The 72089-nt window shown below is 44.0% G+C and overlaps 1 protein-coding gene and 1 long non-coding RNA gene across 2 annotated transcripts; both read left to right on the top strand.

Annotated features, from left to right (window-relative positions):
• Window positions 1-7812: 7812 nt before the first annotated feature.
• On the top strand, window positions 7813-10449 carry LOC121569899 (transcriptional regulator Myc). Its single transcript, XM_041881205.2, has 3 exons — window positions 7813-8094; window positions 8504-9152; window positions 9506-10449. Exons 2-3 carry the CDS (start codon window positions 8516-8518, stop codon window positions 10072-10074), a joined length of 1206 nt encoding a protein of 401 aa, XP_041737139.1. The 5' UTR covers window positions 7813-8094; window positions 8504-8515; the 3' UTR covers window positions 10075-10449.
• Window positions 10450-12975: 2526 nt separating this feature from the next.
• On the top strand, window positions 12976-71434 carry LOC121569900. The gene is made up of 3 exons (XR_006001398.1): window positions 12976-13115; window positions 64507-64617; window positions 69767-71434. It is a non-coding gene; the product is annotated as an uncharacterized LOC121569900 (long non-coding RNA).
• The last annotated feature ends 655 nt before the right edge of the window (window positions 71435-72089 follow it).

Genomic DNA, 72089 nt, shown 5'->3' with positions numbered 1-72089 from the left:
ATCTCAATAGGATTCAGGTCAGGACTTTGACTAGGCCACTCCAAAGTCTGCATTTTGTTTTTCTTCAGCCATTCAGAGGTGGACTTGCTGGTGTGTTTTGGATCATTGTCCTGCTGCAGAACCCAAGTTCGTTTCAGCTTGAGGTCATGAACGGATGGCCGGACATTCTCCTTCAGGATTTTTTTGTACACAGCAGAATTCATGGTTCCATTTATCACAGCAAGTCTTCCAGGTCCTGAAGCAGCAAAACAGGCCCAGACCATCACACTACCACCACCATATTTTACTGTTGGTATGATGTTCTTTTTCTGAAATGCGGTGTTACTTTTACGCCAGATGTAATGGGACACACACCTTCCAAAAAGTTCAACTTTTGTCTCGTCAGTCCACAGAGTATTTTCCCAAAGGTCTTGGGGATCATCAAGATGTTTTCTGGCAAAAATGAGACAAGCCTTAATGTTCTTTTTGCTCAGCAGTGGTTTTCGTCTTGGAACTCTGCCATGCAGGCCATTTTTGCCCAGTCTCTTTCTTATGGTGGAGTCATGAACACTGACCTTAACTGAGGCAAGTGAGGCCTGCAGCTCTTTGGATGTTGTTGTGGGGTCTTTTGTGACCTCTTGGATGAGTCGTCGCTGCGCTCTTGGGGTAATTTTGGTCGGCCGGCCACTCCTGGGAAGGTTCACCACTGTTCCATGTTTTCGCCATTTGTGGATAATGGCTCTCACTGTGGTTCGCTGGAGTCCCAAAGCTTTAGGAATGGCTTTATAACCTTTTCCAGACTGATGGATCTCAATTACTTTCTTTCTCATTTGTTCCTGAATTTCTTTGGATCTCGGCATGATGTCTAGCTTTTGAGGATATTTTGGTCTACTTCACGTTGTCAGGCAGGTCCTATTTAAGTGATTCCTTGATTGAGAACAGGTGTGGCAGTAATCAGGCCTGGGTATGGCTAGAGGAATTGAACTCAGGTGTGATAAACCACAGTTGAGTTGTGTTATAACAGTGGGGGGCAAACACTTTTTCACACAGGGCCATGTAGGTTTGGATTTTGTTTTCCCTTAATAATAACAACCTTCATTTCAAAACTGCATTTTGTGTTTACTTGTGTTATCTTTGACTAATATTTACATTTGTTTGATGATCTGAAACATTTAAGTGTGACAAACATGCAAACAAATAACAAATCAGGAAGGGGGCAAACACTTTTTCACACCACTGTATAATTGAATGTTTTATCTAAAATCATAATTGAGAAGTAATTAATCATAGTTGGCATATTTATGACATTTTGGCCTTACCCGGGCCTCCTTTAATACTCCATAATTTTGTATCTGTAGGTGCTATAAAGCACCGCTTGCTCTGTAATATGAGTATAGTATTTTGATTTAATACAAATATATATATATATACAGTGGGGAAAAAAAAGTATTTAGTCAGCCACCAATTGTGCAAGTTCTCCCACTTAAAAAGATGAGAGAGGCCTGTAATTTTCATCATAGGTACACGTCAACTATGACAGACAAAATGATAAAAAGAAATCCAGAAAATCACATTGTAGGATTTTTTATGAATTTATTTGCAAATTATGGTGGAAAATAAGTATTTGGTCAATAACAAAAGTTTCTCAATACTTTGTTATATACCCTTTGTTGGCAATGACACAGGTCAAACGTTTTCTGTATGTCTTCACAAGGTTTTCACACACTGTTGCTGGTATTTTGGCCCATTCCTCCATGCAGATCTCCTCTAGAGCAGTGATGTTTTGGGGCTGTCGCTGGGCAACACAGACTTTCAACTCCCTCCAAAGATTTTCTATGGGGTTGAGATCAGGAGACTGGCTAGGCCACTCCAGGACCTTGAAATGCTTCTTACGAAGCCACTCCTTCATTGCCCGGGCGGTGTGTTTGGGATCATTGTCATGCTGAAAGACCCAGCCACATTTCATCTTCAATGCCCTTGCTGATGGAAGGAGGTTTTCACTCAAAATCTCACGATACATGGCCCCATTCATTCTTTCCTTTACACGGATCAGTCGTCCTGGTCCCTTTGCAGAAAAACAGCCCCAAAGCATGATGTTTCCACCCCCATGCTTCACAGTAGGTATGGTGTTCTTTGGATGCAACTCAGCATTCTTTGTCCTCCAAACACGACGAGTTGAGTTTTTACCAAAAAGTTCTATTTTGGTTTCATCTGACCATATGACATTCTCCCAATCCTCTTCTGGATCATCCAAATGCACTCTAGCAAACTTCAGACAGGCCTGGACATATACTGGCTTAAGCAGGCGGACACGTCTTGCACTGCAGGATTTGAGTCCCTGGCGGCGTAGTGTGTTACTGATGGTAGGCTTTGTTACTTTGGTCCCAGCTCTCTGCAGGTCATTCACTAGGTCCCCCCGTGTGGTTCTGGGATTTTTGCTCACCGTTCTTGTGATCATTTTGACCCTACGGGGTGAGATCTTGCGTGGAGCCCCAGATCGAGGGAGATTATCAGTGGTCTTGTATGTCTTCCATTTCCTAATAATTGCTCCCACAGTTGATTTCTTCAAACCAAGCTGCTTACCTATTGCAGATTCAGTCTTCCCAGCCTGGTGCAGGTCTACAATTTTGTTTCTGGTGTCCTTTGTCAGCTCTTTGGTCTTGGCCATAGTGGAGTTTGGAGTGTGACTGTTTGAGGTTGTGGACAGGTGTCTTTTATACTGATAACAAGTTCAAACAGATGCCATTAATACAGGTAACGAGTGGAGGACAGAGGAGCCTCTTAAAGAAGAAGTTACAGGTCTGTGAGAGCCAGAAATCTTGCTTGTTTGTAGGTGACCAAATACTTATTTTCCACCATAATTTGCAAATAAATTCATAAAAAATCCTACAATGTGATTTTCTGGAGAAAAAAATTCTCAATTTGTCTTTCATAGTTGACGTGTACCTATGATGAAAATTACAGGCCTCTCTCATCTTTTTAAGTGGGAGAACTTGCACAAATAGTGGCTGACTAAATACTTTTTTGCCCCACTGTGTATATATATATATATATATATATATATATATATATATATATATACACAGTGGGGAAAACAAGTATTTGATACACTGCCGATTTTGCATGTTTTCCTACTTACAAAGCATGTAGAGGTCTGTAATTTTTATCATAGGTACACTTCAACTGTGAGAGACGGAATGTAAAACAAAAATCCAGAAAATCACATTGTATGATTTTCAAGTAATTGATTTGCATTTTATTGCATGACATAAGTATTTGATCACCTACCAACCAGTAAGAATTCCGTCTCACAGATCTTTTAGTTTTTCTTTAAGAAGCCCTCCTGTTCTCCACTCATTACCTGTATTAACTGCACCTGTTTGAACTCGTTACCTGTATAAAAGACACCTGTCCACACACTCAATCAAACAGACTCCAACATCTCCACAATGGCCAAGACCAGAGAGCTGTGTAAGGACATCAGGGATAGAATTGTAGACCTGCACAAGGCTGGGATGTGCTACAGGACAATAGGCAAGCAGCTTGGTGAGAAGGCAACAACTGTTGGCGCAATTATTAGAAAATGGAAGAAGTTCAAGATGACGGTCAATCACCCTCGGTCTGGGGCTCCATGCAAGATCTCACCTCGTGGGGCATCAATGATCATGAGGAAGGTGAGGGATCAGCCCAGAACTACACGGCAGGACCTGGTCAATGACCTGAAGAGAGCTGGGACCACAGTCTCAAAGAAAACCATTAGTAACACACTATGCCGTCATGGATTAAAATCCTGCAGCGCACACAAGGTCCCCCTGCTCAAGCCAGCGCATGTCCAGGCCCGTCTGAAGTTTGCCAATGACCATCTGGATGACCCAGAGGAGGAATGGGAGAAGGTAATGTGGTCTGATGACACAAAAATAGAGCTTTTTGGTCTAAACTCCACTCGCCGTGTTTGGAGGAAGAAGAAGGATGAGTACAACACCAAGAACACCATCCCAACCGTGAAGCATGGAGGTGGAAACATAATTCTTTGGGGATGCTTTTCTGCAAAGGGGACAGGACGACTGCACCGTATTGAGGGGAGGATGGATGAGCCATGTATCGCGAGATCTTGGCCAACAACCTCCTTCCCTCAGTAACAGCATTGAAGATGGGTCGTGGCTGGGTCTTCCAGCATGACAACGACCTGAAACACACAGCCAGGGCAACTAAGGAGTGGCTCTGTAAGAAGCATCTCAAGGTCCTGGAGTGGCCTAGCCAGTCTCCAGACCTGAACCCAATAGAAAATATTTGGAGGGAGCTGAAAGTCCGTATTGCCCAGCGACAGCCCCGAAACCTGAAGGATCTGGAGAAGGTCTGTATGGAGGAGTGGGCCAAAATCCCTGCTGCAGTGTGTGCAAACCTGGTCAAGACCTACAGGAAACGTATGATCTCTGTAATTGCAAACAAAGGTTTCTGTACCAAATATTAAGTTCTGCTTTTCTGATGTATCAAATACTTACGTCATGCAATAAAATGCAAATTATTACTTAAAAATCATACAATGTGATTTTCTGGATTTTTGTTTTAGATTCCGTCTCTCACAGTTGAAGTGTACCTATGATAAAAATTACAGACCTCTACATGCTTTGTAAGTAGGAAAACCTGCAAAATCGGCAGTGTATCAAATACTTCTTCTCCCCACTGTAGGACTCGTTTTTACTGTGGATATAGATACTTTTGTAGCTGTTTCCTCCAGCATCTTCACAAGGTCCTTTGCTATTGTTTTGGGATTGATTTGCACTTTTCGCACCAAAGTACGTTCATCTCTAGAAGACAGAACGTCTCCTTCCTGAGCGATATGACGGCTGTGTGGTCCCATGGTGTTTATACTTGCGTACTATTGTTTGTACAGATGAACGTGGTACCTTCAGGCGTTTGGAAATTGCTCCCAAGGATGAACCAAACTTGTGGAGGTGTACACATTTTTTTCTGAGATCTTGGCTGATTTCTTTTGATTTTCCAATGATGTCAAGCAAAGAGGCACTGAGTTTGAAGGTAGGCCTTGAAATACATCAACAGGTACACCTCCAACTGACTCAAATGATGTCAATTAGCCTATCAGAAGTTTCTAAAGTCATGACATAATTTTCTGGAATTTTCCAAGCTGTTTAAAGGCACAGTGAACTTAGTGTATGTAAACTTCTGACCCACTGGAATTGTGATACAGTGAATTATAAGTGAAATAATCTGTCTGTAAACAATTGTTGGAAAGATTACTTGTGTCATGCACAAAGTAGATGTCCTAACCGACTTGCCAAAACTATAGTTTGTTAACAAGAAATTTGTGGAGTGGTTGAAAAACAAGTTTTAATGACTCCAACCTAAGTGTATGTAAACTTCCGACTTCAACTGTATGAAGACACATAAGAAGGCCCCTGCATGTTAATAGCAATAAAGAGACCAGTTTAAGAAAGGTAAGAAATGCTGTTGTCTATTCTACTCTTGGGAAGACAAGAAACAACAACATTCATAAAAAAAGGCATCATAAATGCATTAATCATAATACTCATTAAAAAGCCTCATGGCTGTGAGTAATGACCTTCTGAACCTCTCTGTGGAGCTTCTGGTCAGGAATGAACCTGCTACTGGAGTTGCCCTGTGCTGCAGTAGAAAGCATGACCCTCTCTTTCATCAGGGTCATGGTTTTATACTACTGTAAAAAATCATATCAATTCCAGTCCTGGGGAAGTTTAGGTGATCTAAAAATCTGTGATTCTGCACTACACCGTGAAATGAAAACCAATGAATTTGAATATGGTGTGGCTTGATAGGGTTTCACACCACACAATAGATGTCCAGTGTTATTATAAGTAGCAAATATTTGACCACTACAGTATGGTTACGCCAAACAACAGAAGTGAAAATATAGACTACATTTTAGTACACTTCAATAATTGGCTCATTCATGGATTTCTTTCTGAAATCAATTAGGAAAGAGCTAAGTGGAGAATAAATTACAGATGAAGGGCTTGAAAGTAAGCATTTCACCTTAAGGTCTACTACACCTGTTGTATTCGGCACATGTGACAAATACAATTTGATTTGAGATGACAATTTTCAAGCGAATCAGCGCAAATTCATGGAGTAATAATTCTCTCTTGTGGCTAAATATAAAATTGGAACAATATTATATTGAGGCTGCTTCTACTGTCAAATATATTGTATACCACCTGTATTATCTTTGAACATGACTGATTGTATACATTGGCTGTATACACTTTTAATTAAATCTGAATTTAAAAGAATCCAAATCCAGTAGCATCAACTGGCACTGACTCCACCTGCATTTATAAAATAGGGGTTATCTTCCATGCATTGTTTATCGATTTTCTTCATAAACACCTTTTTAAATCGTGTTCTTAAGACCATTTGTCTCTATATTCATACAAAAAAATCTAAAACACCACCTGTTCTGATGTTGCACTGTCGAATTTTAGATGCCAGGGGGTGCTCTACAACCGTACAATTTATTTATCACTGTACGCACAATTGGTACGCTCTATCAATTTAACCGGACCATGCTCATATCTATCGCAGCACCACCACATGTATGTTTGACCGCAGCATGGCAGTAGCGAAGCTGCACGAAGAAGAGGTAGGCTACAGTGCCAAGTCAATCGATTAACCGCCTGTTTTCAATGAGGACATTCCAATGTCTTTCTTCTCCTTCAATGCGCTTATTGGCCAATTTGTGTAGATGCTCATTTTTTAAACGAAACTTAGCAGTACAGTTATAACTGGCCTGGTAGAAGGCAACATCTTATCTCCTCACTACTGATGATATTGACCTTGGTGTGTCCAAAGGCAAAGCTCATGCTCTTGCCCTACACATATCAGAAATTATCAACTGGGTTCACCTGCAGCAGTAGCCTCCCTAATCAAGCATGTCTTCTTGCTGCATGTTTTGTCAATTAAGGGTGTATTCATTATGCCGATTCTGTTGCAAAACGTTTTGCCACTGAAACCGTTTACTCCAAATGGAAAACGCTTTGCAACGAAAACGAGTTAATATTTGACAAATTCAGGTAGGTCCCTCCCGTTTCCTGTTTGCTTCTTAAACGGTAAACGTTTTTTTTTTTTTACAAAAGGTAATGAATACACCCCAGGCAAAGTATTGCATCCCTCTATAGTCACCCCTACTTTTGGTGAATTAACAGGGGAAAACATGTAGGCCTACAGAAAAACCTGTTTGAAACATTTATTTGATGTATTTTAATGGAAATCGAATTATGCTCCCTACCTCTAATTTATCATCAATCTTTTCAGCTTTGATGACAGACTTTGAAGTGTTGTGCACATGAACTGGGCGTGCATCTTCTCATTCTCACATCAGATTTAGCTCAACTTTGGCAAGGTAAGTAGGCTAAATAACTCCATAAAATTGTAAATGCCAGATTTTGACCACTCATGTCAGCAATGACCACTCAGCAGTGGGCAGTACAATCTCTACTTTTATGCATGCGTGCAATTTCCAATATGTTCTCTTTTACTTCTCATCTGCTGCTGAGATGTAGGTTATAGCTTTTTGTGCATGCCACTCGTCGTCAATGGAATACTGCGCTTTGAAACTCCTCCCACTTGTCTCCTTCCGCAACAAATAGTTCCAGTTGAATGAGGATTTCCTGAAATAAATTCCGATGACTGAATGATATGTGAATTCGAAAATATATTGAAGATTGTAACGATAATTATCATCGATAGAGGCAACACAGGACTATTAATTATTTACTTAAAAATGCAATGGGTGTTTGGCGGGAAAAATTGTGTCGGAGGGATACGTCGAATGTAGACCACAACAACCTTTTTATTGAACCCCGCGGAATACTCAGCTGTGATTCTCATACAGCAAATGACAGGCTACGCATCTTTTTACATCGCGGACCAAGCATGAGCGCTTTATGAATGCTTCTCAGCCAGCAGTCATTTTACTAGGAAAACAACATCTCACTGCCACACGCGCTGGCAGGGATTAACGAACCTATCTTGTTGGAATACGTTTTACAATCTGCATTTTGGGCGTTTTTGATTTCGACATCTCGGAGTGAAGTACTCTCCACTTTGTTTTCAAATAAGGTAAGGAAGGTGTTGATGATATTGCATTCTCCGTGTAGATGACCGTTGGTTAAGTAGACTTGCTTGCTATTTATCTGGTAAAGGTTTTGTGAACTTTAACAGATATGTTACATGTTGTCAAATGTATTTTAACGTCTTTATATAATATGCACTTTACTAGCCTCTGTATTTTTGCGAAGTGTGCTCGGTTTAAATGTCCTGGGCACCACACACCGACTAACTACCTAGTACTTGTATCAGCTGCTGCTGTTTGGTTTTGCATGCTAGCTAGTTGTCTGACAGGGCTTTTATAAACTCTGTGGCATTTTATGTGCATGCACCAATTTCAGTTTACATGCAAGTTGATGCATGTATAACTAATATTTTAACCAACTAACGTTAGTTTACCTCAACCTTATTTTTCACTCAGAAAAGAACCACCATGCCGCTGAATTCAAGTTTGGCGAGTAAAAACTACGACTACGACTATGATTCTATCCAGCCATATTTTTATGTTGACAACGAAGATGAGGATTTCTATCACCAGCAGCCAGGACCGCTTCAGCCACCGGCTCCAAGCGAGGACATCTGGAAGAAATTTGAGTTGCTTCCCACTCCTCCTCTCTCCCCGAGCCGACCATCACTGTCTAGTATTTTCCCATCGACTGCTGACCAACTAGAAATGGTGACCGAGTTTCTCGGGGACGACGTTGTAAACCAGAGTTTCATCTGCGATGCCGACTACTCCCAAACCTTCCTCAAGTCAATCATAATTCAGGACTGTATGTGGAGCGGCTTCTCTGCTACAGCCAAGTTGGAGAAAGTGGTGTCTGAAAGACTCGCCTCGCTCCAGGCTGCTAGGAAAGATTCAGCTGTTGGCGACAACGCGGAGTGTACTACTCGGTTGAACGCAAACTACTTGCAGGATCCGAACACATCTGCCTCAGAATGCATTGATCCCTCTGTGGTCTTTCCCTACCCAATAACTGAGACTCCCAAACCAAGTAAGGTTTCACCACCCACGGATTTGGCATTGGACACCCCACCCAACAGCGGTAGCAGCAGTGGTAGTGACTCAGGTAAGCGGAATAGCAGTGTTATAATTTCTTGCAATTTATGATAATTATTACTTCACCGTTGGTGTAATGCCAGTGTTGTTGTTTTTTTTTAGCAAAATGCATTCACGCGTTGCATATGTCAGCTCCGATTATGATTCTCTCGAATATGCCTACAGACTAGTCTGTGTTGAGGGGAAGGGTTTCAGGCTGCAATGTTGAGAAATCAGCTGATGTGGAAAAGGGGGTGGAGAGTGGAATGCAGTGATTTTTCTGACTAGGGCATGCTGTGTTGTATGTGGCTGATTTTGTGGTTACTGATTCTCCTCAAAAAGAATGTAAATGCTGAATTGTTTTTTAATTTAATCTCATTGCAGATGATGATGATGAAGATGATGATGATGATGAGGACGAGGAGGAGATAGATGTCGTGACTGTGGAGAAGAGGCAAGCGGTGAAGCGGTGCGACCCCAGCACGTCAGAGACCAGACATCACAGTCCCCTTGTGCTGAAGAGGTGCCATGTCTCCACCCAGCAGCACAACTACGCCGCCCACCCCTCCACACGGCATGAGCAGCCAGCTGTCAAGAGGCTGAGGCTGGAGAGCAGCAGCAGCCGGGTCCTCAAGCAGATCAGCAGCAACCGCAAATGCTCAAGTCCCCGGACGTCTGACACGGAGGACTACGACAAAAGAAGGACTCATAATGTACTGGAGCGCCAGCGGAGGAACGAGCTCAAGCTGAGCTTTTTTGCTCTACGGGACGAGATACCGGATGTGGCCAATAACGAGAAGGCAGCCAAAGTGGTCATCCTGAAGAAGGCTACAGAGTGCATTTACAGCATGCAGACAGAGGAGCAGAGACTAGTCAACCTCAAAGAGCAACTAAGGAGAAAAAGTGAACATTTGAAACAGAAGCTGGCACAGCTCCAGAACTCTCATGTTTGAGCTCAAAGCGGCATTGACTTTTTGGGATCCATGTTTTTAATGCAAGTTAAGGCTTGGTGTGTATAGTTGATATTGAAATGCGAAAAGTATGTTGGGGGGGGGGTCTGTCTGATTTCAATGTTAAACTGCCTCAATTGAAGTTATGGGCAGTAAAATATTTAAACAGTTTATTTTTATTAATAAAATATGAAAAATAGGGCTACACGTGTTGCATGCCCAACCTAAAATATTAATTTGTATGTTTTGTATATAATTACTGAATATTTCCTGAAATGTATTTTTGGATCTTAATTGTCTGGAAGTTCAGACACTTGTTTTCACTGTATGGTTTTCCATATTATGTTCATTTGAAATATAAATGCATTTCTTTTTGAACACGCCTCAGTCTTTTACTTATGGAGACACTTGAATGATTTCTTGTGAGATCTGTTTGCATTAACACTTGATGACATAAATGCACTCCTATAAATTAGAAGAACCTATTATCAGGTGCAGATGGTAAGTTAACAAATACTTGCCATATTTCACTCATGGGAAAGGGTGTCCAAAGACTGACTGTTAAAAGGCACACACATTGCACCACTGTATTCTCTTTGAAGTCTTAACAATTGGTAAAAGACCAGTAGAATCGGAATCACCTTTATTCGCCAATACATTTACATAAGTTGGAATAGGACCTGGACTGTGTCACGATTCTCCACCCTTTTAGAATTGTGCACTTCCACACTTCCTGTTATGGATTCAAAAGCATAGGAATGTTGTAAGCATTGGCTGGAGGGAGTTTTCCCACATTTGTAAAAATCCATGCAAGAAAGTGTACAAGTGCACACTTCGAAAGAAGGATGGAGAATTGGGATTCAACCCTCTTCATCCATTAACTAAAGCCTTGAACCTACTGACCTCTGAAGTTTATTACAAGATAAATCTGAAATCATCTTCCCCTAGTCTCTTGTGACCGACAAAAACATTAAAATGTTACGTGAGATTTGGTTCTGGGTTGCCAAAATTATCTTCCACACATTATTTTTCTTGCAGTCACTGACTGGTCATGGTTGTATCTCCAGAAATAGCCGCTTTCGTCACAATTTTTTTTTTTTTCAATATTTCAGTACACGACTAATCACAAGATGCAGTTGATTTAGCTGGTATGCCTTAGCCATATTTCAGATGAGAGATATTCGCTATAACTGATTAAATTATGAAGAGTCATAAGTGTCTGTTGGAAGTGTAGCCAAAAAGGCCCTGCTGGTCAATCCGACATCTGCATTGGCCGTGCAGCATTTACGGTGATATGGCCTCTGCAGAAGTCAGGGCATTCATACTTCTTGCGATTCACGGAGCAGCGCAGAGCTGTTGTGAAGGAAGTGTTTGTGTTTATACAGGACCTCCCGCCCCTACCTACGGTCGACCAATCATGTCAATGCGGAGCTATGCGGAGCCCTCCGCAATGTCACAAAATTTGGGCGGTGATCGGCGATGCAGTACAGAGCTCAATTTGGCCTCTGCATGCCTCCGGAGGTGTCGCAATTGCATCACACCCTCCATACGGAGCTTCCGTCCACATTCTTGGATTAAGCATAAATTGGCTTTTAGTGACATCCACAGCATTCTCTTCATTCTTGCAGGAATTGCTCTTTATTATCATTGGTTCTTTTATCACCAATTACCATAATATGAGTTTTCATTCCTATGTCCACTCCACTGTCCCTGTGTAACATAGGGACTCACAGCTGTAATCGCTGCCATAAGTAATTCTAACATGTATTGACTCAGGGGTGTGAATAACTATGTAAATGAGATATATTTCTCTATTTCATTTTCAATAAATTAGCAAAAATGTCTAAAAACATGTTTTCAATTTGTCATTATTGGATATTGTGTGTAGATGGATGAAGAAAATTGATATTTAATCCATTTTGAATTCAGGCTGTAACATAACAAAAAATTTGGAATAAGTCAAGGGGTATGAATAATTTCTGAAGGCACTGAGAGACCTTGACAGGACACTTTCACATGTTCTATATCTGTCTGTCTGGTAACCTGTTGCTGACGGCCCGTGGGACGAATTTGGCCCATGGGTGGTTTAATTTGGCCCCCCAAGTTTTAGGAGCATTTTCATTGTTGGACATGAAAGACTGTTAAAAACACCAGAAAATGAGCTCCAAGTGATTTTAATTTTGGAAATATTTTCCCAATTATTCCCACGCATTATAATATGCCATTTAGCAGACGCTTTTATCCAAAGCGACTTACAGTCATGCGTGCATACATTTTTGTGTATGGGTGGTCCCGGGGATCGAACCCACTACCTTGGCGTTACAAGCGCCGTGCTCTACCAGCTGAGCTACAGAGGACCACCATAGAGAGAGACACGTGATCGTAAACAAATATAAGCAAACTTTGAAATGATGATGTTTTAGTCAAAAATTATATCTGTGTGGGCTTCTTGCGGTCAATTTGCAGTCAACAAATTATTTGTAATTATGTTCTGGCCCCCGACAATCCGCTCAAGAAAAAAATCGGCCTGTGGCTAAATCTTGTTGATCCCTATACTGCAGTGCAGGCTGTTGCAGAAAACTGTTGCCTTTTCATCAGGTTATAACCTAGAAGCCCACCTGCCACTCCCAATAATACTCATTTGAATAAATAGACAAGACACATGACAAGTGCTGAATGGCACATCCACATTGCCATCAGGCTGCAAGTATTGGCTATTTATTATTGCATGCATTTGCAGAAATAAGAATTATACCTACAGCATCTGCCTTATTTATAGCACGAGCCCAATAAATCATGCGTGCTTGCACGTCGATACGCCTATGTGTACGTGATATTATCATCATCTAGACTTTGCAGCTCCTCTGTGGCTCGAGCTGCCTTATCGTGACGTCACCCACTGTATCCGACTGTATGCAGCGCTTCATGGAGCGCGTGGCTGCGAGCACATGGAAAGGAGGTCGAGATTTGAGTTTGAAAGACACGCACCTATTCATCCGAAATGGAATATAAATAATAATGCACAAAATAGAGTCAGAGAACGGGTAAGAGCTCTCTCTATACTATCCATATCTGGTTTATATTGCTTTGTGTCGATGTATGTGTTAATGTTAAATCAAAATCATTTCTGTGCATAGCATTCTAATAATGTAATCTAACTACAGTAATGTTTTTAATCAAATGAAACCTGTAATATATTTTTTTCATGTTAAAAGTTATTTTGTTATTACGTGAGCTTCCAGATTATAGTTTTATGTTTTTTTAACATGGTGCCAAATGTTTGTATCACTTATCATGGGCTGAATGTTTATTTCCTCCTATATCAAATGGCTCATCTATATAATATTGTTGTCCACTGAACTGTTTCATCTCATTTGATCCCATTTATAAATATATTATTATGTTGGAAGATTTTCTTTCAAATACTCTACTGTTGAAAGCTTTTCTTGCAAATAACCTACTGTAAATGCATTGTAAGATACACTTGATTGTTTGCAATGTTGTTGTTGATGATAATGTTATTAGGTAGAATATTTATTATATTCTATTTGTTTTATTATCAGTTCCTAACATCAAACACCTCACCACCACCCCAACATTCATTAATACATGAATACATTTAACTAATTTCCTTTTGCTATATGCCATGTTTGTCATATTTGTGAATGATGGTGCGCTCAGTTGCATTGTTTCACTTCTAGTTGTGTCCTTTTTATGTTGCAAAACAACAGATTCCAGAGGGTAGGCAGCCATATTGGATGTGATACTTTAAACAGTAGCCTATAAGAGCAATCCATTGTCTGTCTCTGATATCAATGCAGTGAAATAAACAAAGGGGGACTATGTCCTATTATAGCAATTATATATTATATTCAGCACATCATTATTTAGTAAAAGATGTCAAGGGCTTAGATGTAATGGTGGTGCTGTTTATAGTCTTATTAAAGTACTAGGCCATAAAAGGCATGTGCAGCGTTTAGATTCTAGATTGAAGTGATTATACACCATATCACATTTTCCTGAGCATATTTGCTAATACTCATCCAGCCCTAGCAGCACATTTACAAGGACGTCGATATGATCGTTGATGATTCAGATGCACACACCTTCATCTTAGCCCTTCATGATAGGCGCACATGGCTCCGTCTGCACGTGTGTGTGTGTACACTAGTATACCGAATACAAGGTCATTGTCCCCCCGTGGTCAGGTTTCATAGGTGCAAAGACACTGGAGAGTCATGTGTCATACTTCTAGGACATTGGCACCCATATGAGTCAATGGTCACTACGTTTATTGTCACTTTATGGTATGTTTGTGCTGGTTTGCATCGTAACAAGATAACACACTGTCCGTTTACAGAAAACAGATCTAGAAACATCCAGGCAGCGGTGCTCATTTGGCTTTCAGTCTGTGATGGTCTGTCACTTATGATGATGGCCTTGCCTCCCAGTATTATGACTGAAGACAGAAAGCCTTGTGGCTTTCTCTGGGCCAAAGTGAGAAATAGGCATACTGAGCTATAGACACACTGAAGGATATCAATTATTAGAGGATCGTGGTGTTCTTATTCCTCTTGCAAATAGCCTGTTACTTACATTTTACATTTTAGTCATTTAGCAGACGCTCTTATCCAGAGCGACTTACAATTAGTGAGTGCATACATTTTTCATACTGGCCCCCCGTGGGAATGGATTAGCAGTTTTTAATATGATATCCGAGTGAGACTGACTAACAAAATCAATGGGGGCACCCCGGACGGTAATTTGACCATGATAACAAGTTTAGATAGCATGCCACTAAACTAACTTCGCAATCTAAAACATTTTAGCTGACATGGGCTAATTGACTGACTATCAGTAGAGATAGAAAAACTGCTGATGCACAACCAAATTTCGAAATTGCACCTTGTGCATTCTACTATTCTAACCTGCAACAGTAAGTTGAGACCCCAACTGTGTTGGGGGGTGGGGGGGAGTGAGCCGAGCGCTTTACAAACGGGGGCCGAGGGACGCCGCCAGTTGCCCATCCCTGTTCTAAGTGGTTGAGGCTTTTGAAAACTATTCTTCTTCCATCATCACATGCAGTGAGATGTCTGGTATGGGTATCTGGTTTGGGTATAATTTGATAAAAGATCAAGGCTCTAACTTCAACCTACCAATATCCAATCTCCTCTGCAATCAATAAATAACTGTACTGCTTACTGTACAGACAGTGACATGCAAGAATACTTTCACTGTGTCTTCTGCTTGTCTCTTGCACACAGATCAGCAGGTTCACTCCCTCTGATACACATGCTCATTATGGGGGATGAGAGGGAAATATAATGCCTTGGTCCCCTTTAAATCCTCAGAGCCAATCAAACAGCTTTTACATGTTATCAGTGCATAATATTTTGTTTTAGGGTGCGTCCCAAATGGCACCCTATTCCCTATACAGTGTACTACTTTTGATTAGAGCCCTATGGCCCTTGTCAAAAGTAGTGCACTATATGGAATAGGGGAGCACGGCCTTAGAATATGATAGGTAAAGATATAGGTAAGAGTAGACTGCACAGCACAAGATGAGTTGTTATGAAAGAGTCTGGTGTGAAACCAATGCACTACCTCACTATGTGCAAGCAGACAGCACATGTTGGGAGGCAGGACTACATGGGGGACCATCTGACGTTATGTAATTCAGCCTATAAGAATGTGTTTTTGCAGCAGAGTGAGGAGCTGGAGTAGATTAAGCACACAGCTAGTCCTCCCCTACAGTGGGCTGGCTATGTAAAGAGCAGCCAACCCTACGCCTCGCTTTACAATAACATCACTTTCTGATGACATCATCACAATTCTACTCGGGTCCACTTATGTATCTCTCTCTCTCTCTCTCTCTCTCTCTCTCTCTCTCTCTCTCTCTCTCTCTCTCTCTCTCTCGCTCTCTCTCTCTCCCCTCCCTCCCTCCCTTGCGCTCTCATTCTCTCTATCCATTAGACGGCAGCCTGTCTGTGTTTTCTTTGGCACCCGGGACCTGGGTCTGCCTGCCAAGTGCTTCCCTGCACAATGTTTTCAGTGTAAGAGATGGGGTATGAGAGGCACAGTCAGAAATGCAGTTGTAGAATGAAAAAGGGGTAGTTAGTTGCCCTGTTCAGTATTCAGCACAACATCTAAAGCAGAAAGCACCAAACTTTAGAAGTGATATGGATGTGGTAACTGTCTGATAGGGGGTTTCCCCAAATCCCCACTCTGTCATCCTCCAGTAAACAACTAATCAGAAACGAATGTTGTGATTGATAAGAACTAACTTCCTTTCGATTGAAGAAAGCATTATTCAGCATATGTTTTCACAACAAAATGTACTGTGTGAATGTTATTCATGTTTTTCATTTATTTATTTGAGGGACCGTTTTTATGAGGTAGAGGTCAATCTCTTCAATCACAGGTAATGTGACCATGACAGATGCCATCTACAATATAATTCAATTCAATTTGCAGTTTGAAATCAAATGAAAAACACACACTCACGTCGAGGAGGTTTAGGTTCACTGTGACTTGGCCTCTAATTGGTTGAATTTCCATGTTTTCTTAGGCTGAAATGAGGGAGTTTTTCATAGTAAAGTGCCTCCAGAGAGTTCCCTGCGTTCCCTGGAATGATTAAAAACATAGAGCAGAGCTGTGGGATGGTCACAGGCCTGTCTCTCTGTTATGTAATGCTACTCCCCCAGCTGAATGAAGTCACTGGCTAGCTTCAGGCACGTTTAAGGAATATTTAACCGTAGAATTAGGAATTAGATAGCATCTCTATGTATTTAACTGGATAGGGGAGGGAGAAAGAGAAGTTGGAAATGCAGAAGTGATAGAACATGAATGTGATACACTGGCCCCACAAAAAAATTTCCACACAGAATGGTGTGTTACAGCACAACCTCGGAGATGAGATCACATTTTACGTTTACATTTTAATCATTTAGCTAGCATACTATTATTACTATAATTAGCATACTCTTATCCAGAGCAACTTACAGTCGATGCATTCAACTAATTAAATCACCATACTTATAGGCCTAACTATGACAATACAGGAAGTGAAATGTCTCTTTCTATTTATAGGCAAGATTTAGTAAGACGCTATAGCCTGGCATTTATATAGTTGAAGCAGTATGCTGCCTACAGTATGGAAACACAGTGGTAACAGAAAACATTTTTGTTGCCTTGCTTTCAGAGTGGTTGGATTCAGAACAGGGCCACAGTGATCTCATAGAAAGTCAGCCTGAAAAGCCTTTTGTCACAGCCTGACTTTTCAGGCCCCGTCGGTCAATCTATGTTCAGATGGAACGCAGATAAAAAGCTGCTGAATGGCTGGAATCTGTAAAAGCTTTTTGTATTTGGATGTGCTGGGTGTCAATGCAGAGAGAGCAAAATGGAGAGAGCATTGTCATGTGTTTTATTCCAATGATGCCTAGCATGCTGTGTTGGCTGGATTAGAAGTAATTATCCTCTGAGATTTTCCTCACTGCCATAGATGCATATTGTGCACAGCCTTATTTGTGCTGGGGTTTGTGAGTCAAAAGAGCACAGTGTTGAGTTTAAAGGGATAGACAGGGCCAGGAGAGGAGGGAGAGGGTGAGAAGAATGTTAGTGGTAGTGCTGAGCGATTAGTGCTTTTTGAGGTCGGTTCTGTCACGATCGTCGGAAGGAGCAGACCAATACGCAGCGCGTGGAGTGAACATGATGACTTTATTTATAAAGCAACCACGAAAAAACAACAAATGACGATAATGAAGTCCTCAGTGACACAACTGAACTTGGAACAATAACCCACAAAACAAAGGTGAAAACTGACAGTTTAAATATGGCTCCCAATCAGAGATAACGAGCCGACAGCTGACACTCGTTACCTCCGATTGGGAGTCATTGACTACAACATACAACCACCTAGCAAAACAACCCACAGACCTGCAAACATAGAAATACACCCGACAGAACTACCAACATAGAAAAACACCCAAATCCCCAACAAAACAACATACACTCTAGCTCACATACAAAAGTCCTAGAGCCAGAGTGTCACAGTACCCCCCCCTAAAGGTGCGCACTCCGGGCGCACCAGCATACGCTCTAGGGGAGGGTCTGGGTGGGCGTCTGTCCACGGTGGTGGCTCTGGCCCCGGTCGTGATCCCCACCCTACCACAGTCACAAACTGCTTAGTAGGCAGTACCGGACTAAGGGACAGCACCTGACTAAGGGGCAGCACCGGACTAAGTGGCAGCACCGGACTAAGGGGCAGCACCGGACCAAGGGGCAGCACCGGGCTAAGGGGCAGCACCTGACTAAAGGGCAGCACCGGACTGAGGGGCAGATCCTGGCTGGCTGGCTCAGGCGGATCCTGGCTGGACGGCTCTGGCGGATCCTGGCTGGCGGAAGACTCTGGCTGATCCTGTCTGGCAGAAGGCTCAGGCTGATCCTGTCTGGCAGAAGGCTCTGGCTGATCCTGTCTGGCAGAAGGCTCTGGCTGATCCTGTCTGGCAGAAGGCTCTGGCTGATCCTGTCTGGCAGAAGGCTCTGGCTGATCCTGTCTGGCAGAAGGCTCTGGCTGATCCTGTCTGGCAGAAGGCTCTGGCTGATCCTGTCTGGCGGAAGGCTCTGACGGCGTTGGGCAGACGGGCAGTTCAGACGGCGTTGGGCAGACGGACAGTTCAGGCCCCGTTGGGCAGACGGGCAGTTCAGACGGCGTTGGGCAGACGGACAGTTCAGACGGGCGTTGGGCAGACGGACAGTTCAGGCCCCGTTGGGCAGACGGGCAGTTCAGACGGCGTTGGGCAGACGGACAGTTCAGACGGCGTTGGGCAGACGGACAGTTCAGGCCCCGTTGGGCAGACGGCAGACTCTGGCCGTCTGAGGCGCATCGTAGGCCTGGTGCGTGGTGCCGGAACAGGAGGTACCGGGCTGAGGACACGCATCTCAGGGCTAGTGCGGAGAGAAGCAACAGGGCTTGCTGGACCCTGGGAACGCACATGACGCCTAGTGCGGGGAGCCGGAACAGGGCATGCTGGACCCTGGGGACTCCCATAACGCCTAGTGCGGGGAGCCGGAACAGGGCATGCTGGACCCTGGGGACTCCCATAACGCCTAGTGCGGGGAGCAGGAACAGGCCGGGCGGGGCTGGCGACGCGCACCGTATCCCTGGTGCGAGTGGCCGGAACAGGCCGGGCCGGGCTGGCGAAGCGCACCGTATCCCTGGTGCGTGGAGTAGGAACAGGCCGGGCTGGGCTGGCGACGCGCACCGTATCCCTGGTGCGAGTGGCCGGAACAGGCCGGGCCGGGTTGGCGAAGCGCACCGTATCCCTGGTGCGAGGAGTAGGAACAGGCCGGGCTGGGCTGGCGACGCGCACCGTATCCCTGGTGCGAGTGGCCGGAACAGGCCGGGCCGGGTTGGCGAGCGCACCGTATCCCTGGTGCGAGGAGTAGGAACAGGCCGGGCTGGGCTGGCGACGCGCACCGTATCCTTAGTGCGAGGGACCGGAACAGGCCGTACCGTGCACGGGGAACACACACTACTGGCTGCACCACGGGACTAGGAACGGGCCGGACCGAACTGGTTACACACCCCAGTACCTCACGCCGTGCCTCAACACTTTCCTTCCCTGCTTTACCCAGTTGCCCCCTTGACCTGGTAGCCCACTGAATCCGTCCCTTCTCTGCCTCCGTCAGCCCCCTTAACCTGGCAGCCCTCTGACTCTGCCTTGTGGCAGCCTCCTGCTGCTCCGTCGCCCAAGCCATGTGCCCCCCCCCAAAAATTTCTTGGGGTTGCCTCTCGTCCTTCCGACGATGATGGCCCTGCTGATGCCGTTGCTCCTCTCGCCGTCGCCTCTCCACCGTCTCGCTCCAAGGACGGCGATCCATCCCATCGAGGATCTCCTCCCAAGTCCAGGACCCTTTTCCTTCCACCAGTTCCTTCCATGTCCAGACCCTTTGTTCCTGGACGCGCTGCTTGGTTCCTTTATGGTGGGTTATTCTGTCACGATCGTCGGAAGGAGCAGACCAATACGCAGCGCGTGGAGTGAACATGATGACTTTATTTATAAAGCAACCACGAAAAAACAACAAATGACGATAATGAAGTCCTCAGTGACACAACTGAACTTGGAACAATAACCCACAAAACAAAGGTGAAAACTGACAGTTTAAATATGGCTCCCAATCAGAGATAACGAGCCGACAGCTGACACTCGTTACCTCCGATTGGGAGTCATTGACTACAACATACAACCACCTAGCAAAACAACCCACAGACCTGCAAACATAGAAATACACCCGACAGAACTACCAACATAGAAAAACACCCAAATCCCCAACAAAACAACATACACTCTAGCTCACATACAAAAGTCCTAGAGCCAGAGTGTCACAGGTTCTGTTTTCGTTAGATTATTTACAAAAATATAACGGTTTTCGATTTTGGTTTTGAATATCTTTTTAAACAGTAAATGCATTATGAAATAATGACATTAAAATGATTAGAGCTTTTTAATCGATATTCCAAAGAAAAAAATTGTGAACATTCAATTGCCAAAACATTAAAAATATTTCATTGTCTCTGTCAGGTCCACAAAGAAAAATAGGAAATGAATATGAAATAATAAAATATTTCAGTTGTGTATATTACTCATCTAAGCTCAGGCAGTACCAGCCAGCCAGCCAGACAACCATCTAATGTTATCTCTGTTCTCCCCATACTGTACTGTCTTTAGTCATCCTATTTAGCTAGGCTAGCCTGCCTATGTATGCTGCAGAGCTGTCTGACAATCATTTTACTAGTTTTCAAAGTAGATACTTTCACGAACTGTCTCTATCCTGCTCTCTCATTGTTGTGTTGTGTACAGTCCTCTCTCATGTGGCGGCATATGCAATCTGTGCGTATCCAACCTAACGTAGCAGGCGTAAAAGTGGATCAATCTCGGTTTCGAGCCGGAAAGGAACAGGCGAAATGGATTATGGTCATTGTAGTTAATTACCACGTTTCTGCGCTGAACTAGGTTGAATATTTGAATAATGAAAACTACAACTCCCTTCAGCCCAGCGTCCCATATAGTTCTTGACTTCATTTCTCTCTTGAATGATTTGATTTCTCTCTAGAGAAACGGCGCGTTGGGCTCACAAAAAAACCTGAACTAAATGGAATTCAAGTAATTGAACCAACATTGGTCAATTAGTTGTTTAATAACCGCCCCCCCCACAAGAATCTAGGTTTTGTTATTTTTTGTTGTTATGAGCGTTTACACTACCGTTCAAAAGTTTGAGGTCACTTAGAAATGTCCTTGTTTTCGAAAGAAAAGCAAATTTTTTGTCCATTAAAATAACATCAAATTGATCAGAAATACAGTGTAGACATTGTTGATGTTGTAAATGGCTATTGTAGCTGGAAACGGCTGATTTTTAATGGAATATCTACATAGGCGTACAGAGGCCCATTATCAGCAACCATCAGTCCTGTCTTCCAATGGCACGTTGTGTTTGCTCATTAGAAAACCCTTTTGCAATTATGTTAGCACAGCTGAAAACTGTTGTGCTGATTAAAGAAGCAATTAAACTGGCCTTCTTGATACTAGTTGAGTATCTGGAGCATCAGCAATTGTGGGTTGGATTACAGGATTAAAATGGCCAGAAACAAATAACTTTCTTCTGAAACTCGTCAGTCTATTCTTGTTCTGAGAAATGAAGGCTATTCCATGCGAGAAATTGCCAAGAAACTGAAGATCTCGTACAATGCTGTGTACTACTCCCTTCACAGAACAGCGCAAACTGGCCATATCTCAGACTGCCCATCTTCATCTTAAATTTTTATTGGCCAGTCTGAGATATGGCTTTTTCTTTGCAACTCTGCCTAGAAGGTCAGCATCCCGGAGTCGCCTCTTCACTGTTGACGTTGAGACTGGTGTTTTGCGGGTACTATTTAATGAAGCTGCCAGTTGAGGACCTGTGAGGCGTCTGTTTCTCAAACTAGACACTCTAATGTATTTGTCCTCTTGCTCAGTTATGCATCAGGGCCTCCCACTCCTCTTTCTATTCTAGTTAGAGCCAGTTTGCGCTGTTCTGTGAAGGAAGTAGTACACAGCATTGTACGAGATCTTCAGTTTCTTGGCAATTTCTCGCATGGAATAGCCTTCATTTCTCATAACAAGAATAGACTGACGAGTTTCAGAAGAAAGTTATTTGTTTCTGGCCATTTTGATCCTGTAATCGAAACCACAATTGCTGATGCTCCAGATACTCTACTAGTCTGAAGAAGGCCAGTTTTATTGCTTCTTTAATCAGCACAACAGTTTTCAGCTGTGCTAACATAATTGCAAAAGGGTTTTCTAATGATCAATTAGCCTTTTAAAATGATCAACTTGGATTAGCAAACACAACGTGCCATTGGAACACAGGACTGATGGTTGCTGATAATGGGCCTCTGTACGCCTCTGTATGTAGATATTCCATAAAAAATAAGCCGTTTCCAGCTACAATAGCTATTTACAACATTAACAATGTCTACACTGTATTTCTGATCAATTTGATGTTATTTTAATGGACAAAAAAAGTGCTTTTATTTTCAAAAACAAGGACATTTCTAAGTGACCCCAAACTTTTGAACGGTAGTGTATGTCCGCTTGTTCTCATGTTGTATTTTTGGTGTCGTCTCCTTCTCCCATTTACACCAGAGATCTGTATATAATGACAAGATGCACGTCTTCGCCCTAACAATGGGAGTCGTTGTCCCAAAGGCGGGAAGGCAGGCGACAAGCTTAGGTCCATAAGCCCATAAAAACGCATTGGCCTTATTTTGGACAGATTTTAGCGAGAGTGAAACCTCGCGCTTCGCCTCTTCCTCTATGGTTTACACACACACACACCAAGCCCCTCCCCCTGCCTCTCACGCCAACAGAGTTGAGAGATCACATCTTCCTCTCTGACAAGTTTTCGTATGTTGTATGCCCCCAGGGAGTAATGCGCGCACACGCACACACACACACACAGGAAACAAACATGGAATTACAGAGAGAAAGTAAGGACCTTAGCTGGCAGGCAGAGAAAAGCGGCTAACATCAGAAGTGTGATCTTTGCTCTACTTCCCAGGTTTTTCAGATGTGATGAGTCATGTTCTAAACAATGTGTTTGATTTTGCTGTCAGTTCACTTTCAGCTACAAGAGAAAGCAGCATAGTGATTCACACTGTTTGACTGACCCACATACTGTAATACATGTGCTGCTGCTGCCACTATTAGACTAAGGAGCTGATCCATTAAAATAAATATAGTTCCCCAGCTCTAATGAATTGCAACACAACCAATGACGTTAAAACACAACCAACAACGTTTAAACACAACCAATGGCGTTTGCACCGATGCAGAACTTGGGAGGGTTAACACAAAACATAGGCCTATTTTATTTGCCAAAAAATAAGATGAGAGAAATCTTTCTAATATAAGAGAGAAATGTATCCCACCATTTCCAGCTTCAACCCAGCTAACAATTCTAGGGAGAGAGAACGTTTTTGTTATGTTACACGTAATGTTCCCTTGATGTTTGAATGTCCAGTTTTCCGTTATTTAGGGGAACATTCTATGTATGTTAGCAAAAACCTCCTGAGAACGTATTTAGCATGTTTTGGCATTAAGAGTTAGGAGAACATTACCTTCATGTCAAACAGAACTTACCCAGAACGTGGTTACCATGTGTTCTCAGAATAACCAATATGAAGGTTCTAGACACGTTTCATGGGACGCTACAAGAACATTCATGTGTCCAGTTTTCTGAGGGTTAGTAGAATATTCCATTAACATTACACCAAACATACACAGAGCATGGTTGCCATGTTCTCAGAATGTAAGATATTAATGTTCTAGACACATTTCATGGGACGTTGCAAGAACATTGTTTCCAATTTTCTGAGGGTTAGTAGAATATTCCATCAACATCCCACCTCTTGGAAAGAGTCCTTGCACATCACTGGAACATTCCTATGAAAACATTAGGTAATGACCTAATGAGGCTCTTAATAGAACGTTCTCTAAAGTTGTGGGAATGTTTGTTGTTATCTGTGAACTTCTCTTAATTTACCTAAGAGGCGATTAATAAACGTAATAGACTTCAAAAATCGGTCATTAACTAATTATGAACCGTTTAGTGCTAATTGCTGTTATTTTTCCATCTAACACATGCTGTGGGAAATGAAACCCAAACCTATCAGCTAGACAGTCTGACAGCTAAGAGACTTCCATTTTATAAATTGTTATTACAGGAAGAGATCCGACCCAACCTAGGGATCACGTGTGCTGCCTAGTGAGGGCCGCTCTGTCCCCAGGTACAGATCTAGGATCAGCTTCCCCTCCCCAATCCTAACCTTAACCATTTGTGGGGAAAATACTAAACTTACCCAAGATCAGCGTCTAGGGGCAACTTTCACCCTACTCCTTGTGGGGCCAGTTCACAGTGCATAAGAGTTAAAACAACATGAATTAAATATTAATGACTACCTTTCAGGACCTGTGCCAACTCTCTCCATCACCTGCTCATCAAGGGTCTTAGGTCAGTCTGCTGTCTGTCTGTCTTGCAGGATTAATTAGCCTGATTGACAGACAGTGCAGTAGGTTAATGCACACACAGAAGGTTAATGCACACACACAGACACACACACTCACGTTTGTTTTACTATCTTGGTCGAGACCAAACAATTTATTCCCATTCAAAATCCTACTTTCCCTAACCCCTAACCCTAAACCTAACCTTAACCCCAAACCCTAACCCTAACTCCTAAACCTAATCCCTAACGCCTAACCTTAATTGTAACCCTAACCTTAAACCTAACCCCTACACCTAAAATAGGCTTTTTCCTTGTGGCAACCGGGAGAAATGTTCCCACTTGTCCGAATGTTCCTTGTTTTAATGTCGTTGTGAGGACTTCTGGTCCCCACAAGGATAGTAAAACCAAACACACACACACACACACTACAGGCCATCTTCAGATCTCCTTAGAGATTGTCATGCTGTAGTGGTCTAGTCACTGGATTAATAGAATTCATACAGGGAGGAATCAAATTTTAGATACGGGAATGTATCTTGAATTGTCACTCAAATCTCTCATTGATATCAATGCGTGTTTCATGTATAACTTTGAGTTAGAGTTTCCATTCAGCCAGCCAGGTGGAAATATCTTTCTCTAGTTCCTCTGTCCTCACTGCCTGGCACAGTTGGGCTGCTGCGTTATTTTAGGGGCTGCAGGGCAAGTGTGACAGCAGTTGGCTCCGAGGACCAGTACAGTGTCAGTTGCTGTCAGAATGGACACCAGCGCAGCGTCGCCAGGTGTCAGAGCGTGTCCCCTCGCACGTCAACCACTCTAAATGTAGCCTGTGTATGGAGCCTTGACCTGCCACTCAAACCCTCAGCTGTCTTCGTGGAAGGATGCAGGCCTGCTGAGGAGAGGTGAACTCAGCTGAGAAGTATGATCCCTGGGAGATCAACTTCTCCTGGCCCATTTCTCCCACGGATGCCCACTCAACACATAACACCTTAGAACTTCACAAGAATGCGCATTCTTTTAACAGCAGGGAATGTACCCCACTAACCGCAGGTCCTCATCGACTCGTCATCCCAGTGGTTGGAGGTCTGTATTTAGACAGATCCGATTCTCAGTAAGATAAGTCATATTTCCGCTCTAGAAAGGAGAGGGGTAGATGTATTCTGAGCCCTCAGGCCTTGAACCACATCAGACAGAGTGTTCAGTGTTGGGTTTGGAGCATGGAGCCATGGAGAATCACCTGTGTTGTTGAAAACCACGACAAGGTCCCTGGGAAAGCATGCATGGTACAGTGTATCAATCTGCCATCTCCTTCCGGTTGTTAGACTTTTATGGTGCTCCATGGACCTAAGCCCCCTTCAGCCCCCTCTCCTGTTGGCTTTGATGGTTAGCTGGGGACACGCTGATCTTGTTCCCCTCTGAAGCACTGACTAACCATCCCTAGGGAGGGTATTTATTGCTTTTGTACTCCCCCATACTGTACGTACCTCTATGTAAAGCAATAGGAGATAGCCTGCCATCTGGGGAAAGTGATATCTCTGTCTGCTGAATCATACTATTAAAGTGGTCCCTCTTCCTATCTGTCTCCCTCATGCCTCTCCTGTGCCCCACTGCCCCCATCTCCCTCCCAGAGAAGATAGTGTGTTTACTGGGCTAGAGGGATGTAACTTATCTTAATGTGGTAGTTGTGTCATGCTTTGGTGCCTATCTGCACAGAAAACCTTTAGACTGTCTTGTTGGAAGTGGTGGAGAGGTTGGTAGAATATAGGTTATATAGAGGATTTGTAGAGTGCAAAAGAGACTTGTTTCCCATCGCGATTTTAACAGTACAAATGTAAAATATAATTTCATTTTATTTTTTAAATATATTTTTATTGGAGAGAGGAGAGACTGTGCGAAAGATAGTGTGTCAAAAAGGCTGTGGGCTGGATTTGCACCCACGGCGACATGGCAAACATTGCGGAGTGCACTGACCGATAGACAACCCAGGTCACAAATTATTATTTAGAAATTAATGCAGCCATCCACATCTGGACGCCTATAGGCAAAACCTTCTTAGAGTTGTAAAACAAATATTAATTTAAGGGATAATCCACCCCAAACCACTAAATCCTATGATTAACAGTGTTAAACAGTGTTAAATAACACTAATATGTGAAAATATCTTTGGTGAACAAATGTTTCATTTTGTCGTTATAACAAGGTTGGTCGCAACATGTGAAAATCGTTGTGGAAATCTGTTGCAGTTCAAGTCAACTACAATACTCACAATGCAATGGCTGTCCCGGGGGATGTTCCGATGGAGCTGGGTGGTGCAGCGATCCGGGAGAGCGGAGGACGACAGCTCCAGTGGCACTCTTGTGGCACGAGAGGACATTCTACTGCACGCTGTCGTCAGCGTTCTTTTGGGTCTGGAGGCGGCAGGCAGGGCACTCTCGTATCACCCCAGGTAGCAAAAACTCACACTCGTTCAGAGCCCTCTGCTGCGCACTTTACCATACACGTCCACTTCCCTGATTTCACGGTAGTTCCCCAGTGTAAGGCTCTGGTCGATTCAGACGCAGCTGGGAACTTTATGGACAGGTCGTTAGCTCTTAGTCTAGGTATTACATTGGTTCCGCTCTCCATTCCACTGCCCATCAAAGCACTTGACAGTCGACCATTAGGGTCAGGGTTCGTTAGGGAAGTTACTGCACCAGTCACGATGGTTACGCAAGAGACCCATAGAGAGCAAGTCACCTTTTTTATTATTGAGTCTCCTGATTTCCCTGTTGTGTTGAGTCTTCCCTGGTTAGCACTACACAACCCTACCTTTTCATGGCCGCAGAGGATTCTCACAGGGTGGTCGTGAGATTGTCAGGGTAGGTGTCTAGCTGTTTCCGTTGGTAGAACCACAGTGGAAAGTCCAGACACTACCTCCACCGTGCGCATTCCCCCCAATACCTCGAATTACCACCTCACCACACCCGTCTGTGAAGAAGAAAGTGCATTGATTACCGTGCACTTAACAAGGGGACAATTTGTTATAGTTATCCTCTACCCCTCATTCCATCTGTAATCGAGTCAATGCATGGGGCGCGCTTCTTCACAAAATTAGATCTCCGGAGTGTGTACAACCTGGTGCGTGTCCGAGAGAGTGACGAGTGGAAGACAGCATTCAGCACAACTACGGGGCATAAGAATACCTGGTGTCAGAGCCCTGACCGTGTGGTGGCACTGGCTCGAGGGGGCGAAAACCCTTTCCTCGTCTGGACTGACCATCGTAACCTGGAGTACATCCGGGCAGCGAGGAGGCTGAACCCTCGCCACGCCAGGTGGGCCATGTTCTTCACCCGGATTGATTTTATACTGTCGTACATACCGGGTACAAAGAACGTGAAGGCAGATGCACTGTCACGGCTGTACGACACAGAGGAGAGGCCCATAGACAACACCCCCATACTCCCGGCCTCCTGCATTGTGGCGCCGGTAGTGTGGGCGGTGGACGTGGACATAGAGCGGGCGTTACGCACAGAGCCATCTCCACCTCAGTGCCCAGCTGGGCTGCGGTACGTGCGGTAAGGCACCTAGGCAACTCCCAGCGGGTAAATTACATCCCATACCAGTTCCACAACGGCCATGGTCCCACTTGTGTATTGACTTTCTCACTGATCTTCCCCTCTCTCAGGGTAACACCACCATCCTGGTCGTTGTGGACCGCTTTTCCAAAGCCTGCCGCCTCCTTCCTCTGCCCGGTCTCCCCACGGCCCTGCAGACTGCGGAGGCCCTGTTTACTCATGTCTTCCAGCACTACGGGGTGCCAGAGAACATAGTGTCAGACCGGGGTCCCCAGTTTACATCCAGGGTCTGGAAGGCGTTCATGGAACGTCTGGGGGTCTCTGTCAGCCTGACCTCTGGATTTCACCCCAAGTCTAATGGGCAGGTGAAACGGGTGAATCAGGATGTGTGTAGGTTCCTGCGGTCCTACTGCCAGGACCGGCCGGGGGAGGGGTCGGTTGTTCTTACCATGGGCCAAATATGCACAGAACTCTCTCCGCCACTCCTCCACCAACCTATCGCCATTTCAATGTGTTTTAGGTTATCAGCCGGTTCTGGCACTGTGGCATCAGAGCCAGACCGAAGCTCCTGCGGTGGATGACTGGTTTTGGCGCGCGGAGGAGTTATGGAACGCTGCTCACCTCCACCTCCAGCGCGCCGACGCTGACCGCCACCGCAGTGAGGCCCCGGTCTTTGTACCGGGTGATCGGGTCTGGCTCTCGACCCGGAATCTGCCCCTCCGCCTACCCTGCCGGAAGCTGAGCCCGCGGTTTGTGGGGCCGATCAAAGTCCTGAGGAGAATAAACGAGGTTACCTATAGGTTACTACTCCCTCCAGATTACTGTATTAACCCCTCGTTCCATGTGTCTCTCCTCAGGCCGGTGGTGGCTGGTCCGCTACAGGAGTCTGAGGTGTGGGAGGTCCCTCCACCTCCTCTGGACATCGAGGGGGCCCCGGCGTACTCCGTCCGTTCCATCCTGGATTCGAGGCATTAGGTGGGGGGCCTTCAGTACCTTGTGGAGTGGGAAGGGTACGGTCTGGAGGAGCAGTGCTGGGTCCCGGTGAGGGATATCCTCGATCCCTCCCTCTTGCGGGATTTCCACCGTCGCCATCCGGCTCGCCCTGCTCCGCGTCCTCATGGCTGTCCCAGAGGCCGGTGTCGGCGCACTGCTGGAGCTGCACGTCAAGGGGGGGTACTGTCACTACTCCCTCCGAAGCTGCCTCCACTCCTTGTTCGGGCAGGCTTCGGTGTTCGTCGTCACCGGCCTTCTAGCCACTGCCGCTCCTCATCTCATCATTCCATTTGTTTTGTCTTGTTTATTACACACACCTGATTCATATCCCCTCATCAGTACCTGTTAAGTGTTCCCTCTGCCCCCTTGTCTTTGTGTGTGATTTTTTATTGTGGTGGTTAATATAGGTCGGTGGAGCTCTTTTGTATTGTGTATCGCCGGGATATTCTCCCGTGTGCCTTGTTGTTTTCCAGTGCACCATATTTCCGAACTGGTGTGTTTTACGCATTGTTGCGTACCGCTGTGTTACGGATTAAACCATTTATTCTGTGATTTACCCTCCTGCGCCTGACTCCTTCAAAATCACGCACCACAGGTATTGTGTGTACGCCAGTGACAAAACATCTCAATTGAATCCATTTTAAATTCAGGCTGTAACACAACAAAATGTGGAAAAAGTCAATACTTTCTGAAGGCTCTGTATGTCCAGGAGAATATTCCATCAACATCCCACCAAACATACACAGAACATGTTCTCTGAATTTAAGATATGAATGTTCTAGACACGTTTCATGGGAACATTGCAAGAACATTTGTGTCCAAAGAAAAATTCATTACACATTACGTCTTGTTACTGTTGCCAAGCCAATCAAGGCCCTGATTGGGAAACCACTGATCCATTCATAGCACTTTTTCTGTTGGCAGGATTAGTGATACTCACACACAGTGCTTTTAACATATAGTGTTTTCAACGTACATATTTGACATACATGATTACATTGTTCATGTTCATTTATATAGTAATGATTATATTTGAACTAACAACCTCTTGGTTCACAGTCACCATACTCTCACATTCTTAGCAAAATATGTTAGTCATTATTGCCGTTTTGAATTTATGAGATTTCAATTGTTTATATGGAAATTTTGTTAGAACACGTGGAAATGTTATTTATGCATCTTTGTTTATTATCATAATGTTTATAGATTGCTCCTCTTTCACACATTTCTGGAACTTTGGCTACTAGTTTTGTGCCTTTGTGCATGACCTCCAGATGCTTTTCCAGGTTTGATGTGGTGTTTCTGGATAGATCAATGGTGCCTTTGCAGTTTGCATTTTACTAAAATGTTGTTCTCTTTCTCCTTGATTAACTAAAAATAATGGGAGCATTTCCAGAAGCAAACGGTTAAGCGGGGTAACAACTCAGCTGCCACAGTTCTTTGAACTAAGAATGTTACAGATAAAAATGCATTGACGAAAGCTGATGTGATTCCTCAAAGACACGGCATATGTGGTGTGGATTTCAAAGAGACGATAGAGAGTTCTCTCTGAGATACTCAGCTATTTATAGTTTTACCGATTCCCATCTTTCAATGAGAAACTAATTTTAATTAGATAAAATAGGTGTTAGATAACTGTTGCCAAATAATGGCATTAACATACACTACCGTTCAAAAGTTTGGGGTCACATAGAAATGTCCATTAAAATAACATCAAATTGATCAGAAATACAGTGTAAATGGCTATTGTAGCTGGAAATTGCAGATTTTTTATGGAATATCTACAAAGGCCCATTATTTACACTTACGTCATTTAGCAGACACTCTTATCCAGAGCGACTTACAGTTAGTGAGTGCATACATATATATTTTTTCATACTGGCCCCCCGTGGGAATCGAACCCACAACCCTGGCGTTGCAAGCGCCATGCTCTACCAACTGAGCTACACGGGGCTACATGGATGCATTAATCAGCAACCATCAGTCCTGTGTTCCAATGGCATGTTGTGTTTGCTAATCCAAGTTTATCATTTTAAAAGGCTAATTGATCATTAGAAAACCCTTTTGCAATTATGTTAGCACAGCTGAAAACTGGTGTGCTGATTAAAGAAGCAATAAAACTGGCCTTCTTGAGACTAGTTGAGTATCTGGAGAATCAGCAATTGTGGGTTCGATTACAGAATCAAAATGGCCAGAAGCAAAGAACTTTCTTCTGAAACTCGTCAGTCTATTCTTGTTCTGAGAAATGAAGGCTATTCCATGCGAGAAATTGCCAAGAAACTGAAGATCTCGTACAACGCTGTGTACTACTCCCTTCACAGAACAGTTCAAACTGGCTCTAACCAGAATAGAAAGAGGAGTGGGAGGCCCCGGTGCACAACTGAGCAAGAGGACAAATACATTAGAGTGTCTAGTTTGAGAAACAGATGCCTCACAGGTCCTCAACTGGCAGCTTCATTAAATAGTACCCGCAAAACACCAGTCTCAACGTCAACAGTGAAGAGGCGACTCCGGGATGCTAACCTTCTAGGCAGAGTTGCAAAGAAAAAGCCATATCTCAGACTGGCCAATAAAAAGAAAATATTAAGATGGGCAAAAGAACACAGACACTGGACAGAGGAAGATTGGAAAAAAGTTTTATGGACAGACGAATCGAAGTTTGAGGTGTTCGGATCACAAAGAAGAACATTTGTGAGACGCAGACCAAATGAAAAGATGCTGGAGGAGTGCTTGATGCCATCTGTCAAGCATGGTGGAGGCAATGTGATGGTCTGGGGGTGCTTTGGTGGTGGTAAAGTGGGAGATTTGTACAGGGTAAAAGGGATCTTGAAGAAGGAAGGCTATCACTTCATTTTGCAACGCCATGCCATACCCTGTGGACGGCGCTTGATTGGAGCCAATTTCCTCCTACAACAGGACAATGACCCAAAGCACAGCTCCAAACTACGCAATAACTATTTAGGGAATAAGCAGTCAGCTGGTATTCTGTCTATAATGGAGTGGCCAGCACAGTCACCGGATCTCAACCCTATTGAGCTGTTGTGGGAGCAGTTTGACCGTATGGTACATAAGAAGTGCCCATCAAGCCAATCCAACTTGTGGGAGGTGCTTCAGGAAGCATGGGTGAAATCTCTTCAGATTACCTCAACAAATTGACAACTAGAATGCCAAAGGTCTGCAAGGCTGTAATTGCTGCAAATTGAGGATTCTTTGACGAAAGGACCCAATTATTATTTCTATTAAAAATCATTATTTCTAACCTTGTCAATGACTACATTTCCTATGCATTTTGCTATATTTCCTATTCAAACTCATTTCATGTATGTTTTCATGGAAAACAAGGACATTTCTAAGTGACTTAAAACTTTTGAACTGTAGTGTATATTGCTAAGAATGTGAGAGTAGGGTGACTCCCATAGTGGGCCTCAAACCCAGGGCACTAGCACCAATGATGAACACCCTAACCACTGTCCTAATAAGGGATATCTCTAGGGCATGTGCTTATTGGGCCAGCATAGTCACGTCCTGTCCAGAAGAATACCTAACCCCTCCTCCCTAGGCACTTGTGTATATCTGAAACAACTTGATAGGTGTTAGCAATAGCGTGAATGCACTTTGAAGTAAATCTCAGCTCTTTTAAAAGTACACTCAATAAAAACGTTTATTGATCATAGTGAGTCAGGAGTGTCATTATAAAACAGGTTAATATGCCCCACCAACATTAGACAACAATACAGAAAGCCCTTAAATTATTGAACTAAGTCAATCAAATCAATGATCAGATAATTGTCAAATTAACTGATACCTGACATGGTGGTGTAGAAGGAAGATCGGAGTACAGTGAACCAAGATGTTGCGAGTTCAAATCCCAGGTGAGGACATGTTGAATAATAATGACTGTACAAATGAAAATGCTCAATGTGTGTCAAATATGTAAGTTGAAAACACTATGTTAAAAGCACAGTGTGTGAGTGTTCCTAACCTTGCCAACATACAAAAAGAGTTGTGAATAGATCAGTGTTTCACCAATCAGGGCCTTGATTTGGCTTGGCAACAGTAACAAGGTGTAATGAAACAAACATATTTTGGAGAATGTTTCTTTGGGACCATCGCATCCTGACAACTGATACACATACATTTTCTTGCTAAGTTCCCCTGAAACGTGTCAAGAACATCAATATTGTATAGTCTGAGAACCATGTTCTAGATATATTCTGCTTGACATTAAGGGAATGTTCTCCTACCTTTAACACCAAAACATGCTAGAAAGGTTCTCAAAGTTTTTGCTAACATAGAATGTTCCCCTAACTAATGGAAAACTGGACACTCAAACATTAGGGGAACATTACGGGTAACATAGCAAAACCTTTCTCTCTCCCTAGAATTGCTAGCTGGGTAGCTAGGTAGCTAGCAACACACAATAATACTGAAGTCAATATTAGCATGTGAAGTAGCTAGCTGTAAAATTGCCTAAACAGACTGCACTATCTATCTCACGGAGTTCATCTTGCAGTTCGCCTCTGCCCAGAGCGAGTGCAGAGTACATTGCTATGGCAACAACGGACCTCCTTTCCCACATTTCCCACAGACACACAGGGTGCATTGCGAGATGGTACTTGAAGGAGAAACAGAGTTTAATAATTTGGTACACTGTTTAGATTGAGCACATCTAAGCGAAACATATACTTTGTCATGACGATATAAATGGATGGATGTGTTCTAGACAAGTATGCCCATACCATCACTTGCAAAAAAAGATTGCAGTCAGAGTGCAGTATAACTGCAGTACACTGAACTATAACTGCAGTTAGAGTGCAGTATAACTGCAGTTCAACTGCAGTACATTGCAGTTATTCTGCAATTACTGCGTCCAAAATACCACAGTCGACTGCAGTTACTGCACTTTTACTGCAGTTTCAAAACTGCAATCTTTTGTTGTACGTTTCTGTTGGCTGATTTGGTGATCTGGAGTGAGGGTAATTGTTTTAAAAGCATTATGAAATGTGATAGTGTGTTATCTCCAGTGAGGAGAACCATGTAGCTATGACTCGTTCCTACACGATTTCCTGATTTCACAGACGGACCACTTAGAAGTTAATTTTTATTTTACCCACTGATAGAACACAGGCTTTCACCAAATTGACAGGAGTTTACAGATTTTTTTTTTCTGGAGGTGGATTATCCCTTTAATGGGTGTGATTAATCATAGTCTATAAATCACTTTTTCACATCTGTCTCACCTTTAGATTTTTGCGTTTTGATGGTGGGCAGTTGTGAAAACACAGGTGACAACACCAGAAACAACAGAACAACAACAGCAGTTAGTACAGCAGTGAGCTCACACCTCTGCCCTGTAATGGAGTTTCAATGGGGAGGAAAGGAAAGCGTGAAGCACTCTTGACTGTCATGTCACCCTGGGGGCAGGAGGCTCATCCTGGAGGTGATTTATGGAGCTGTCTACTATGTTCCCTGAGGGGGAGAGGAGAACAGGAGCAAGCCTTTTTTTCACCCATTGACCCAACTTTTTTTCACCCATTGACCGTTTATTTTCCCACAACAGATGGGCCCCCTGGGGCCCCGGGTCGTTTGCACCTCTTGGCAGCTGAGCATCCTCAATCTTCCTGAGCCCCACTGGTTCCCCTGTATAACAGCCTGTCCCATAGGTCACCTCTGTGGCTTAACTACCAGTCCCAAGTTACTAGAGGCACACTGAAATCGATGGCTCATTATTCTACGGCAAACATTGTTACAACTTTGTATTTCTCCATTGTACACACTGCAATGTGCTCTGGGAGTGAGACTGAGATCTGGCAGCGGTGTCACCCCATGGGTATTTGTAGATGTGCTGCTGCTGAGGCATTCAAATATGCCTCATTCAAGGGGCTCTCCCATAGACTCTCAGCTCTACTACCATATATCATGTAGAAAACCCACATACCCTGATTCCAGGCCCCCTCTACAGGGCACTATGTGGACATATCTAGGACATGATGTCCCATAAGTCCCTGAGCAGAAATGATTGCTCCTAAAACTTCAGTCTTCAATCTTCAAAAACTTTATACAGTTTTAGAATGTATTTATTAACTAGCATTGGAGTCCCTAATTGATCTCTCTCGTTTATTTAAGGAAAAATATTTGAGGTCAGAGGTCACAAAGAAGGGGCTACCCAGGGTCACGGCTTCATCCAAGGACATTCATAATGAGATATTACTGTGTGATATTCAAAGGAAAGTTTCTCTGTGTTCATTTTTTAAATGCCAGAGAAAATAGTGCTTTGACTATATGAACCATTACTAGCGAGTCAATCACAAATCAGTCAACCTGTGTCATTTTATGAGTTTCATGGGTCTAGCACACAGAAGTTTTATACCCACAAGTCCCGCACATACTAGAACTGTGCTGCATTACATCTAATAAAGCCCCTCCAAACTGGACATAATGCTCTTCAAACTCGGACAGATTGACTGTAAAGCCCCTCCATTCTTCAGCCATCCAAGTGCCAGTGTCGGTCAGGAGCTGTTCATTGCCTGCACAGATTGTCATTGTGTGTCTGAGATTTTTGTGGCAAACTCTGCTCAACAAGACAGTTTTAAAAGCATCTGTTTCATTTATCCACATACTGTAGCGTGTAGCCTATATCTCCTGCCTCATCAAGACAAATAGCTCCTCGTCAAGAACATTAGTGAAATCAATTGTTTTAGTCATTCTTCTAACTGATTTCAGGAGTGCCTGGTTCTTGTATAGCAAATATTGTTGTACTGGCGCGTGGTCAGCTGTTTTCTGCTGAACTCATTGAATGGACACACTTTAGCTAATGTCTTTCCTGTTGGAGACTAGCTGTTGGTTGGTCGTTGTACTCTAGTCTATCAGTCAGCAGCAGGAACGGAGCAGTTTTCAGTTGCTGCTGATTCACTTTGAAAACAATACCTGCCACCCACAGATTACAGAGTGCTCTTCCAGAAAAACTGATTATGACAACGACTTAAACAAACCTTTTGTGGCTGAAAGACAATGGCGCTTTATTTCTGCTGCTTGCTTTTTTTTACGAAATCGCAGAGTTCCATCCTTCATCGAACAGTGGTGTATAGTCTGAATTAACTAATTAATGCCTTCAGAAAATATTCACATCACTTGACTTTTTCCGCATTTTGTTGTGTTACAGCCTGAATTTAAAGTGGATTACATTTGTCACTGGCCTACACCAAAGTATGTGAGTGGAGAGGAGCTGGAGCAGAGTGAGGAACAGAGCGTGCCCAATTTGACTGGACCACTGAGCTAGATTCCCAAACGCTGGAGCGTCAGCCTTCGTGCCCACTCCAATTTTGCTCCAGTAGCGCTCCAGTAGCACTCACTTCACGAGCTCAGGGCATGCCCGGCCTAGCATGCTTTTGTAGTGTACTTGTGTGCTGTTATATCCCTTTGCTTTAGCTACTGTTATGGAGTTCGCTAAATATTTTCATAAAGAAACTGATAAAACACACAGGTGCAAAATCAAGGTGACTTACAAAGATGAGGACCAAGAGCAAGATAGGGAGTGCGGTGATGTAGTGTCCACAACTAAAGAATCATTGTGGAATCTGTAAAGACATGTATCCCAAAAGCAAGATGGTGTACCTACTATGTGCACATGCTAAATTAAAGTAACGAGGTGGGTAGATAACTGTGTGTCATTGTAGCAAAGTATTTATAAACAAAAAATCAGATCTCTTAAAAGTTGAGTTCATTTTTGTTCAACAGGCCACTTTCAAGGAGCTTTCCATTTGATTGGGTTATTTTGCCTAAAAACCTTTAGCCTACCGATAGGAAAATTAAAAAACAACTGCATCTCTGCCCAGCCTGGCAAGAGTGGCCAAAAGGGTGTTTAGCATCCCCAGTGGCTCTGCAAGTGTGGAGAGGATATTCTCCGATTCTGGCCGGCTCTCCAGGCACTATCGCATGAACCTGAAGCCACAGACTGGCCAAACTCGTGTTTCAAAAAAGTAATTATAAAAATGTATTCAATGGTGCTAATAAGGCATTTTCCGTTTAATTTGTATTTAACTCTATACTGAAAAACAATTTCAAAGATTTTACTGAGTTACAGTTCATATAAGGAAATCAGGCAATTGAAATACATTTATTAGGCCCTAATCTATGGATTTGACATGATTTGGAATACAGATATGCATCTGTTGGTAACAGATACTGTACCTTTAAAAAAAAGGTAGGGGCGTGGATTAGAAAATCAGTCAGTATCTGGTGTGACCACCATTTGCCTCATGCAGCCATTTGACCACCATTTGACACATCTCCTTCGCATAGAGTTAATCAGGCTGTTGATTGTGGCCTGTGTAATGTTGTCCCACTCCTCTTCAATGGCTGTGCGAAGTTGCTTGATATTGGCGGGAACTGGAACATGCTGTTGTACACGTCGATCCAGGGCATCCCAAACATGCTCAATGGGTGACATGTCTGGTGAGTATGCAGGCCATGGAAGAACTGGGACATTTTCAGCTTCCAGGAATTGTGTACAGATCCTTGCAACATGGGGCCGTGCATTATCATGCTGAAATATGACGTGATGGCAACGAATGAATGGCACAACAATGGGCCTCAGGATCTCATCACGGTATCTCTGTGCATTCAAATTGCCATTGATAAAATGCAATTGTGTTTGTTGTCCGTAGCTTATACCTGCCCATACCATAACCCCACCACCACCATTGGTCACTCTGTTCACATTGACATTGACATCAGCAAACCGCTCGCCCACACGACGCCATACACGCTGTCTGCCATCTGCCAGGTACAATTGAAACCGGGATTCATCCATGAAGAGCACACTTTTCCAGCGTGCCAGTGGCCATCGAAGGTTACAATGCCGAACTGCAGTCAGGTCAAGACCCTTGCGAGGATGACGAGCACGCAGATGAGCTTCCCTGAGACCGTCTTTGACAGAAATTATTTGGTTGTGCAAACCCACAGTTTCATCAGCTGCCCGGGTGGCTGGTCTCAGATGATCCCGCAGGTGAAGAAGCCGGATGTTGAGGTCCTGGGCTGGCATGGTTACACATGGTCTGGGATTTTGAGACCGGTTGGATGTACTGCCAAATTCTCTAAAACGGCGTTGGAGGCGGCTTATGGTAGAGAAATTAACATTAACTTCTCTGGCAACAGCTCTGGTGGACATTCCTGCAGTCAGCATGCCAGTTGCACGGTCCCTCAAAACTTGAGACATCTGTGCCATTGTGTTTTGTGATAAAACTGCACATTTTCGTGGCCTTTTATTGTCCCCAGCACAAGGTGCACCTGTGTAATGATCATGCTGTTTAATCAGCTTCTTGATAAGCCACACCTGTCAGGTGGATGGATGATCTTGGCAAAGGAGAAATGCTCACTAACAGGGATGTAAACAAATTTTGTACAACATTTTAGAGAAATAAGCTTTTTGTGTGTATGGAAAGTTTTTGTATTTCTTTGTAGGCTATAGCCTTGAAATAATTGAAATAATATAGCCTACATAATTCATTTTCCTTCTTAGGCTCCCTGTCTGGCTCCTGACCTATTTAGAGTGTTTATATGCTGTTTAATATGACATGTAGCCTATTTGAAATGATGAGTGCTTCTTACATTCACCTTTTCATTTTTATTTTACCTTTATTTAACTAGGCAAGTCAGTTAAGAACAAATTCTTAATTACAATGACGGCCTACACCGGCCAAACCCGGACAATTGTGCGCCGCCCTATGGGACTCCCAATCACGGCTGGTTGTGATACAGCCTGGAATCAAACCAGGGGGTCTGTAGTGTCGCCTCAAGCACTGAGATGCAGTGCCTTAGACCGCTGCACCACTCGGGAGGTTTATTAAAATACTTTTCATTCAAATCTTATAGTTTGGTTTCAATACTTAAAAACCAAATGGTAAATAGATGCGTGTTGGTTAAATTGGGATTTTAAATACTAGAGCGAATTTGGAGCGGCAGTTTTCTTTCCTATGAGCACAAAGTGGTTGGAAAGGACGTGGAGCGCCGAGCGAAGCACTGCTCCATGAGCAATGAGCGGGATTTCCAACTGCTCAACTCAGCTCACATACTCTGGCCTACACACAATACCCCATAATGTCAAAGTGGAATAATGTTTTTAGAATTTTTTACAAATTAATTAATAATGAAAAGCTGAAATGTCTTGAGTCAATAAGTATTCAACACCTTTGTTGTGGCAAGCCTAAATAAGTTCAGGAGTAAAACATTTGCTTAACAAGTCACATGTGTGTCTCCCGAGTGGTGCAGTGGTCTAAGGCACTGCATTGCAGTGCTAGCTGTGCCACTAGAGATCCTGGTTCGAATCCAGGCTCTGTTGTAGCCGGCCGCGACCGGGAGACCCATGGGGCGGCGCACAATTGGCCCAGCGTCGTCTAGGGTAGGGGAGTGGCCGGCAGGGGATGTAGCTCAGTTTGTAGCGCATGGCGTTTGCAACGCCAGGGTCGTGGGTTCGATTCCCACGGGGGGTATGAAAAAATACAAATATATAAAATAAAATAAAATGATTTAAAATTAATAAATAATACAATTAAAAGATACAAAAAAAAAAAAAAAAGTGTAAAAAAACTAACTGTAAGTCGCTCTGGATAAGAGTGTCTGCTAAATAATGGAAATGTAATAATGACTTTTTAAATACTACCTCATCTCTGTACCCCACACATACAATTATCTGTATGGTCCTTCAGTCAAGCAGTGAATTTCAAACACACCTTCAACCACAAAGACCAGGGAGGTTTTCCAATGCCTCGCAAAGAAGGTTACCTGTTGGTAGATGGGTAAAAAAAAAGCAGGCATTGAATATCCCTTTGAGGATGGTGAAGTTATTAATTACACTTTGGATGGTGTATCAATACACCTAGTCACTTCAAAGATACACGCGTCCTTCCTAATGCAGTTGCTAGAGAGGAAGGAAACCACTCAGGGATTTCACCATCAGGCCAATGGTGACTTTAAAACAGTTACAGAGTTTAATATCTGTGATAGGAGAAAACTGAAGATGGATTAACAACATTGTAGTTACTTCAAAATACTAACCTAATTGACAGAGTGAAATGAAGGAAGCTTGTACAGATAAAAATATTCCAGAACATGCATCCAGTTTGAAACAAGGCACTAAAGTAATACTGCAAAAAAAATTGTAAAGTAATTCACTTTTTGTCCTGAATAAAAAGTGTTCTGTTAGGGGCAAATCCAATACAGAATATGGAGTAGCACTCTCCATATTTTCAAGTATAGTGGTGGCTGCATCATGTTATGGGTATGCTTGTAGGCCTAATCGTTAAGGACTGGGGAGTTTTTCAGGATTAAAAATAAACAGAATGGAGCTAAGCACAGGCAAAATCCTAAAGGAAAACCTGGTTCAGTCTGCTTTCCACCAGACACTGGAAGATGAATTCACCTTTCAGCAGGACACATTAATCTAAAACACAAGGCCAAATCTACACTGGAGTTGCTTACCAAGAAGACTGTGAATGTTCCTTAGTGGCCGAGTTACAGTTTTGACTTAAATCTGCTAGCAATGATCAACAACCAATTTAACAGAGCTTGAAGAATTTTGAAAAGAATAATGGGCAAATATTGTACAATCCAGGTGTGCAAAGCTCTTAGAGACTTACCCAGAAATACTCACAGCTGTAATCGCTGCCAAAGATGATTCTAACATGTTGTGACGAGGTGTGAATGAAGGAGTCAGGCGCAGAGGTAAAATCCTGAAGTCCAGAGTTTTTTTCGATTACATAAATCAAACGCCCCAAGCGTCAAACGAAACTATACAGGGGAAAACATCCACCTTGGCATAAACACAGTGGATAGTAGCTCAACCGAGCTACACGCCCTCACAACAAACAATCACTCACAAAGACAAGGGGAACAGAGGGAACACTTATACACATACTAATTAGGGGAATGAGCACCAGGTGTGTGTGATTGACAAGACATGACAAGTGGAGTGATGAGAATGGGATCGGCAGTAGCTAGTACTCCGGTGACGAACCAGGAGGGGGGGCAGCCTTGGCGGAAGTCGTCACAGTACCCCCCCCCTCCAGCAGTGAGCCGACCCCGGCCTCGGGGATGGCCAGGAGGACGCGGAGCAGGGCGAGTCGGATGGCGACGGTGGAAATCCCTCAACAGGGAGGGATTAAGGATGTCCCGCCTTGGGACCCAGCACTGTTCCTCCGGACCGTACCCCTCCCACTCCATGAGATACAGAAGGCCCCCCACCCGACGCCTTGAATTCAGGATGGAACGGAGCAAGTACGCAGGGGCCCCCTCAATGTCCAGAGGAGGTGGAGGAACCTCCCGTACCTCAGACTCCTGGAGCGGACCTGCTACCACCGGCCTGAGGAGAGATACATGAAACGAGGGGTTAATACGGTAATCAGGGGGGAGTAACAACCTGTATGTCACCTCGTTTATTCTCCTCAGGACTTTAAAAGGCCCCACAAACCGCGGGCTCAGCTTCCGGCAGGGCAGGCGGAGGGGCAGATTCCGGGTCGAGAGCCAGACCCAATCCCCCGGTACGAACACCGGGGCCTCCCTGTGGTGGCGGTCAGCGTTGGCCTTCTGACGACGCACAGCGTGCTGAAGGCGAACGTGGGCAGCGTCCCAAGTCTCCTCCGCGCGCTGAAACCAGTCATCCACCGCAGGAGCCTCGGTCTGGCTCTGGTGCCACGGTGCAAGGACCGGTTGGTAACCCAAAACACATTGGAAGGGTGTTAGGTTAGTGGAGGAGTGGCGGAGAGAGTTCTGAGTATATTCTGCCCATGGCAGGAACACCGACCACTCCCCCGGCCGGTCCTGACAGTAGGTCCGCAGGAACCTACCCACATCTTGATTCACCCTTTCCACCTGCCCATTACTCTCGGGGTGAAATCCAAAGGTCAGGCTGACCGAGACCCCTAGACGTTCCATGAATGCCTTCCAGACTCTAGACGTGAACTGGGGACCTCGGTCAGACACTATATCCTCTGGTACCCCGTAGTGCCGGAAGACGTGAGTAAATAGAGCCTCCGCAGTTTTTAGGGCCGTGGGGAGACTGGGCAGAGGAAGGAGGCGGCAGGACTTTGAAAAGTGGTCCACAACGACCAGGATAGTGGTGTTACCTTGGGAGGGGGGAAGATCAGTGAGAAGCCTCCTCGCTGCCCGGATGTACTCCAGGTTACGGTGGTCTGTCCAGATGAGGAAAGGGTGTTTCGCCCCTTCGAGCCAATGCCTCCACACCATCAAAGCTCGGACAACAGCCAGAAGCTCCCGATCACCAACGCCGTAGTTCTGCTCCGCCGAGCTGAGCTTCTTAGCAAAGAAGGCACAGGGGCGGAGCTTGGGTGACGTGCCCGAGCGTTGGGATAAGACAGCTCCTATCCCTACCTCGGACGCATCCACCTCCACTACGAACGGTAGTGATAGATCGGGGTGAGCCAGTACAGGGGCTGAGGTGAACAAACCCTGCAATCTACTGAAGGCCTCAGCAGACCAGCGGAGCCGGGACGGCCCACCCTTCAACAAGGAGGTAATGGGAGCTGCGACCTTGCCAAAGCCCCGAATAAACCTTCGATAGTAGCTGGCAAAGCCAAGGAAGCACTGCACCTCCTTTACCGTGGTTGGAGTCGGCCAATTACGCACGGCTGCAATGCGGTCTCCCTCCATCTCCACACCTGTGGTGGTAATGCGATATCCGAGGAAGGAGATTGACTGCTGGAAAAACTCACACTTCTCTGCCTTGGCATAAAGATCATTTTCCAGCAGTCGGACCAGTACCTTGCGAACCAGGGACACATGCTCGGTGCACGTAGCGTAATACACCAGGATGTCATCGATGTAGACCACCACACCGCGACCAAGCATGTCCCGAAAACACCTCGTTCACAAAGGACTAGAAAACGGATGGAGCATTCATCAAACCGTAGGGCATCACCAGGTATTCATAATGCCCCGAGGTTGTGCTGAATGCTGTTTACCACTCATCCCCTTCCCGAATACGCACCAGGTTGTAGGCACTCCTGAGGTCTAATTTGGTGAAAAAGCGGGCCCCATGCATTGACTCAATCACTGAAGGAATGAGGGGAAGAGGATAACTAAATCGTACCGTCACATTATTCAGTGGTCGATAATCAATGCACGGGCGTAAACCGCCATCTTTCTTCTTCACAAAGAAGAAACTCGAGGAGGCAGGGGAAGTGGAGGGACGTATATACCCCTGGCGCAGGGACTCGTGACGTATGTTTCCATAGCCTCCTTTTCAGCCTGCGACAGGGGATACACATGACTCCTGGGAGGTACAGCGTCTACCCGAAGGTTTATCGCGCAATCCCCCTCCCGATGAGGTGGTAATTTAGTCGCTTGCGTCTTGGAAAATGCGAGCGCCAGATCATGGTATTCGGGGGGAATGCGCACGGTGGGGGTACTGTCTGGACTTTCCACCGTGGTCGCACCAACGGAAACACCTAGACACCTACCCGGACGCTCACGCGACCACCCCGTAAGAACCCTCTGCGGCCTTGAGAAATTGGGGTTGTGAAGGGCTAACAACGGGATACCCAAGACTACAGGGTAAGCAGGAGACTCAATAATCATAAAGGTGATCTGCTCAACATGCGTCTCCTGCATAATCATGGTGACTGGTACCGTAACTTCCTTAACCAACCTGGACCCTGATGGTCGACTATCAAGTGCTCTGATGGGGAGTGGAATGGTTAGGGGAACCAATGAAATGCCTTGACGGCGTGCAAATGCCCTGTCCATAAAATTCCCAGCTGCGCCTGAATCGACTAGCACCTTACACTTGGAACCTACCAAGTGATCGGGAAAGGAGATAGATAAAGTACAGTGCGCCGCAAAGGGCTCTAAACACGTTTGGGTGTTCATTACCTGGGGTGATGCATGAGTACCCTGCCTACCGCCTCCAGACCCAAAATAATGTTTACTGCGACGTGAGGTGGGTGGATTGTCCCTTCGTGTCACCAGAGTGGCACTGTCGCTGTCCTCCTGCTCTCTCTCGACCGGCGGCTCCCCCCAGCTCCATCTGCTCGGGGTCAGAGTCGTCCAAAGTGGGAACGGGCAGACCCCTACCAGGACGTCCTCTGGCTGCTAGCAGATTGTCCAGCCGGATGGCCATGTCCACCAGTTGGGAGAACGATAGCATGGCATCCCGGCAGGCTAGCTCCCATCGGACGTCCTCCCTTAGGTGGCACCGGAAATGGTCAATTAGGGCCCGCTCGTTCCACCCGGACCCCGTTGCCAGCGTCCGGAACTCCAGCGCATAGTCCTGAGCGGTCTTCGTCCCCTGCCTCAGATGAACCAGTCGTTCGCCCGCCTCTCGACCCTCAGGCGGGTGATCAAAAACGGCCCGAAAGAGGTGAGCAAACTCCCCGTAGTCCTCCAACGCGGTACCTCCCTCGTTCCACACTGCGTTGGCCCACTCCAGGGCTCTCCCAAAAAGGCAGGAAACGAGAACGGATACCTTCTCCCGCTCCCGGGGCTCCGGTCTGATGCTGGAGAAATACAACTCTGGAGTACAAAAGTACAAAACTAGAGTAGGAATGCCTTACATCGCGCTGCTGTCCCTTCAAACGCCAGTGGCCGGGATATCTGGATCCCTCCAGGGGCTGGGGTGTAGGTGGCTGGATCCGGTTGACCAGCTGGTCTTGATAGATCGGATCCTCTCCTCTCCTCTCCAGGCGTTCTACCACCTGAAGAACCCGATCCATCGCTTCCCCCAAGCTGGCCAACATCGAGGAATGCTCCTGGACCCTTGCCACAACTCCAGGCATGCGGTCTTCTCCTGCTGACTCCATATCAGATCCAGGTGAGTGATTCTGTGATGAGGTGTGAATGAAGGAGTCAGGCGCAGGAGGTAAAATACCGAAGTCCAGAGTTTATTCTGTTTACATAAATCAAACCACCCAAGCGTCAAACGAAACTATACAAGGGAAAACATCCACCTTGGAATAAACAGAGTGAATAGTAGCTCAACCGAGCTACACGCTCTCACAACAAACAATCACTCACAAAGACAAGGGGAACAGAGGGAACACTTATACACATACTAATTAGGGGAATGAGCACCAGGTGTGTGTGATTGACAAGACATGATAAGTGGAGTGATGAGAATGGGATCGGCAGTAGCTAGTACTCCGGTGACGACGAATGCCGAAGCCTGCCCGAACCAGGAGGGGGGAGCAGCCTCGGCGGAAGTCGTGACACATGTATTGACTCAAGGGTGTGAATACTTATGTAAATGTGATTTATGTATTTCATTTTCAATAAATTTGCACAAATTTCTAAAAACATGTTTTCACTTTGTCGTTATGGGGTATTGTGTGTAGATGGGTAAGAAAACAAATCCATTTAATCCATTTTGAATTTAGGCTGTAACACAACAAAATGTGGAATAAGTCAAGAGTTATGAATACTTTCTGAAGGCACTTATACAAGACACTTTCATATTCTCTTATTTTATGGAAGTTATGAATTTTAACATATGGATGAAGTGAAAAAGTTGTTTAAGTAGTATTTCATAGTCCAAATATCATTACGACTTTATAGGCCTATATACTGTCATAAAACCAATCTATAAAGTCGAAGTTCCTTGATTACTTTTTGGAATGGACCCATTGGAACGCTCCCAATTAGTAGAATGAACTCTCTCTGACTCATATACTGAAGCTACTCAAACAAGCTCTTATCTGTATTAGTTGTGAATGAGAGACAGACAGACGCTTGGAGGGAGAGAATAAGCCAGATCTGCAAACACATGTAAAATGATTAAGGATTAAGAGGAAGAGTCAATACAAGGCTCTGGCTGCAATCTCTCTCTCTCTCTCTCTCCTCTCTCTCTCTCTCTCTCTCTCTCTCTCTCTCTCTCTCTCTCTCTCTCTCTCTCTCTCTCTCTCTCTCTCTCTCTCTCTCTCTCTCTCTCTCTCTCTCTCTCTCTCTCTCTCTCTCTCTCTCTCTCTTCTCTCTCTCTCCAAACTTTATTGAGATGGCAACAGTAAAGTCATGGTTCTATGATGTTCCACCCCATTAAGAATATTACGTGTGAAGAGATGAGATTCAACAATGAGCTGACTATGAATACATTTACTCTCCATTATGTGTTGACAGCAAGGCTTAGAGAGAGCACTTTTACCCTGAACTCAGGGAGAATAAGTGAGACAGAGAGTCACTTTATGGAGCAATGAAATCATATGACATGAAACCCTACCACCAGCCGAATACAGCTGCAATCTGTCCATCTCACCCAGTACTTTAGTGACCCACCGCAATACTGCGCTTTTGTCAATCTCATTCTCTGAAGCAGCAAAATGCTGGGTACTGATTAGATGGTAAAGGTTCTTTGTTCGTAATGCCCTCACATGATGCTCTACACCTCTGCGTAATCTCTTTGAGCCTGAGCCAACTCTAAATGCGTTGATCTCTTCTCTATGGAGAGAGACAGCAAAGTCAGCAGTGTTCTGGCCCTCCAGCGAGCCCCCTGCTAGCCCCCTGGTTCCCAAGTCCACATGCCCTCAAAAGGAGGTTGAACCTGGGGAGGCCAGCACCACAAAGTGGCCTGGCAGCCATCACATGCCTGAAGGTGTTTTGTCTAAACCTTTTTCATTAATTTACTCTACGGTGCGAGTGCGTCTGCAATGTTAAACAAGCAGGGTCCGACGTGTAAATATTTAGCCTTACATGTTTAAGCGAGTTCAAAGGTGGCATGTACAAGTGAATGGAAGACATTCTCCGGCTTCCCAATAAACACTGCATTATATCTAAGCTCAGATAACAGAGTCTGAAATTAATGGCCATATCTGAGTGTTAACAGGAGAACAAAGCAAATCCCAGGGCTCTGTAAACTGGAGAAGTAATTTGCTCCCTAACTGGCGATGGCCTCATTATGGCAGAGGCAGTAATTAATCACAAGCACATGCCTTTTGTGTTGCATGTTGAATAGAGGACACACACAGGACCAACCACAGAGCTCTAGCTGTAGTTTAAACTCCAATCTACCAGATCAATGGTCCGATAGGTATAGGTTTGTTGTATTGATGTCCAATTTTTGATGGACTAAAATCACACTTGTAGGAAGCATCACACAGCTTGATGTCGTGGAATGTGCCTTGATGTGACATTGAAAAGTCCTGCTCCAGTGGGCATTTAGACATGAGTCGTAGCCTTCAGATGCTGTTGTGTGTCCACTGTCCAGGTGTCCAGCTGAACTTTCAGGTCACATGACCCCTGTTGAACCTAAGGACTTCCTGACGTTAATCAGTTGGGGAGAGGCTATACGGACACGCCTGGTGCCCAAATTGATGACGAGTCAAGTGGAGACGAATGGATTTGGTTCAGTCAGTCGCCCTGATGAACCCTTTCCAGCTAGCTAATTTATGCTGGCTAGCTGGCAACAACAACATCATGCGCTAGTTAAAACTTGTAAAAGAAAGTGTTGTTTATTTCGATGGGCGAGGGATGTCACGTGACATGCCAATTAGCTAAGGTAACGACAAGCCGGTGTGAATGACCAAAGCAACGGTGTTGTATTGAGGTGCTTCCCACTGTATTATATTTAGAGTAGGATAGCAGCCTAATATTGGTAACCATCTGGATGTCAATTGATACAGTCTACTGCTGCTCAATGGGGAGAGTTTGCGATGGAAGCCGGCAACACAGCAACACGGGGCACTGCTGTCCAACAGTAACTTAAGAGGGAAGTAGCTAGATAGAGTAGCTAATATCAGGCCAGGGTGACAGGCAGCTAAAGCACATTTGTTGCTTTTCTAGTCCGATAAAAACAGAATGATTCTGAACACTTCCAAGTCTCAACTTCAGCAGACAAGTTTCAAATTCTCGCTGAAGTTTCTAGCCACAAGCATAAACTAGCTAGCTGCGGAGGGCTCATTAGGAGGACTGGGTGAGCTAAACTGACTGAAATGAATCTGTTAGTCCCCACTCAACATACGTAATCAATTTTGGGCACCAGCCTCTCCCAATCAGTTGGGGTTAGAGAGCTATATTGATCCCAAGTTTAAAGGTTAGGATATCTTAATGAATCATCGTGGACATTTGATGTGGATAGGCCTGTCTGGACCATTTAGATCATTTTTATGATCTGTTGTACATTTTTGAATGGTTTATTAGTTTGGCAACCGGACGGTTCAATTGCAAATCCAAGTAGCAGAGGAATCACATTAGATCAATCAAACTTGTATTATGCTAAGCCATTTCTATTTTACTGACTTGTCATTCCCTGGCCTGCTCCTACCCTGAGACGATATTATTTACTGCAATAATATCATTAATATCATGCAACATTTATCACGATGTACCAGAGTAGCATGACCTGAGAATCTGTTTTGCAATCACAAAATGAGAAACACATCTTGATTATCTACAACAGCAGGAGGATCACTGAACTGACCGCCCGTTAATCATGACAAATGAACTGTGGGAAATGTCACAGCTGTCTGGAACAGCTATGCATATCTAATCAACTTCAAAGACAACACAAGTAAGGCTGTGACGGTCATGGAATTTTGGATGACGGTAATTGGCCAGCCAAATGACCGCGGCCTCCATAATAACCATTCAAATAGCAAAGAAAGATGCACATCTACTATCCTCCGCTCCTGACTGCATGTGCTGCTCTAGAAATAGAATGAATAGAACGAGTGTCCCCATTCAAGTAAATTATGGCATAATGAGTGGACTGGCGGCCATTGCCAATGTAAACATAGGAGCAAAGCAGGAAGTAAAAGCAGGAAGTGTACCCATCAATATGTACTGTAATTTGTTAATTCAACTCAACTGACATTACAAAAAATACATTCCATTGCATGAGCCACATCAGTTAACATAATTTGAATGAACATTCTACATTGCGAGTGTACCCATGAGTTTACCAGTCAAATTGCCAGGGTTAGAGGGTCCAAGCCCATTCTATTCATTCTATTTCTATGTGTGCTGCTGCTGCATTGTGGGGGGCATTGCCTAGGCAACCAAATACTTGTTTGCTACAACACCTTGCTTGTTTCAGCAAGGAGCAACAAAGTGTAATATTGTTGTTCAGAGTCCATGTTACCACAGAAATGGTCTCAACTGCACGAATGCCCGGCCGTCCCGTCTTCGGTCAGCTGTTCGTTCCCCATTTTTTGTATTTTATTATAGACGCGACGAAGCTCAGTATTGCTTGAAGCTCAGCGTTAAATTCAAATCTCCCTACCATCAAATCTAAGCCAATGTGACACCAATCTCTCGTCATGAGCCGCATCTGTCTGTTACCGAGAACCACATACCAGATTTCGCATTTAACCCAATCCCTCTGAATCAGAGAGGTGCAGCGGGCTACCTTAATCGACATCCACGTCATCCGCGCCCGGGGAACAGTGGGTTAACTGCCTTGCTCAGGTGCAGAACGACAGATTTTTACCTTGTCAGCTCGGGAATTCGTTCCAGCAACCTTTCAGTTACTGGCCCAACGCTCCTACCCGCCAGGCTACCTGCCGCCCCTAGACCCAACGATGTGCTACCTTTTTGTAGCATTTCTGACAATGCTAACGTCTTTTCAGCCGAATCTCAGAGTTCTAACACCGGGTCGGTTGCTTGACAACAACACAGCTGCTTGCACCATGCTGCCAGTCATAAGAAGTGTATGCGAACAAACCTAGGCTACTGTATATAGCAGTATTCAGACCCCTTGACGTTTTCCAAATTTTGTTACATTACAGCCTTATTCTAAAATCGATTAAATAGTTTAATCACACACAATACCCCATAATGACAAAGCAAAACCAGGTTTTTATAAAAATGTTGCACATTAAAAATAATAATACTGAAATATGACATGTACATAAGTATTCAGACCCTTTAATCAGTACTTTGTTGAAGCACCTTTGGCAGCGATTACAGCCTCAAGTCTTCTTGGATATGACGCTACAAGCTTGGCACACCTGTATTTGGGGAGTTTCTCTCATTCTTCTCTGCAGATCCTCTCAAGCTCAGTCAGGTTGGATGAGGAGCGTCGCTGCAAAGCTATTTTCAGGTTTCTCCAGAGATGTTAGATTGGGTTCAAGTCCGGGCTCTGGCTGGGCCACTCAAGGACATTCAGAGACTTTTCCCGAAGCCACTCCTGCGTTGTCTTGGCTGTGTGCTTAGGGTTGTTGTCCTGTTGGAAGGTGAACCTTCGCCCCAGTCTGAGATCCTGAGCGCTCTGAAGCAGGCTTTCATCAAGGATCTCTCTGTACTTTTCTCCGTTCATCTTTCCCTCGATCCTGACTAGTCTCCCAGTCCCTGCCGTTGAAAAACATCCCCACAACATGATGCTGCCACCACCGTGCTTCACCGTAGGGATGGTGCCAGGTTTCCTCCAGACGTGAAGCTTGGCATTCAGGCCAAAGAGTTCAATCTTGGTTTCATCAGACCAGAGAATCTTGTTTCACATGGTCTGAGAGTCTTTAGGTGCCTTTTGGCAAACTCCAAGCAAGCTGTCATGTACTTTTTACTGAGGAATGGCTTCAGTCTGGCCACTCTACCATAAAGGCCTCATTGGTGGAGTGCTGGAGAGATGGTTGTCCTTCTGGACGGTTCTCCCATCTCCACAGAGGAACTCTGGAGCTCTGTCAGAGTGACCATCGGGTTCTTGGTCACCTCCCTGACCAAGGCTCTTCTCCCCCGATTGCTCAGTTTGGCCGGGCGGCCATCTCTAGGAAGAGTCTTGGTGGTTCCAAACTTCTTCCATCTAAGAATGATGGGGACCTTCAATGCTCAACTGTGGGACCTTATATAGACAGGTGTGTGCCTTTCCAAATCATGTTCAATCAATTGAATTTACCACAGGTGGACTACAATCAAGTTTAAGAAACATCTCAAGGATGATCAATGGAAACAGGATGCACCTAAGCTCAATTTCGAGTCTCATAGCAAAGGGTCTGAATACGTATGTAAATAAGGTATTTCAGATTTTTATTTGTAATACATTTACACAAATTTCAAAAAGCCTGTTTTCGCTTTGTCATTATGGGGTATTGTGTATAGATTGATGAGGAAAATGTGTTATTTCATCCATTTTAGAATAAGGATGTAACGTAACAAAATGTGGAAAAAGTCAAGAGGTCTGAATTCTTTCCGAATGCACTACCAGTCAAAAGTTTTAGAACACCTACTCATTCAAGGGTTTTTCTTTATTTTTACAATTTTCTGCATTGTAGAATAATAGTGAAGACATCAAGGTCCTCTGTAGCTCAGCTGGTAGAGCACAGCGATTGTAACGCTAAGGTAGTGGGTTCGATCCCCGGGACCACCCATACACCCAAAAAAAATTTATGCACGCATGACTGTAAGTCGCTTTGGATAAAAGCGTCTGCTAAATGGCATATTATTATTATTTATCAAAACTATGAAAGAACACATATGGAATCATGTAGTAACCAAAAAAGTGTTAAACAAATCTAAATATATTTTATATTTGAGATTCTTCAAATAGCCACCCTTTGCCTTAATGACAGCTTTGCACACTCTTGGCATTCTCTCAACCAGCTTCATGAGGTAGTCACCTGGAATGCATTTCAATTAACAGGTGTGCCTTGTTAAAAGTTAATTTGTGGAATTTCTTTCCTTCTAAATGCGTTTCAGCCAATCAGTTGTGTTGTGACAAGGTAAGGGGGTATACAGAAGATAGCCCTATTTGGTAAAAGACCAAGTCCATATTATGGCAGGAACAGCTCAAATAAGCAAAGAGAAACGACAGTCCATCATTACTTTAAGACATGAAGGTCAGTCAATACGGAAAATTTCAAGAATTTCAAGAAGTTTCTTCAAGTGCAGTCGCAAAAACGAAGATCCTCTGCTGCAGAGGATAAGTTCATTAGAGTTACCAGCCTTAGAAATTGCAGCCCAAATAAATGCTTCACAGAGTTCAAGTAACAGACACATCTCAACATCAACTGTTCAGAGGAGACTGTGTGAATCAGGCCTTCATGGTCGAATTGCTGCAAAGAAACCACTACTAAAGGACACCAATAAGAAGAAGAGACTTGCTTGGGCCAAGAAACACGAGCAATGGACATTAGACCGGTGGAAAGTTGTCCTTTGGTCTGGAGTCCAAATTGGAGATTTTTGTTTCCAACCTCTGTGGCTTTGTGAGACGCGGTGTGGGTGAACGGATGATCTCCGCATGTGTATTTCCCACGTAAAGCATGGAGGAGGAGGTTTTATGGTGTGGGGGTGCTTTGCTGGTGACACTGTCTATGATTTATTTATTTATTTAACCATCATTCTGCAGCGATACGCCATCCCATCTGGTTTGGGCTTAGTGGGACTATCATTTGTTTTTCAACAGGACAATGACCCAACACCTCCAGGCTGTGTAAGGGCTATTTTACCAAGAAGGAGAGTGATGGAGTGCTGCATCAGATGACCTGGCCTCCACAATCCCCCGACCTCAACCAAATTGAAATGGTTTGGGATAAGTCAGACCGCAGAGTGAAGGAAAAGCAGCCAACAATTGCTCAGCATATGTGGGAACTCCTTCAAGACTGTTGGAAAAGCATTCCAGGTGAAGCTGGTTGAGAGAATGCCAAGAGTGTGCAAAGCTGTCATCAAGGCAAATGGTGGCTATTTGAAGAATCTCAAATATAAAATATATTTTGATTTGTTTAACACTTTTTGGGTTACTACATGATTCCATATGTGTTATTTCATTATTTTGATGTCTTAACTATTATTCTACAATGTAGAAAATAGTAAAAATAAAGAAAAAACCTTTAATGAGTAGGTGTTTGAAAACTTTTGACCGGTAGTATATATATATATATATATATATATATATATATATATATATATATATATGTATATGTATATATGTATATATATCGTTTTTCTTTTTACGATTGTGACAGTTATTGTATTTTCATGACGGTCTTTATCCACAACCTTCGGTTACGCGGTTATACGCTTAATCGTGCCAGCCTTAAACACAAGTTCTCACAGAAATATTACCTAAATATTCCCTAAAAGCATTCTTGGAAAAGCTTGTGGTGTGGAACGTGGACCACCTGAGGGGAATTTTCCTAGCCTATGAGGTTATAAAACGAAACCGAGATGTTTAATTCAAGTTTTTCCATGAAGTCGATGCAGCATACAGTATGTCAGTGAGTTCAAGTGGATGATATCAGTGCCGAGAATTATGTCATCCCTTGTGCCTCAGTGACAGTTGTGCTTCTCCCTAACAACCTCTCATTCCAGAGGAAGTACACATTAAGAGGAGAGAAATGGAAAGACCCGGATTCCTCCAGAATGACAATAGGGTTATTCATTTGTCAGGAAGGAAGCAGTCTCTTGTAGAATGCTAATGTAAGGCTGGCTGTCCATTTATTTAATTTGCGTGGGACACATACTTAATGACTGGAAGTGGAGATGAAAGAAGCATAGCCTAATCACGGAGAGATGCAGAGAATATAGAATATAGCCTTTGGGCCGAAATGCAGAACAATTGGTCTTGTATAGACGATAAGGGCTGTGATGTTATCCACTCTATGGGTACACCGTGAACTCTGTATTACAGTATTATTAGCTCTCTATATGACTTTAATTAAATAGACACTTCAGATGTGTAGTGTCTATCAGATTCATATATATATACCTCTGTCATTGATTCAAATGTATTCAGTTCAGGGTTAAGGTCAAATCTGCTACATGTCTTCTCTGTGACATCTCCAGCGCTATAGACTTATAAAATGGCATGAATAATCCACATAACAGTAAAGAGTTGCCAGACCCTTGAATATTCCATCTTGTCTATCATTATTTTATTTTCACGACCCTATAGAGGAGAAGAGGTAAGCCCTAAAATATACTTTGGAAATTGTATTAACCGTAGAATCATGGTACGTAAATGTGTCAATGGAACATACACAGACATACATTGTGCACCAACAACGAGCTTGATTGAGCATCATAAAGTTTCTATACACTAAATTCTTCTTTCTTCCTCTCCTCTGTATCTTTGTATCTCTTTAGAAGAAAAACCCTTCTCCATTCATTCTAGATCTGCAGCTGTTGAGTAGGGTGGCTGTCTGTCCTTCATGTTTTACGTCCTGAATTTATCGCCCTCAGCTGTAGAGAGACAACCTTAAACTCTGTCTTCTATAGGATGGCCACAGCAGCTGCCTGGGATGTCCTCGCTGGCTCCTCATGTAAAAGACATTGATGAAAACAACTCAGGCCCTGAAAGTTGATAAGGCCCTAATTTGATATGGCTCCCGGCATCAGCTGTTAGTTATGTTCTTATCTGGTTCTGTTGGTGTTTATACCATCACAAATTAGGAATATAACATGGATATCAAATCAAATCAAATTGTATTTGTCATATGCGCCGAATATAACAGGTGTAGACCTTACCGTGAAATGCTTACTTACAAGCCCTTAACCAACAATGCAGTTCAAGTAATAGAGTTGAGAAAATATTTGCTAAATAAACTAAAGTAAAAAAACACTATATAGTTTTCCTTGGATGTTAATTATTGTGGAGCTCTAGTTTACCACCCATTGGAGACTGCTGTATTTCACTGTCTTAGGCTGCGTTTACACGGGCAGCTAAATTAGGATATTTTGCCACTAATTGGTCTTTTGACTAATCAGATCAGATATTTTGCAGATAATTGGGCAAAAGATCAGATTTGGGCTGCCTGTGTAAACGCAGCCTCAGTGTCTTCGTATAGTCTTCTAGGGCAACTGGTTGTGAGAGAAGAGAAGCTGCATACATGTATCCAATCATAGACAAGTTGTAACGCCATTCGCCGATAGCTATAGTTTAAGCTACAATACTGACTGAACACAGTTGGGTTGCCCAGCGTAAACAAAGCCACATGCAGATATACGCCCACTTGTGCAACGTAATCATGTAAATCACATGCTAAGAGACTACCGTGTTACCTCTGTCTGTGCTGTAGCTGTGTGGGCTTTGGCATCAGAAGAAGGACTCATGCTTTTACGAGGCCAGCAGCTGTGAGGGACAACATTAGCCACGCTGACTCATTACACAGAGTGGCCTAAACACATTGGACCAATTTATTCCTGGTATTATTGGCAGCAAATGCAAGGAAACAGTCCTGGCTGGTTGTCTTATGGTTTTAGGAAATCCACATAAGGGGGTCTTGCGACTCCCTTCACTACTTCCAGCTCTCAATCCCTCTCTCCCTCTCTCTCTCTCTCTCTCTCTCTCTCCCATGGCTGTACTGCAGCAGCTGTTGGCCAGCATGTCAGTGGGTAATCCCTAGAACAGAGACTGCTAATGAGGCCTGAGCTCTTCAGGAAGACCTGGCCCTCAACCCTCCAGAGGAAAAGCCACATCACACAGCCCATTAAGTGATGAGGTTCCCCTGCTGCCTCCGGGGGTCTCCGGGGGACACGGGTCAATATGACGTCTGTCGGATCACATCCATAAAAAACATGGATATTCTGTTCAATCTTTAGATCATGTTGACTGATATTATAGCTCATATGTGGTCTAGTTTTGGTAATCAGTGGCTTTATTGGAGGTGGTGTGGTTTCTCCTCTCCAAGGCTATAAGCAATTAGTACCGGTAAGTGTGCTTTTCACGTCTGCTAGGCAATTAGCAATTAGTGTTAGTACTTCAGTCTCCCCTGTCATCGGTGGTCTCGTCTGCAAAACTAAGACGGTTCAGCCGAGTTATTCGAGGAAGGAAAGAGAGGAAGGCTCCACACCACCCTCTCATTTGAGTATCTTACCTAGTTATTTTCAGATGATCTCATTTTGCTCTTTTGTAGCTTTGTCAACTACATTTAAATTTTTTTAAATTTTAGTCATTTAGCAGACGCTCTTATCCAGAGCGACTTACAGGAGCAATTAGGGTTAAGTGCCTTGCTCAAGGGCACATCGACAGATTTTTCACCTAGTCGGCTCGGGGATTAGAACCAGCTACCTGCCGCCCCACACTAGATATACAAAAGTACGTGGACACCCCTTCAAATTAGTGGATTCAGCTATTTCAGACACACCCGTTGCTGACAGGTGTATAAAATCGACCACACAGCCATGCAATCTCCATAGACTAACATTGGCAGTAGAATGGCCCATAATGAAGAGCTTTCAACGTGGCCCCGTCATATGGAGCAGTGAGGGGAACGGCACCTCCGTACCTTCAGGCTCTGATCAGTCCCTACACCCAAACGAGGGCATTGCGTTCATCCACCTCTGGCCTGCTGGCTCCCCTTCCTCTGCGGAAGCATAGTTCCCGCTCAGCCCAGTCAAAACTGTTCGCTGCTTTGGCACCCCAATGGTGGAACAAGCTCCCTCACGACGCCAGGACAGCGGAGTCACTCACCACCTTCCGGAGACATTTTAAACCCCACTTCTTTAAGGAATACCTGGGATAGGATGAAGTAATCCTTCTAGCCCCCCCCAAAAAAAATAATAACAATTTTTTTTGTTGTAAAATGGTTAACCCACTGGCTATAGGGTGAATGCACCAATTTGTAAGTCGCTCTGGATAAGAGCGTCTGCTAAATGACTTAAATGTAAATGTAAATAAGATGGCACCTTTTCAACGAGTCAGTTTGTCAAATTTCTGCCCTGCTAGAGCTGCCCCGGTCAACTGTAAGGGTTGTTATTGTGAAGTGGAAACGTCTAGGAGCAACAACTGCTCAGCCGTGAAGTGGTAGGCCACACAAGCTCACAGAACGGGACAACCGAGTGCTGAAAATCGTCTGTCCTCGGTTGCAACACTCACTACCGAGTTCCAAACTGCCTCTGGAAGCAACATCAGCACAATAACTTTTTGTCGGGAGCTTCATGAAATGGTTTTCCATTTGCCGAGCAGCCGCACACAAATCTAAGATCACCATGCGCAATGCCAAGCATCGGCTGGAGAGGTGTAAAGCTCGCCGCCATTGGACTGGAGCAGTGGAAATGCGTTCTCTGGAGTGATGAATCACGGTTCACCATCTGGCAGTCCGACGGACAAATCTGGGTTTGGCGGATTCCAGGAGAACGCTACCTGCCCGAATGCATAGTGCCAACTGTAAAGTTTGGTGGAGGAGGAATAATGGTCTGGGGCTGTTTTTCATGGTTTGGGCTAGGCCCCTTAGTTCCAGTGAAGGGAAATCTTAACGCTACAGCATACAATTACATTCTAGATGATTCTGTGCTTCCAACTTTGTGGCAACAGTTTGGGGAAGGCCCTTTCCTGTTTCAGCATGACAATGCCCCTGTGCAGAAAGTGAGGTCCATACAGAAATGGTTTGTCAAGATCGGCCTGCACAGAGCCTCAACCCCATTGAACACCTTTGGGATGAATTGGAACGCCGACTGTGAGCCAGGCCTAATCGCCCAACATCAGTGCCTGACCTCACTAATGCTCATGTGGCTGAATGGAAGCAAGTCCCCGCAGCAATGTTCCAACATCTAGTGGAAAGCCTTCTCAGTAGAGTGGAGGCTGTTATAGCAGCAAAGGGGGGTCCAACTCCATATTCATGCCCATGATTTTGGAATGAGATGTTCGACGAACAGGTGTCCACATACTTTTGGTCATATAGTGTGTGTGTGCTTTCTATACCTGTTCGCTCCTCTCCCTGTAGGCTTTACAGATGTTCCCCAAACCTTGGCTGCAACCCTTCTAATTTATTGTACCCTGCACGTGCAACGCATGTGGAATTCCTGGTCTCCGGCAGCGTTTGGAACTGCCGATCTGCAGTCAAGAATGCCGAATTCATCTCAGCCTATGCTGCCCTTCAGTCTAGACTTTTTGGCCCTGATGAAGACATGGATCACCCCAGAAAACACTGCTACTCCAGCTGCTATCTCTTCATCTGACTACGTGTCCTCTCATAGTCTGAGAGCATCTGGTCATCGCGGTGGTGGCACAGGGCTACCCATTTCTCCTAAGTGGGGATTTTCTCTTTTCTCCCTCACTCACCTGTCCATCTCCTCATTTGAATTCCATGCTGTCACTTGTCCACTCAAGCTCAGCATTGTTGTCATCTATCACCTACCACATGCCCTTAGAGAGTTCCTCAATGAGCTTGACACCTTCATCAGCTCATTTACGGACGATGGCTCACCGCTCATCGTACTTGGCGACATCAACCTCCCGACGTCGGCCTTCGATTAATTTCTTTCCATCTTTTTCTTTCTGTGTTTGCACCACGTACTCTCACAATTGGTGTTCCAGAGGGCTCGGTTCTAGGCCCTCTCCTCTTCTCTCGATACACCAAGTAACTCGGCTTCATCATATCCTCACATGGTCTCTCCTATCATTGCTATGCGGATGACTCTCAACTACTTTTCTCCTTCCCCCCTTCTGACACCCAGATGGCGACACGCATCTCTGCGTGCCTGGTAGATATCTCAGCTTGAATATCGGCCCACCATCTCAAGCTCAACCTCGACAAGACAGAACTGCTCTTCCTCCCGGGGAAGGCCTGCCCGCTCCAAGACCTTTCCATCACGGTTGACAACTCCACAGTGTCCCCCTCCCAGTGCAAAGAACCTTGGCATGACCCTGGACAACACCCTGTCATTCTCTGCAAACATCAAAGCAGTGACTCGCTCCCGCAGGTTCATGCTCTACAACATCCGTAAAGTTCGACCCTACCTCGCACAGTACGCGGCGCAGGTCCTAATTCAGGCACTTGTCATCTCCCGTCTGGACTACTTCAACTCGCTGTTGGCTGGGCTCCCTGCTTGTGCCATCAAACCCCTGCAATTTATCCTGAACGCCGCAGCCCGCCTGGTGATCAACCTTCCTAAGTTCTCCCATGGCACCCCGCTCTTCCATTGGCTTCCAGATTAAGCTCGCGTCCACTACAAGACCATGGTACTTGCCTACGGAGCAGCAAAAGGAACTGTCCCTCCCTACCTTCAGGCTATGCTCAAACCCTATACCCTTGTCCTGGCACCCAAATGGTGAAACCAGCTAGGACAGCAGAGTCCCTGCCCATCTTCCGAAAACATCTGAAACCTTGCCTCTTCAAATAGTATTTTAAATAATCCCACAGCACTCGCACTCGCACACCCATCTCCCCCCCTTTCAGAAACTAACACACGCACTTGACTTTAATTACCCGCTACTAGAACTGACTTTGCTGATTGCTACTTTATTAAGGAAAAATGTACTTACTATAACTGAGATATGAGGTTGTCCCACCTAGCTATTTTAAGATGAATGCACTAACTGTAAGTCGCTCTGGATAAGAGTGTCTACTAAATTACTACAATGTTAATATAAAATGTAGTGTCTATTCCTGTGTACTGTGCACTGACTCAGTTGTTGCATGTTAACTGTGGAGTCACAGTTTTATAGTGGTTGACCAAAGTGGTTACTCAGTCGGTGAGGTCCTCTAAGCTGTCATCGACCAAGTCAAACCTTTAACATAACCTGAAGATCATTTCCGCTGTAGGGGGAGGGAGGGAGGAGGGGAGTTGAAGGGCTCACTCCCCAGGGTGTTAATCTGCTCTTATGAGTAAAGAGCTTGTTGTCGATGACTGACGGGCAGCAGATCACGGATGGATGGTGCGGTGCTGCTGGACGGAGCAGCCTGCTGGCGTGGCAACTGGTGGCGGGGACATAGATACGGTCGCACATTCCGTTGGTGTCACGTTTCAGCTGAGATATGAAGCACCTGGCTGGAGTTTGACGCGTTCAGTAACTGATCACTCGAGGGGGCTGACATGGCTTTCATGGAACTAGTTGGAAGCAGATCACTGTGAATCCCCTCCCAGCCGCCCCACCCTCTGAGAGGAGACAACTAGAGTGAGACCAGGAAAATCTTTTCTCTGCAATATAGGGCCATTTGTCACTCAGTATTGGAATTGTGAGAAAGTTTTATGACTCAATGCCCACCTACATGTCATGCTTATCTGAATCAGTGAATAATTAATCTTTACAGCAAGAGGCAGATTTCTCAATAGGTGTGCTGTAAAAAAATTGTTCTGCTAGTGGAGGTAGGAATGCCCCTTTGACTTCACTGTTCTGCTCCATAAAGAGTGTGTGGGCTGCAGCCAAAGCCTTCCTCCTCAGGGCAGCCTTTTAACACCATTGTTATCAGGTGACCTGCTTGAATCAACACCAAGTCAAAATCGGATTCCCCGTTCCCACTGAAGCATGGCATAGTAAAAGAAAGGCACTCTGTCACCTTGGCGGCAAGCTCCTTTGATGCTTTAAACATTAATTAAGCAGTTGCTGTGTAGTTATTCTTTAACTTCTTATACTTCCAGTCTGTGTGCATACAGTATCTACAGTGTAGGTGATAAGTAACACACTACAGACTACATTATGTGTGAGGGTATGTGGGTCCACAGTCGCTTCCCTGTGTGCTCAACACGTATGCTTCATTGCTGCATCTACATGTGACTGGAGACTTCACCTCTGTGCTAGTTTAGCCAGGTCACTCATAGATACCACCCTGACAGAAATAGGGTGCAATTATCACGTGAGTGGGTACAGGGCATAATACCAGTTGGGTCCAGTTTTAAAACGACGACCACTCCCCTTACTCACACACATTCCTTTCAGTACTTTGTCACCCTCCTGAAATACACTCACACTGAGGTGTAGCCAGCTGCCCAAGCAGTCACACCCCTGAGGGGAGGCGTATAGTGCCCTACATGCAGGACAATGATGGAGGCAATGAATATGTCAGTGAAAATACAATTTGTGGAGGGAGTCTTACTGTGAGTGAAGGGTTCATTGAGTCTACTGGATATGACTACTGTATATGGTAACACTGGGGAGATACAGTATGTACCTTCGAGCCACATTAGCATCCAATCAGACCACTAGATGTGCTGTTATATTGCACTCAACATTAGTTAAAATGTTCCTAACAACTAAGTGGATACTGAATCCTGATATTAAATGTTCATATGTACTTTTTAAGTGAATTCCCAGAATATTGTGTCATAATCCTAAAAAAATGTTTTATAGCATGGGGTAATAAAGACATGTTCTTGAGACTGATGATCCACAGAGAATGCGTGGTATGAGTTGGCCTATTTCTTAAAAATATGATTGAGAGGGCGAACAATAACCAAGAACATTGTTTTATTTGTTAGCAAACCTTGTTTCCCATACCTGAACAAACAATAGTGAACCAACGGTGTGAGTCTCACCACTGTCAAGATATGACATGTTCCTCATAGGCATTCCAAAAGTGATGTTCCCTTCAGCTAGGCAACATTAGGTGTAGCGTAAATAAAGTAATTTAAAAGAACAGAAAGCTCATTACAGTTTATTGTCTTTTTGTCTCCTCAATGCCTTGATTTGTCTCAACTCTCCTAACCCAATGTATGCAAGAACACGCTTGTCATTGGAGGACATCAGCACATTCTGAGTTTACAACCACCCAGAGCTGTAGAACTAACTGCTCTGGGCTAATCATTTGCATTTTACTGTGCAGACCTGTCAAAGGCTAATATGTTTGAACTGTTGCATGGATCAAAAGTACAGTGGGGGAAAAAAGTATTTAGTCAGCCACCAATTGTGCAAGTTCTCCCACTTAAAAAGATGAGAGAGGCCTGTAATTTCCATCATAGGTACACATCAACTATGACAGACAAATTGAGAAAAAAAAATCCAGAAAATCACATTGTAGGATTTTTAATGAATTTATTTGCAAATTATGGTGGAAAATAAGTATTTGGTCACCTACAAACAAGCAAGATTTCTGGCTCTCACAGACCTGTAACTTCTTCTTTAAGAGGCTCCTCTGTCCTCCACTCGTTACCTGTATTAATGGCACCTGTTTGAACTTGTTATCAGTATAAAAGACACCTGTCCACAACCTCAAACAGTCACACTCCAAACTCCACTATGGCCAAGACGAAAGAGCTGTCAAAGGACACCAGAAACAAAATTGTAGACCTGCACCAGGCTGGGAAGACTGAATCTGCAATAGGTAAGCAGCTTGGTTTGAAGAAATCAACTGTGGGAGCAATTATTAGGAAATGGAAGACATACAAGACCACTGATAATCTCCCTCGATCTGGGGCTCCACGCAAGATCTCACCCCGTGGGGTCAAAATGATCACAAGAACGGTGAGCAAAAATCCCAGAACCACACGGGGGGACCTAGTGAATGACCTGCAGAGAGCTGGGACCAAAGTAACAAAGCCTACCATCAGTAACACACTACGCCGCCAGGGACTCAAATCCTGCAGTGCCAGACGTGTCCCCCTGCTTAAGCCAGTACATGTCCAGGCCCATCTGAAGTTTGCTAGAGTGCATTTGGATGATCTAGAAGAGGATTGGGAGAATGTCATATGGTCAGATGAAACCAAAATAGAACTTTTTGGTAAAAACTCAACTTGTCGTGTTTAGAGGACAAAGAATGCTGAGTTGCATCTAAAGAACACCATACCTACTGTGAAGCATGGGGGTGGAAACATCATGCTTTGGGGCTGTTTTTCTGCAAAGGGACCAGGACGACTGATCCATGTAAAGGAAAGAATGAATGGGGCCATGTATCGTGAGATTTTTGAGTGAAAATCATCAGCAAGGGCATTGAAGATGAAACGTGGCTGGGTCTTTCAGCATGACAATGATCCCAAACACACCGCCCGGGCAACGAAGGAGTGGCTTCGTAAGAAGCATTTCAAGGTCCTGGAGTGGCCTAGCCAGTCTCCAGATCTCAACCCCATAGAAAATCTTTGGAGGGAGTTGAAAGTCCGTGTTGCCCAGCGACAGCCCCAAAACATCACTGCTCTAGAGGAGATCTGCATGGAGGAATGGGCCAAAATGCCAGCAACAGTGTGTGAAAACCTTGTGAAGACTTACAGAAAACGTTTGACCTGTGTCATTGCCAACAAAGGGTATATAACAAAGTATTGAGAAACTTTTGTTATTGACCAAATACTTATTTTCCACCATAATTTGCAAATAAATTCATTAAAAATCCTAGATTGTGATTTTCTGGAAATTTTTTCCTCATTTTGTCTGTCATAGTTGACGTGTACCTATGATGGAAATTACAGGCCTCTCTCATCTTTTTAAGTGGGAGAACTTGCTCAATTGGTGGCTTACTAAATACTTTTTTCCCCCACTGTAGTGCACTATAAAGGAAATAGGGTGCCATTTGGGACGCATCCTAAAAGTGTGTACGCCCTTTGGCCTTCAAGTCACTAAGGCTGCGTTTAGACAGGCAGCCCAATTCTGATTTATATCAGTCATTGGTCTTTTGAAAAAGATCTGATGTGAAAAGATCTGTGATTGGTCAAAAGACCAATTAGTGGAAAAAAGATCATAATGTGGCTGCCTGTGTTAACGCAGCCACAGTTCTGCTTTAAGAGGGCTGCGTTTAGACCAGGGGATAAAGACTGCCCACTCTCGTTGAAGCCGTGGAAGTTCAAGGCCGACCACGGTACTGCAGGCATTGTTAGCCGAAAACAGGATCCCCCATTATAGTGAGTGGAAAAAGGGCAATCTTCGTGGTCAATCTTTGTGTAAACAAAAAAATGTTTAGAAGACAATCATGGTACCAATAATTGCTTCTACACCAGATGTATGTCCTAATCGCACACAGATGAAGTTAAAAGGATAATTTAGTTGCTAATGGCAGCCTGCAGTACCCCGGTCGGCCTTCAACTTGTTACCTTATCAGAGGAGGCAGCACTGAGCTAGCCTGCAACGTCACTTCCTGGAGTAGCTCAAAGTGTGCATGATATGTCTCCATGAGACACCATCTTAACCGACTTAATTTGGCTTCAAAAAAATGTTTAGAAGACAATCATGGTACCAATAATTGCTTCTACACCAGATGTATGTCCTAATCGCACACAGATGAAGTTAAAAGGATAATTTAGTTGCTAATGGCAGCCTGCAGTACCCCGGTCGGCCTTCAACTTGTTACCTTATCAGAGGAGGCAGCACTGAGCTAGCCTGCAACGTCACTTCCTGGAGTAGCTCAAAGTGTGCATGATATGTCTCCATGAGACACCATCTTAACCGACTTAATTTGGCTTCAATGCGCTATTGACATAGGAATGAATGGTGTCACGTGGTCGATGGCTTTGTCCATTCATATATACAGTCATTGGTTTACAGCTCTGAAAAAGATCAGATGTGAAAATATCTGATGTGATTTGTCAAAAGACCAATTAGTGGAAAAAATATGAGATATGGGCTGTCTGTGTAAACGCATGCTATACGCAGCCGAGGAGGGATTCATAAATCAATATGAAACTAGGGCCAAGTGTGAAAGACCCAGACAGTTCTTCTGGTAAACGGTTAACCTTCAAAGGAGAGCAGCTTTAGCATGCACACTCATATAAGTAAGGAGGGTAATACTTTCATTCTTGTTTTATTGCCTTTGATGAGTTTCTTTTTCTCTGCGTTTGCAGGAAGGCTGTTGAAGACCCTTGCCCTTCTCCTCTACTCATCTGTCAATTAACCAGGATCAGCAGATCTCTAATGAAGATCAAGACATGGACCTGGATGGAAGTTATGAAAAGGTGAAAAAAACATAAGGGATTTGATCATGGTCAATACGTGATTTTATGATGGAATGTCTGTCCCTTATATTTTGTCAAAGTCTGCTGTATGATAGGAAACCAGCCATAGAGAGTATACAGTGGGGAGAACAAGTATTTGATACACTGCCGATTTTGCAGGTTTTCCTACTTACAACGCATGTAGAGTTCTGTCATTTTTATCATAGGTACACATCAACTGTGAGAGACGGAATCTAAAACAAAAATCCAGAAAATCACATTGTATGATTTTTAAGTAATTAATTTGCATTTTATTGCATGACATAAGTATTTGATCACCTACCAACCAGTAAGAATTCCGGCTCTCACAGACCTGTTAGTTTTTCTTTAAGAAGCTCTCCTGTTCTCCACTCATTACCTGTATTAACTGCACCTGTTTGAACTCGTTACATGTATAAAAGACACCTGTCCACACACTCAATCAAACAGACTCCAACCTCTCCACAATGGCCAAGACCAGAGAGCTGTGTAAGGACATCAGGGATATAATTGTAGACCTGCACAAGGCTGGGATGGGCTACAGGACAATAGGCAAGCAGCTTGGTGAGAAGGCAACAACTGTTGGCGCAATTATTAGAAAATGGAAGAAGTTCAAGATGACGATCAATCACCCTCGGTCTGGGGCTCCATGCAAGATCTCACCTCGTGGGGCATCAATGATCATGAGGAAGGTGAGGGATCAGCCCAGAACTACATGGCAGGACCTGGTCAATGACCTGAAGAGAGCTGGGACCACAGTCTCAAAGAAAACCATTAGTAACACATTACGCCGTCATGGATTAAAATCCTGCAGCGCACGCAAGGTCCCCCTGCTCAAGCCAGCGCATGTCCAGGCCCGTCTGAAGTTTGCCAATGACCATCTGGATGATCCAGATGAGGAATGGGAGAAGGTCATGTGGTCTGATGAGACAAAAATATAGCTTTTTGGTCTAAACTCCACTCGCCGTGTTTGGAGGAAGAAGAAGGATGAGTACAACCCCAAGAACACCATCACAACCGTGAAGCATGGAGGTGGAAACATCATTCTTTGGGGATGCTTTTCTGCGAAGGGGACAGGACGACTGCACCGTATTGAGGGGAGGATGGATGGGGCCATGTATCGCGAGATCTTGGCCAACAACCTCCTTCCCTCAGTAAGATCATTGAAGATGGGTCGTGGCTGGGTCTTCCAGCATGACAACGACCCAAAACACACAGCCAGGGCAACTAAGGAGTGGCTCCGTAAGAAGCATCTCAAGGTCCTGGAGTGGCCTAGCCAGTCTCCAGACCTGAACCCAATGGACAAATTTGGAGGGAGCTGAAAGTCCGTATTGCCCAGCGACAGCCCCGAAACCTGAAGGATCTGGAGAAGGTCTGTATGGAGGAGTGGGCCAAAATCCCTGCTGCAGTGTGTGCAAACCTGGTCAAGACCTACAGGAAACGTATGATCTCTGTAATTGCAAACATAGGTTTCTGTACCAAATATTAAGTTCTGCTTTTCTGATTTATCAAATACTTATGTCATGCAATAAAATGCAAATTAATTACTTAAAAATCATACAATGTGATTTTTCTAAAATTACAGACCTCTACATGCTTTGTAAGTAGGAAAACCTGCAAAATCGGCAGTGTATCAAATACTTGTTCTCCCCACTGTATCTATGAATATAGTCAAGTAAAAGAACACAGAAGTTAATACAGACACACTCTCACATACAGTACCAGTCAAAAGTTTGGACACACCTACTCATTCCAGGGTTTTTCTTTATTTTTACAATTTTCTACATTGTAGAATAATAGTGAAGACATCAAAACTATGAAAAAACACATATGGAATCATGTAGTTGGAACCAAAAATCTCCAATTTGGACTCCAGACCAAAGGACACATTTCCACCGGTCTAATGTCCATTGCTCGTGTTTCTTGGCCCAAGCAAGTCTCTTCTTCTTATTGGTGTCCTTTAGTAGTGGTTTCTTTGCAGCGATTCGACTATGAAGGCCTGATTCACACAGTCTCCTCTGAACAGTTGCTGTTGAGATGTGTCTGTTACTTGTGAAGCATTTATTTGGGCTGCAATTTCTGAGGCTGGTAACTCTAATGAACTTTTCCTCTGCGGCAGAGGTAACTCTGGGTCTTCCATTCCTGTGGCGGTCCTCATGAGAGCCAGTTTCATCATAGCGCTTGATGGTTTTTGCGACTGCACTTGAAGAAACTTTCAAAGTTTTTGAAATGTTCCGTCTTAAAGTAATGATGGACTGTCATTTCTCTTTGCTTATTTGAGCTGTTCTTGCCAAAATATGGACTTAATCTTTTACCAAATAGGGCTATCTTCTGTATACCACCCCTACCTTGTCACAACACAACTGATTGGCTCAAACGCATTAAGAAAGAAAGAAAGTCCACAAATTAACTTTAAGAAGGCACACCTGTTAATTGAAATGCATTCCAGGTGACTATCTCAACAGGACAATGACCCAACACACCTCCAGGCTGTGTAAGGGCTATTTGACCAAAAAGGAGAGTGATGGAGTGCTGCATCAGATGACATGGCCTCCGCAATCCCCCGACCTCAACCCAATTGAGATGGTTTGGGATGAGGAAAAGCAGCCAACAAGTGCTCATCATATGTGGGAACTCCTTCAAGACTGTTGGAAAAGCATTCCAGGTGAAGCTGGTTGAGAGAATGTCAAGAGTGTGCAAAGCTGTCATCAAGGCAAAGGGTGGCTATAAAATAATAATTTTGATTTGTTTAACACTTTTTTGGTTACTACATGATTCCATATGTGTTTTTTCATAGTTTTGATGTATTCACTATTATTCTACAATGTAAAAAATAGTAAAAATAAAGAAAAACCCTTGAATGAGTAGGTGTGTCCAAACGTTTGACTGGTAGTGTACGTAACACAAATCCCCTCATTAACACAATATCAGAGGTCATTTCACTTCACACCTCGTCAGGAACCCGACCCCAGGTCTAGACAGGGTTTGAGGGACGTCCCTAGGGAATATTTAAACAGTGGTCATCACCTTTCCTTCCTCTCCCGCCACTCAGTTTACAACCGTTGCTTATTGGCTTTCTAACTGGGGCTCGTATTCATAAAGCGTCTCAGAGTATGATTTCTGATCTAGGATCCGTCTTTTCCGTTTAGATCATAATGAATACAATCACATGGACAAGGGGGACCTGATCCTAGATCAGCACTTCCACACAGAGACGCTTTATGAATACAGGCCCAGAGGCTTTATGAAATTAAATAAATGAATAAAAAGGATAGAAAGAAGTAGCTTGGTGTTGTTCCACTCTGCACACTTCCGCTTTTCTTTGAGTCATGCTGATGTTGAAGACCCACCCTGAAAGGGGCCCCAGTGGCACGTTACACTGTGAACTGTACTGTGACCGGGAAGTACCTAATGTCACAAAATATCATGTACTACCAAATCCGCTTACCACAGCCTTATTCTAGTGAAAGGGACAGTCCACGTACACAGTCACACCTACTGCAGCGGACTGTGGTGTGTGTGTGTGCATGTGTGTACTATACAGGAAGTACTTCATTATCATAGTCTTCGGGAAAGGGTAAGCAGTAGACCACGCACTACTACACGAAAAATGTATTTATCCTCATAATTCCCTAACAGGCAGGCCTGCAAAACCAATGGGGTCTATTGAATGATGTCATATTGACATCTATTACGCTTAAGATGATTAAACACAAGTCAGTTCTCAGTGGAACGGAACACTGGGATGTAAAAGAGGATATGATGAGTTTTACAATGTATTGTTTTATGGGGACTGAGGTCAGTCCCATGTATGTGTATGTACATGTGTGTGTGTGTGCGCATCTCTGTCTCTGTGTATGTGTTTGTGCCTGCATGTCTATGTATGTCTCTCTGTCTGTGTTGGACAGACTATGGTATAGGCCAGCGTTTCCCAAACTCAGTCTTTGTGTTTTGGTTTTTGCCCTAAAACTACACAGCTGATTCAAAGCTTGATGATGAGTTGATTATTTGAATCAGCTGTGTAGTGCTAGGGTAAAAACCAAAACGTGCACCCCTTGGGATCCAGAGGACTGAGTTTGAGTCTAGGCTGAAATATGTTGAGGCTGTGCTCCTGCTGCCTGTATATTCCACTTTTTATTGCCTGTGTTCTGAATGCTTTGTACTCCTGTGACTGGTCGGCGTCAGTAGCTGTCACGTTCCATCCATCTGTACTAATCAGTTTTTTGTCAATCAGAAAGAGACTGGAGCAGAATGCTTGAGTCGGAATAAATCTCTCACTTTGGCAGAAGCTCATTTGACTGTGTGCTTCTTACAGGCAGTCAGCATTCATTCTTTACACTAAACCAAACACTGACGCTGAAGCTGGATTCTCTGCGTAACTACCTTCTACACTCTTAGAAAAAAAGGTGTTATCTAGAATTAAAAGGGTTCTTCGGCTGTCCCCATAGGAGAACCCTTTGAATAATAATTGTTTGGTTCCAGGTAGTACCCTTTTGGGTTCCATGTAGAACTCTTTCCACAGAGGGTTCTACATGGAACCAAAAAGGGTTCTACCTGGAACCAAAAAGGGTTCTACCTGGAACCAAAAAGGGTTCTCCTATGGGGACAGCCGAAGAACCCTTTTGGAACCCTTTTTTCTAAGAGTGTAGATAGAACTGGAGGGAATGTACAGATAGACACACATCACATGCACTTACATACAAAAGTGTCACACTAACACACAACATATACAAACCATACCCTCACCTGTGCACATTCTCATAAAACATGAGAGTTAAACAACATCTTTCTCTACAGTTACAGGGATTTTTATACCAGTCATTTATAGATTGCATTGCAGACACTAGCTTGTTCAAACATGACTCAAAACTGACTCACTCAAAATGGATTATTTTAATTCCACCCCACCCACGCCTCAATCTCCATTATATAACTTTCACTAAGGTACTGTAAATTCCCCAACAAAATATGTTGCCTTTGTACACGAAGCCACAGAACCACAGAAGATGTCTAAATTAGATGCCTCATTTTGTTTCATTGTGCTCTCTCTCTCTCTCTCTCTCTCTCTCTCTCTCTCTCTCTCTCTCTCTCTCTCTCTCTCTCTCTCTCTCGCTCTCTCTCGGCTTTTAAGCTCAATTGGATCCGAAAGAAATTGAGAGAGTTAAACAAACAGAGATCTCATTAAAAGAAACCGCTGTCAACTCCGTCCTCCCACTCCCTCCCTCCACAGGGGGACTGGAATGTCCTGTCATCCATTTCCTCCCACTCAGAAACACTGTGCTGGTGTGGTGATACCATCTTGAGGTACAGGATCTAGGTAATGAATGAACTGGGATGCCCACACACTGACGATGGGACCCTGGACAACCTGACACCAAGTGTGGAAAAGGATGACTGACTTTCCCACCAAAGTCCCGTATCATCGGAGATGGCTACAGCCGATTGAACACACACACACTCTCTCACATTCCACACAGGCAGATGCCTTGCCGCACACAGGACTCAAACATACACTGACATACTGCATACAAAACTTATTCACACACTATAATGCACATGCCACAAGATGGTTTGTGTATGCAGAGCACTGTGTTGCGGCATTGCTGAGGGTGACAGGTTTCTTTCCCCCAAGAGGCTGCTCTTGGTTTTATTAAGGTATTACTGTACTGTATAGCAGCTGAAGATATTCTACCCACACAGTCTAGTTTAGGACTCACTGAAGGAGATTCTGAAGATTAGTAATTGAGAAATCACCTCCCTATGGTACTGATTCATTTGAGCTCTTACTGGAAGGACCTTTATGTAAACTGAAAGTGAAGGTATAAATATATTATGCGAATAACATTTTGTCTGTGTCTTCATGTTTGTGGTACAAACCAAAGACTTGTGCTGTCTGTGTGAAAAATAGGAGTTCTATCTTTACAGTTCTCACTTTTCCTTCCCATGACTTCACAGTCTCTGTGAATGGAATCATGTTCTATAGTTGCCTAACCTGTTTCAATGGGTTGGCTTAACATACACGTGCAGTATAGTGAGCCAAAGAGGAGAGAGGATCAGCTTTCACACTGAAAGGCATATTTGTGTTAACACTGTTCACATACTCATACATTACCATACATTATCTGTTGATGATCTGCAGTGGTATGTGACTGAATTTCCATACATTTGATAACAACAGTTTCACACTGCAAAGCAAATTTGTGTTCACACTATTCACAAATACAGTATATTTATACATTATCTGTAACTTAGCCGTAGTGGAACCTGACTGAATTTCAATACATGTGATAATGTCTATGCTATCTTGATTTCAGCCATTAAAGCAAGGCCTACAGGGCAGGGTCATGGTCACTATTTGAGTTACAAGGGTCAAATCAGGGTCATGTCTGTTACTCACCCCGGCAACACAAAGCTCAAGGAAAAGGTTGTTAACTTACAGCTGTCTTACGGCACATGAACATACTCAGAATCGCTATTCATGTCATAAACAAGTACAACAGCCACCGTGGGGAAAAACAACTGCCCTTCGCCATCTGCGCCCATTCAACATAGGCTATATTTACGTAGTTATTACCTCTAAACAAAAAAACTTTACAGGGTTCTCATAGGCTTACAATGTTGTTTTGATTATTGCTTGAACAGTCGCTAAGATTATATTTTGTTTGTGATAGTTGCAAAATACCTATCATTGACATAGGATGTAACAAAGCTAGCCAAAGTGCCATTTTACAGGGTGAAGTTGAAGTGTTTTTTAAGTATAATGCAGTTGATTTACGACGATGACACAAACATTATATTAAGCAGGACATTCATACAAGCCTTACAATTAAATTATAATCCAAAAGTAGTGTGAAATGCACTCATAAGCAACATGTAAATGGAGGCTTTTTTTGCTGGCGGTCTATGAGAACTCCCCCATGTTTTCCCCCACGGTGGGGAAATTGAGTGTAGCAGGTGAGAAGGAACGAAATGGCCCAATCCGCAAGATTTCCTGCTGTTCATTTCAATGGTCATGTCAATTGTCAATTCAATGGTAATTTTATTTTCATTACATAATAACTGTGTAACAACATGTTTCTACAATTATATAACTGTGTTAGTAAACAGGTACACAAGTTAACTTTATATAAAGCATTGATATTCAGACCAAAAGGTTAATATGTATGCATGAAGTGGTGAATATATGTACAACAATGTAAATGTTAATAATAATGGCAGTTAACAATGGCAAGATAAATGACAAAATGTACTGTAAAAGTAGATGTTATGCAGTGTAACACCTCTCTTCACAAAAAAGCACCAATTAGAATTCACATAAGAGTTGTGAGGAGTTTTAATCCAGCTAAGTGATAGTCCACTCTTTGATGTCAGGTCAATGCCTCTTTCGGGAGGATGAAAGAAATAAACTTTCTGGCCAACAATCAATCTCTCAATGTTTGACCATATAGCATTTT

The sequence above is a fragment of the Coregonus clupeaformis genome, chromosome 7 (assembly GCF_020615455.1).
Source record: "Coregonus clupeaformis isolate EN_2021a chromosome 7, ASM2061545v1, whole genome shotgun sequence".
NCBI lineage: Eukaryota > Metazoa > Chordata > Actinopteri > Salmoniformes > Salmonidae > Coregonus > Coregonus clupeaformis.
The sequence above is the reverse complement of the archived record's forward strand: the minus strand, read 5'-3'. Positions and strand labels throughout refer to the sequence as shown.

Coding starts and splice junctions, on each gene's coding strand:
- LOC121569899 (XM_041881205.2), top strand. CDS start 8,516: ATGCCGCTGAATTCAAGTTTGGCGAGTAAAAACTACGACTACGACTAT. Junction 9,153..9,505: donor CAGCAGTGGTAGTGACTCAG/GTAAGCGGAATA, acceptor ATCTCATTGCAG/ATGATGATGATGAAGATGAT.